The sequence below is a fragment of the Protopterus annectens genome, chromosome 2.part1 (assembly GCF_019279795.1).
Source record: "Protopterus annectens isolate FY-2018-M chromosome 2.part1, PAN1.0, whole genome shotgun sequence".
NCBI classification, from domain to species: Eukaryota; Metazoa; Chordata; order Ceratodontiformes; family Protopteridae; genus Protopterus; species Protopterus annectens.
Genome location: NC_056729.1, coordinates 1,852,874,545 through 1,852,946,633, shown reverse-complemented (window position 1 = coordinate 1,852,946,633; position 72,089 = coordinate 1,852,874,545).

Below are 72,089 nucleotides of genomic sequence, written 5' to 3'. Positions count from 1 at the left end.
CTTTAGCCAACCCCACCTTTACTCCCACTGCCTAATAATTTCCTTTACAGTCATTCCCAGTGAAAAGTTTGAATTTGGCTACAGAAATCAAGTATAGCCCAAATAGACTATATGTACCACTTACCCTGCAATCCTTGCCAAAGGTTTTAGCCTGCTCCATTTGCTCTACTCACTCCGCTCCCGTCCCTACCCCCAAATCACTCCCACCCCAGCTGTACTCAAATTTAATCTAGCAGAAGACCACTCCCACTAATATCCAATCAATCACCTCATACCTCCCATAATCTTCTCTCCTCTACTCCTCCTTCCTACTTATCATACATCCTAATCCCAACACAGTCATGTCACTAACTACTGCAATTATAATCCTTTGCTGCACTACTCTAGCATTTTCTACATCTTACAAAGACATTTCAGTCAATTCTCCCAACCACTTTCATTGCACTCTGTCAGCTACCCCTCTCAAATTCCCACCACACAATTTCAGTACTCCAACCCCAAAATGCCTCCTTCCACCACACCTACTTAATTACCAAGCCCGCACCGCATCTGAATGCAAATTATTCTTAAAATACCACAAGCATTTCACTGCATATATAAAACATATCCTCTGCATTCTCTCTAAACTTACTCTCAGTGGAGACGTGCACCCTAACCCTGCCCCCAATTTCTCCAACCTCTCCAAAAAACCCCCCCTCCAAATAGCTCCCCTATCACCCAAATCACACCTAATAAAAAGCCAACAGACCTCCTCATTATGTCTCTTAACATCAGAAGCATCTGTAACAAAATCCAAGACATCCAGGCATACATACACCTGTATTCCCGTGACATCCTTATCCTAACCGAATCTTGGCTTAAACCTCACATCAAAAGTGAAGAAATACTCCCACCTGGATATAACATCCTCCGCAAGGACAGAATATCCAGAAAAGGAGGAGTGGCACTGATGCATAAACATCATCTCAATATCCAAATTCTCACCCAGTCAGCTCCCCAGCTTGACTCTATGCTACCCTAAAATTAAATCCTAAAAAAGCAATCAACTTAATAGGCTGCTACTTCCAGGCCAAAATATACCCCCTCTTAAAAACCTATTAAACTGGGCCAATCTCTCTCTACCCCAAGAAACCATCATACTCTGTGACTTTAACATCAACTGGCTATCCTGCAATAGTAAACCCCCAGCACTCCACCTAGATCTCCATGGCTTCTCACAGCTTATACAATCCCCAACCAGGATAAATAAAAACCCCAATAATCACACCATTCTTGATTGAGCCCTAGTCAACAAAGTTCCTCACTCTTACCTGGCAGGCTCCTTACCCAACTCCCTAAGTGACCACTCCCCAACCTTCCTATTAAAACACCACATAAATAGCAGCAAACCCATTGTCTACCGACACATTCGCTACAAAGCTAAATTCAACTCCAGCTCCTTCACCACCTCCCTACAAAAAATAAACTGGTCACCCCTAAAATACCTCAACCTAGATGAAGCAGTCCACTACTTTAACAGCATTTTCCTCAACATCCTTAACTGCCATGCCCCCCAAAGATGCACCAAAATCCAAACTAAAAAATCCCCCTGGCTACAAAAAAACACCAAAGACCTTATGAAATCCAGGGATAAAATATGGGAACAATGGCACACAACCAAAAACCCGTCAGATAGGCAACTATTCCTTGAACTACTTAACAAAGTCAGAAAGCAAGTAAAAGCAGACAAAGCCCTTTTCTATCGGACATCCCTAAACTCCTCCCAAAACAACCCAAAGCAATTCTGGTCCACAATTAACTCTATCCTCTGCCCAGGGAAGGTAAACACCCCCCCCACCAACCACCCCTCTCTCCACCTGTAGCATAACTGACTCTTTCAACAAACATTTTAGAGACCGTTCTATCCCTAACTAAAAAAACACTTCCCTACATCAACACTCCCCACACCCAAACCAACTCCACCCCTCCCTCCCTTCTTCCTTTCCACAGTACCCACCTCCAATACAAAACAACTACTGACAAAACTTAAACTCACAAGACTAGCAGCTGACAACCTGCCCACAGAATACCTAAAAATAGCTGATGTATTAGCTTATCCCATCGCCATATTAATCAACCGCTCCATATCTGAGTCCTATGTGCTAACCTTATGGAAAATATCCCACATCATACCCCTACACAAAGGCGGCCCCTCAACAGACATCTCCAACTACCACCCCATTGCCATCCTCTTGCCTCTCTCCAAGATACTCGAAAAATGTAAAAGGCCATCGTTTTTATGTTGGAGAATGGTGTTAGTGAAGGAGAGCAGAGCAGTTGTAGTGCTATGGTGTGGTCTGAAACCATGCTGTGTGTAGGAGAGGAGATTCTTGTCTAGGAGATAATTGGAGATCTGTGAGTTCATAGGTTCATAGGTTGGTACTAGGCTATCGGCCCTAGGGCCTATGCAAGCCTAGCCATAACAATTCCCTGGATATTTCTTCCCACAATATTTACTTCTCTGGACCCCTGTCATGTCAGTCGCCCTGCTAGACAGGGGTCCAGAGAAGTAAATATTGTGGGAAGAAATATCCAGGGAATTGTTATGGCTAGGCTTGCATAGGCCCTAGGGCCGATAGCCTAGTACCAACCTATGAACTCACAGATCTCCAAATATCTCCTAGACAATAATCTCCTCTCCTACACACAGCATGGTTTCAGACCACACTATAGCACCACAACTGCTCTGCTCTCCTTCACTAACACCATTCTCCAACATAAAAACAATGGCCTTTTCTCCTCTGCTGTATTTCTTGACCTATCGAAGGCTTTTGATACTGTCACATGATCTTCTACTCTCTGCACTCTCCAACCTCTCCTTTTCCATACCTGCCATCAATTGGTTCCACAGCTATCTACACGGCCACCAGCAGTCAGTTGTCTGGCACAACAATCTATCCCCTTGCCTCCCTGTTACTCTCGGGGTTCCCCAAGGCTCCATCCTTGGCCCCTTGCTTTTCTCCATTTTTACCAATTACCTGCACACTGCCACCAAACATGTCTCCCTCATACAGTATGCAGATGACTCCACTCTCATCTGCTCAGCTCCAACTCGTACAAAACTACAACAGATCACTCAAGCATCTTTCTCTTCTGTTGAAAGTTGGCTATTAAATGCTCACCTCCTCCTCAACCTAAATAAGACCAAACTCCTCCTCTTTCAACCCTCAAAATATACCCCGAACATCCCCCATTTCAACATACTTGCCAAAGACAACACTTCCATCTCACCAACAGCCCACATTAAGCTACTTGGTGTACAGATTGACAACAAACTCAGATTTGACACTCGCATATCACTCACAATAAAAAGTCCACAAAAACTGGGTGCCTTGTATAGAAACCAACAATAACTAATCAAACCAGCCAGAATCTGTACCACAACTTCCCAACTAATCTCAACCCTACTCTATGCATCACTCATACTCACAAATCTTCGACAATCAGACCTTAAACTCAAAGCCTGCTACAATAAAATTGCAAAATTTGCATCAGAGGACTCCCACCGCAGTCACCACTGAGTCTCCCTTAGAAACCTAGACTGGCTTGAGCTCCCTCAACTCCTACACCAAACCCAACTTACCTTTGCTCATAAACTTGTAACCACCCTCTTAAAATTCCCTCACTTCATACACTTCTCCAACCCTACCAATCCTCCAGACCCCTGCGCTCCTGCAACAAAAATCTACTCCAAGTCACCAAACACAACAACTCTGCAGGGGAAGCGCTATTCTCCTACTCCATATCCAAAATCTGGAACTCACTTCCCACTGCCATAACTACCCTCCCTTCCAGCAGTCTCTTCAAAAATGCTCTTAAAGCACACCTAAAATCTCACTGGCTATGTCCTTGTCCATACCCCAACTAACCCCCCCCTTTCTCCTGTACCACTAGCTGCCAGCTCTACTATTAGATGGCAACAGGTTATCAGTATTTCATTACTATTTCATATCCTTTAACTAGCAAATGATTGCAGTACAATGTTTACTCTTTTCTCTGTGAGAAATTAATACTATTAGGCAAATGTCTTGCACCTTATATTGTTGTTATACTCTGACATATGTCATTACCTGTCAGACTGTGTCTTTGCTATAAATACGTTGTTTTTTTTTCCTCTGACATGCTAGATTATACTCTTATATTATGCGAAATTTTGCTTGTCTGAATATATGGAGCCTTCCTTATGATATCATACTCTGACATATAGGTCATTTCTCCTGTTGAACTGTACATTTACTATAATTATACTGTTTCTTTTTTCATCTGATATGCTAGATTGTACTCTTATGTTATGTAAATCTCATATGTTTGAATATATGGAGCTTTTCAACCCGAGCCTCCGCTGAAAATGGGCATATACACAGTCGGACTTTCCCGGTCAACAAATGTAAAATAAATAAATAAAAGTACAGTTTTGTACCTACCATAAATGTAGATGTTCGAAGATCCACATTGCTGCAGTCATAACCTGTGGGTAGTCCGCTGTCCTCGGTTGGCCCGAATACCAAAGTGTTAGGCTGGCGTCGGTCATGGTCGCTCAGATCTGACGTCAGTACGCCGTGGTACTAAAGCGCATGACCGACGCCATATCCTCAGTCTTTCTTGCCCCAGATGTCAGAAGGCCTTAAAAAGAAAGGCCATAGCCAAAAATAGAAAAATACCCAATCACCAAAATAGCAACAATAGATACACCACAAACCACACAGCCACCCCAAACTACAGAGGGGAAGGAGGGAGGCAAATTGGACTGCAGCAATGTGGATCTTGAACATCTACATTTATGGTAGGTACAAAACTGTACTATGTTCTTCATCTCACATTGCTGCAGTCATAACCTGTGGGTAGAATCCCAAAGCAAAGGTAAAGGGAGGTTGGTAAAATCAGACAGCATTAGGAGCTGCTAACATGCCCTGTAAAACTGCAGTGGCAAACCCAGCCCTAGATTTGGAATAAAGAGGGAGATGGTAATGCTTAGAAAAAGTGTGCACTGAACTCCAGGTAGCTGCCTCCAAAATATCCTTAGTAGCTACTCCCCTTAAAAAATCAGTAGAAGTGGCAGTAGCCCTAGTGGAATGAGGTCTGATTCCAGCCGGAACCTCCTTACCATGATGAGAATAACAAAAAGCAATACAATGGCCAATCCACTTAGAAATAGTTTGTTTTGAAACAGGTTTTCCTTGTGAACCCAAGGCAAAAGAAATGAATAACTGTTGGGACTGTCTGAACCCTTTAGTTCTGCTCAAATAATAACGTAACTGCCTGTGAATATCCAAAGAGTGCAAAATTTTTTCCCCCTTATTTTGGGGATCAGCATAAAATGTAGGCAAATGAATAGATTGGTTTAAGGCCACATTAGAAACAACTTTAGGCATAAAAGTAGGATTAGTACGTAGGGAGACCCTATCCTTATGAAATATCAGGAAGGGTTCAACTGCCATTAGAGCCTGTAATTCAGATACCCTTCTAGCAGACGTAATGGCCAACAAAAAAGCAGTCTTCCAAGACAAAAACTTCAACTCTGAAGTAGCTGCAGGTTCAAAAGGAGGTAAAGTGAGCTTTTCCAACACAAAATTGAGATCCCAGGAAGGAGTAGGAGCTCTACGTGGGGATCTTATGCTCTTTGCCCCTCTAAGAAATTGCTTAAACAAAGGGTGAGAGAATAAAGGTGGGTCACAGTCATAGTGAGCAGAAATGGCTGCAGCATGAACTTTTACAGAGGAGAAAGACAAACCCTTGTCTAATAATTCTGTAAGATACTGAAGTGAAACACTCAAATTAGGCACTGAAACATCAAAGCTCTTTGTTTTGCTCCAAAGAAAAAATCTCCTCCATTTATCAGCATAAACTTTCCTTGTACTAGGCTGTCTGGCCTCCAAAATGACATTCAAAACTTGTTGAGGAAGCTGCGACCCCCCAGGGTCTAAAACAGAATACGCCAGGCTGTCAGATGCAGGGACTGAATCCTGACATTGCAGAAATGATTGCTTGCCTGGGACAAAAGGTGTGGAATTAATGGCAAATGCCAAGGAGGCTCCCGTACTAAACTCCTCAGCAGAGGGTACCAGTGCTGCCGTGGCCAATCTGGAGCTATTAGAATCATGCAAGGCTTGTCCTGCCTGACCTTCAGGAGCACCTTGGAAAGGAGAGGCAAAGGAGGAAAGGCATAAACGTGAAGGTTGTTCCAACTGAATGATAGAGCATCCACTTTCCAAGCTTTTGGGTGAAACAGCTTTGTGCAAAACTTTGGCAGTTGGTAATTCAGTGGAGAAGCGAACAGATCTATGTCTGGAGTCCCCCAAGCCACCGTCAACTGTTGAAAAACATGAGGATCCAATTTCCACTCGTGGGGATCCACCATCTGTCTGCTCAAAACATCTGCTAAGGAGTTCTGTGCTCCTGGCAGAAACCTTGCCTGAAGAGTGAGGTGCAAACTGAGAGCAGTCTCCCACAAAATCATAGCTTGTCTGCAAAGAGGGTACAAATGGGTTCCCCCTTGCTTGTTGATGTACCACATGACTGTTGTGTTGTCTGTTTGAATCAACACTTGTCCTGGGTGAAGTAGATCCTTGAAAGCCATCAATGCAAATTGGACTGCTAACATCTCCTTCATGTTGATATGCAAATGTTGTAGTCTGGCAGGCCACGTGTCTTGAACCCATTTTCCATTGAAGTGTGCTCCCCAAGCCATGTCTGAGGCATCTGTCATTAAGATCTGACTCGCCTCTGGTCGGGTCACAGAGAGTCCCTTGTTTAGGTGACATTCCTGAGCCCACCACAAAAATTCCCTTTGGATGCAAGGTATTATCTGAATGACAGTGTCCAAATTGTGGCAGTGTTGAGTCCATACGCTTTTGAGATACCATTGTAGCTTCCTCATATGCAGTTTGGCATTGGGAAGCACCAGAATACAAGATGCCATGAACCCCAAGGCTTGAAGGACTGTCCTTGCAGTCAGCCTGGACCGTAGACACAATTGTTGGAAGTAAAGGGTAAGATTTCTTTGTTTGTCCGGGGTCAAAAACGCCATCTGAGAGGCTGTATTCAGTCTCACACCCAGAAAGCACATGTCCTGAGAGGGTACTAGACTGGACTTTGTTTCGTTCACAGAATACCCTAGGCACCTTAACACTGCCATAACATACTGTAGATGGTGAAGTAACTTGACTTTGTCTTGAGCAAGAATCAGGCAATCGTCCAAATAAGGATAAATTTGTATTCCCCTTAACCTTAAGAAGGCTATCACCGGAGCCAGGACCTTTGTGAACACCCTGGGCACAGTAGATAAGCCAAAGGGCAATGCAGAGAACTGATAATGTAAAGTCCCAGCCCGCAGACGCAGGAACCTCCTGCAGCTGGGCCTGATAGGAATGTGAAGATAAGCCTCTTTGAGATCCAAAGTTACCATCCAGTGATCTTTGCCTAGCAGAGGCAGAAGTTGTTGCAAAGTTAACATCTTGCATTTTGGAATGTCCAGGTATGTGTTGAGAATAGACAAATCCAGAATTGGCCTCCAAGTGTTTCCTTTCTTTGGTACAAGAAACAGGCGAGAATAAAATCCTAGGCCTACTTCTGACGGAGGGACCTCCTGGATAGCCCCCATTTTTAGAAGTAAAGAAATCTGTTTGTGAGCCTCCACCTTTTGCTGAGGAGGAACGTCTGGCATGCCTTTGAAATGAGGCAAGGTGTGAAAATAAAACTTGTAGCCTCGATCTATAATGTCCAACACCCATTTGTCCTGGGTGACTAAAAGCCAATTTTGCCTGAAAAGTGCCAACTTTCCTCCCAGAGGAGCTGCCAGACAGGAGGGATCTGGCAGCTGAAGATACAGGTCATTGGGTCTGTTTACGAAAAGGCTGACCCCTGCCCTCACCTGAAGATTGTGCAGGGGAACTCCACGTCCTCGGTCTGAAAGAACCCTGAGCATGAGCTCTGCCCCTACCACGTCTAGATCTGCCCTAGACTGTAAATCAGAAGAAGGATAAGCCCATCCCTTAGCAGGCCAATTTCTGCTAAACTTAGGGGGCTGCACCTGTAAAAATTCCTTAACTGTCTGCATGGACTTAGCTTTGTCTTCCATTTTCTTCAAAACTGACTCCACAGGAGAACCAAACAGAACTTCAGATTGAAGGGGAGCATCCAAAATTCAAGCTTTAACATGCTCTGACAAATTCTGATCCTTAAGCCAGGCATGCCTACGAATAACTGATCCAGTGGCAGCCACCCTGGAGGAAGCCTGAAGAGCATCAAAACCACACTGCAAAGAATGCTTACCTACCTGATCAGAGGCATGAACTAAATCTTGCAATTCCTTACACTCAATACCCTCTGCCAAAGCATCTACCTTAGATTTTAACTGACTTAAGAGAAAATTCTGGTACTTCAGCATATGAAACTGGCAATTCAAAGCCCTCATCGCTAGAGTGGAAGAGGTATACACTTTTTTACCCCACCTATCCAAAGCTCTAGAATCTTTATCCAGAGGAACTGGATTCTTTACAATAGAAGCCCTGACACCCTTAGGTCCCTGGCTAATAGTCTCTGGGGTCAGCTCTTGGGCTCTTATACAAATATTTATGAGCCTCTGGCACTCTGTAATACCTGTCTGGTTTAACAGGGGCAGGAGGTAAAGAATCAGGATTAAGGGAAGCTTCAGAGAAAACATCCTGTACAACATCCAAAACAGGGGGAATAGCCAAGGGCCTATGCTGTGGTAAAATAAAATTCCCTAAGCCTCTTTCGAGAATCTGAGAAATCCTGACCTTCCCACTTAAAATGCTCCCTCATGGAATGCAGGGTTTCAGAAAAAGAAAAATCCTCTGGAGGGGAAGCAGAAGGACATGAATCCTCTGCATCTGAATCAGAATAAGGAGGAAAATCCTGAATGTCCTCAGCCGAAGACTCAGAGTAATCTGAGGAATGCTCCAATCCTTCCACCTCTGGCTCCACCCTAGGTCTCTTATCCGGGGGGGAGCATAGAACCCCTGATTAAAGTAATCAAATCCTCTGCCATCTTCAGCATATGCTTTTTAGGTACAGAACTAGGGGTGACACCAGTGGAAGACAAACCAGGCCTGACCTTGGAAGGTGCTTTAGAGACAGAAGTAGAAGGCCTAACCACCTTATGCAAAGAAGGGACTACAGAGACCTGAGAGGCCCCCTCAGCCTGACCCGTCTCCTGAGAGGCCACATCCTGCAAGATTAAAGGCTCCCCCTGAAATTCAGCTGAAACCTCGGCTGGATCCACAGATTCCACCGTAGTTTCCAAAGAACCGGCGTCCGTAACGGACGACTCATCCTGCTTGGACTTTAACGTTTTTCTTTACGCTTCTTAGCGGTGGCGGCGTCGGAGGATCCGGCGGCATATTGTAATTACACCGCTTACGAAGACAAGTCTAGCACAATCTAACCTGCGTTTAATGGTGCGCTTATTAAATTTAGCACAAAAGCGACACCCGACTACGTCGTGCTCAGGCCCCAAGCAAGGAATACAGAGAGTGGTAATCCCTATGAGGTATCTGCTTCCCACAAGAAATACAATTATTTACTTTTTCTGACATCGCGGTTTAACTGCGACAAGAAAGAACAAAAATATTCCCCAACGGGGTACTTAGCCCAACTTGGTCTTCGGTCTGAAACTCAGAATACGAAAATTTCAGGACGCCGAACGGCACTTGCAAACGCTGCTTCTGCTTTGGACCATGCGGCAAGAAAGACTGAGGATATGGCGTCGGTCATGCGCTTTAGTACCACGGCGTACTGACGTCAGATCTGAGCGACCATGACCGACGCCAGCCTAACACTTTGGTATTCGGGCCGACCGAGGACAGCGGACTACCCACAGGTTATGACTGCAGCAATGTGAGATGAAGAACATCAAATATTTTTATTCTTAAAGGCCTGCATCCCAAATTCCAGTTTCTCCTTGTTTCTTAAGCTTCCCCCTGTTTCATCATCATCCCTTTCCACTTTGAATTATAGTTTTCTGCTTCTGCTATGTATAGGAGGCTTAACTGTATTTGTCTAAAAAGCCCCTTCAAATAGGATACCAGTCTGCCTTGTTCTGCTGGAAGAATCAGATTATCCCATTTGACTCTTGCCATCTTCCCCTCCCAGATAAAATCCTTCAGCTCTTTATTAATTGTTATCCACAACTTCTCCTCTGATTAAAATATACCTGACCTCTAAGACTAAAGGGACTAAAAACATTTTAACTGCTTGTATATTACTATCCATATCCATAAAACAGAGCTTCCATTTTCTCAGTTCTTGTATTTTTTGTTTAGTCTCTTCCCACATATCCTTAGCTGCCATGCTGGAATAATTTCCTGACTTATGATGTATATATTCTGTATATATTACTGTAACCACTATGTGTTTCTACTTCTGTACCAATTAATGTTTAATTTTTTCTGCATCTATGTTCTTGTCAGAGCTTTTCTCCCCGGGCCCCCACCTAAAATGGGCTCTTTTAGGCTCAGTGAACTTTCCTGGTAAACAAATGCAATAAATAAATAAATCATTTTATCATGTCCCCATAAATATGGATATTGCTGAACCAATTAGTGTGCGGGTACATAATTTACCACTATTGCCTTTGTTTTAGCTTCATTAATTTTGTACCTCAAAAAGATATGAAACTGTCAAAATGTTCCAGAACACTGTAATGTCCATTTCTGTTTTTGTCAGGTATAAAACAATACCATCTGCAAATAGAGCCAGCTTTTCTTGACTACCATACCAATTATATCCTTGAATTTCTAAGTCCCTTATTTTCTTTGCCAGTGGTTCTAAATATAATGCAAATAACAAGGGGTAAAGAAGACACCCCTGCCTGGTTCCTCTGTTTAAGCAGAACTTATCAGAGAGGAGCCCAACCACTTTAATTTTCACCTCTGATCCGTCATATATCCTCCTAATCAACCTTATAATTTTATAAGGGAATGGAAATGCTTCCATCGCCCTGCTCATGAAGTCCCAGCTTACTCTTTCAAACGTTTTCTGCATCAAGACCCACCAATAGTGGCATTTTATTACATTCTGCTTCCCTCTGGATCATTACTGCTCTATAAATGTCAAATGTTTGCCTCCCTCCACAAAACCACATTGATCCATATTTATCAATTTTGGCATGTTTGCCTTTCTTTAGCCATTATAGACATAAACACTTTATAATCATGGTTTAGTATTGAAATGGGCCTATATGAAGCTGGATCTGATGGATCTTTACCCTGTTTAGGTATTACAGCTACCACCTCTTTCTTCCAGGATGTTGGTACTTCTCCTCCCCCTAAAATACTGTTAAACAAAACCTTCCAGATCTTTATCATTTTTTTTCACTCCTAGCTTCCAAACATCCACAGAAACACCATCTATTCCTTGGGACATTCCTGTAGATCGGTTATACATCACCATTTTTATCTCGTCTCCTTATTTCCTAACTGTTAGTAGTTGAGCCTCATCTACTTCTTCTCCTTCTTTTTTCGGCTGCTCCTGTTAGGGGTTGCCACAGCAGATCAACTGTTTCCATTTCTTCCTGCCCTCTGCATCTTGCTCTGTCACACCAACCACCTGCATGTCCTCCCTCACCACATCCATAAACCTTATTTTAGGCCTTCCTCTTTTCCTGTTACCTGGCAGCTTCATCCTTAGCATCTTTTCTCCAATATACTCAGCATCCCTCCTCAGCACATGTCCAAACCAACGTAATCTTGCCTCTCTGGCTTTGTCTCCAAACCTTCCAACCTGGGCTGACCCTCTACTATACTTATTCCTAATCCTGTCCAACCTCGTCACACCCAGTGCAAATCTTAACATCTTCAACTCTGCCACATCAAGCTCTGACTCCTGCCTTTTTGTCAATGCAACTGTCTCCAACCCATATAACATAGCTGGTCTCACTACCCTCTTGTAGACCTTCCCTTTCACTCTTACTGGTACTCATCTGTCACAAATCATTCCTGACACTCTTCTCCACCCACTCCATCCTGCCTGTACTCTCTTCTTCACCTCTCTTCCACACTCACCATTACTCTGAACTGTTGATCCCAAGTACTTAAACTCATTCACCTTCACCACCTCTACTCCCTGCATCCTCACCATTCCTCTGTCCTCCCTCTCATTCACACACATATATTCTGTCTTAGTCCTGCTGACCTTCATTCCTCTTCTCTCTAGAGCATATCTCCACCTCTCCAGGGTCATCTCCACCTGTTCTCTACTCTCATTACAGATCACAATGTCATCTGCAAACATCATAGTCCACGGGGACTCCTGTCTGATTTTGTCTGTCAACCTGTCCATCACCATTGCAAATAAGAAAGGGCTCCGAGCTGATCCTTGATGTAATCCCACCTCCACCTTAAACGCATCCATCACTCCCACTGCAGACCTCACTGCTGTCACACTACCCTCGTACATATCCTGTACCACTCTTACATACTTCTCTGCCACTCCCGACTTCCTCAGACAATACAGCTCCTCTCTAGGCACCCTGTCATATGCTTTCTCTAAGTCAACAAAGACACAATGCAACTCCTTCTGACCTTTTCTGTACTTCTCCATCAACACTTTCAGAGCAAACATTGCATCTGTAGTGCTCTTTCCTGGCATGAACCCATACTGCTGATCACTAATCATCACCTCCCTTCTTAACATAGCTTCCACTACTCTTTCCCATAACTTCATGCTGTGACTGATCAGTTTAATCCCTCTGTTGTTACTACAGCTCTGCACATCACCCTTATTCTTAAAAATCGGTACTAAAACACTTTTTCTCCATTTCTCAGGCATCCTATCACTTTCCAAGATTTCATTAAACAATCTAGTTGAAAACTCCACTGCCATTTCACCTAAACACCTCCATGCTTCCACCTCATCTACTTCTAACATTGGCATATTTCTTTTCAATAACTTTTATTTATTTTTATATCCAGGCAAAACAGCAAATGACAAAAAGCAGATAAATGGAAAACATATAAATAATAAACAATTGTTATACATTTAGAGTAATGTGAGAGGAGGTTGATCAATCAAACAATACTATTTACACTATGTACAAAGATGCTTTCAATATTCAGCCTAGCAAAAACTGATAAAATCAAAAGTTTTACAAGAGTTATTATAAGTACAGTATTAGAGAGAAAAAGAGAAGTACTTGTGGGGGTTAAAGATGTGAGACGTTGTGTAACGGCTACTGGTCGTAGTGAGGTATTAACATTATAGTAAGTTATGCAAGAATAATATAGATTTGTTCCCATAGAATCCTAAATTTAATATTTTTGTCCCTTTTATTAATTATTATTTTATGGGCTAACAAATGTTTAGTCACCATCAATCTGAAGTTCTCCCATGAGTTATTAGTTGAATTAAGCTAATTGGTAGCTATATAGAGTTTCATTAAGAGAAAAATGTTGATCAGGGTAATTGCTTGACTTTTAGAGATGTTATTTGGAGGAATATGTAGTAGAGTAAATTCCCAAGTAAGTGTGGTTATTTGGTCACCCGTCTAACCTTGGCATATTTAATTCTTCCGTAAACATTTCCATTTGCACCTTTTATTGATTTTCATATGTCTCTGCTTTATACAGACTTTCACAGAATTTCCAAAATATTTCTAATACTTCTACAGGATTTCTTGTTTAACTTCCTTGTTATAGGCTGCCTAAGCTTGGCGGCAGCCCTTTCTACTTTCTGTTGCCTGAGTCATTGTGACTTTTGTGCTCTAGAGTTATTATCAGAAAACAGTCACTTAACAGAAATCTTTTTAAACTCATGCATATTATCAAGGTAATCCTTTATTTTCTGTTTAGCATTCTGCAGTTGATCTTCTTTTTCTGTGAGATTCCTCCTATTTTGCAGTACTTTAACATTTGTCAGTACCTCTAAATAATTCTTTTTTACTTCATAACCATATCTCCCTTTTTTTATTTCCACCCTATTTTCAAACTCCACTTTAATTTTATTTTACTCCCTTGACATGTTTTCAGAAGAAATGTTTATCTTCTCTAATAGCTGCTGAATAATTTCCACTACCCATTCCTTAAAATTCTGTCTTTTCAACAGATGGTGGGAAAGCAACAGTGTCTCATTTTTTTCCATTACCCCGTGTTTTTATTTTAGTTATAGGCGCATGATCTGAAATAGTTATTTGGTGTGTATTAAGACCTTCAATTAAATGCACACATTCCTGTGAAATGCAAATTATGTCTAGACTAGCCCAATTTTTATATATTGGGGAATAATATGTAAATTCACTCCAAACTGTTAGTACTGAATTCACATATTCCATGCCAAATATTTTCATTGTTTTACTCACAGTTAACGTTCTCCCTGTTCTTTCCCTCTCCTGAGTATTTTTCTGAACATTAGTAACATGAAGTAGGACAGGTACTGGGCTATTGGCCCTAGGGCCCATATAAGTGTAGCCAAAAAGGTACCCTGGTTTTCTCCACCCAAGAAAACTATTTTCCTGTGCCCCTGTCGAGCAGAGCCACAGAAGTGATCCCCGGGGTGAATTTCCTATCTCCCATCCAATCATCAAGATTTTTCTTGAAGAGTGCTAATGAGGAGCTTTCTTTGATATAGATAGGTAGTTTGTTACAGAGTATGGGAAGTCTCTGGGACAGGAATCTATCCCTCCAGCATGTCTGTTTATTGTGGTGACAAGGTTTAGGTCCCCAGAGCATGTAGCTCAGAGTGATTGTGATTTCTTTAAGTGAAGCATGTCCAACAGCTCTGGGTTTAACATAGCTTTGTATATTAGGCAGAGATCGTCTCTGAGTAGGCGATATGCGACGGAGTAAAGCTGGAGTTTTTTGAGACGGTCTGCGTAGGGCATCTGTTTGAGGCCAGTAATACTCTTTGTGAGGTATTTCTGTGGCCTTTCTAGTTGTTGTAGATGTCTTGTGAGGTACATACCAAAAGGGGCATTGTACTCTATAATGTGTCTGAGTGACGAGTAGAGGGAATCAATGACCTCTTTTTTTCTGGATGAGAAACCTTTTGTGATGAGGTGTGCCACGTAGAAGGATTTCCTGACTACTGTGGTGATATGATTATCAAAGGAGAGACTACTGTCTACCTGTGTCCCAAGGTCTCTTATCACAATTTCGGTGTTAAGTAGACTACTGCCTATGTGGCAGTTCATGGGTACAGAGTTTTTACCAAAAGGGATGACCATGCACTTTTGGGCATTGAGCTTGAGGCCATTGCTTTGACACCAGACATCTGTCTCTGTGAGACCCTTTTGTAGGATGTCCACATCGTTAGGTGTATCGACTATGCCTCCTAGTTTGCTGTCATCTGCAGACTTCATTAGCCAAAGACCTTCTGTTTCAGGCTGTACTTCTGAGAAGTAGATACCAAACAGGAGAGGACCTAGGACTGAACCCTGTGGTACTCCACTTGTCACTGGTCTGAAGTTGGATTTGGAGTCTGCTACTTTCACAGTGTGGGTTCTGTCCCCTACAAGTTTAACAAAGTCTAAAAAAGTCTAACATTTCCAGATTTTCTTGTTCTGTCATGTTTCAGAAATGTAATTGTTGCTTTATCTTAATCTCAATTTCCAATTCTTATTTTTTTTTGTAATGTCAATTTTTTGGCATGGCATTCTTTTTTCTACTTTATTTCTGTCTTGACACATTTTCTTTATATAATTTATTATAATATTCATAATTTATTCCTGAATATTCTTACCTCTCCTATAATTTTTCATTTCTCTCATTATACTAGTGTTCTTTTTAACTGTGCTACACAAATAAGTTGCTACCTTTTCTTTTTCATCTTGTAAATAATTTCTTTGATTAAATACGTTAATTTTCTCTTGATTCTTATTATAAACATTTAATGTAAGGAGCTATTGTTTAATTAAATTTGGGATTCAAGGATAATCATGACTAAGGTAACAATGGGTATGGGACAAAGGATGGGGAGGATAATGCAACAATATTTCTGTTATTATATATTGTGTATTCATGTCATTGTGATGTTATTTTTCAAATGATAAAATGTGCATTTATTTATGTGACATTTGATTACTGGGAAGGTCCATCTAGGTAGGTGCCCATTTTCAGCAGGGGCCTGGAGAGAAAAGCCCCAAAGTATTTCAAAACATTTTAAGAACAATACTTTTAGAAGCTTCAAAAATAATACAAAAACATCTACAGTTTAAATAATTATACAAAATTAGGCATAATGTGACAACATTGATTCACTAGGTACATCTTATATGACTAATATTTAGAGAAACGTTAGCTAGTTAATAGAAACTAAAGGTATGAACAGAAATGGCAATGTGAAGTGAGAGAAAAAAACTGGGGTATGTCATATTTAGAGCGCTGGGGAGAGAAACTGACGGAAGTCAAGCAGCGAGTAAAGAAGGGAGAGTAAGGAGGAGTGAGGTGTAAGGTAGGAACAGGTACCTTTTCATAATTAGGACCTGGAGTTGAGCAAGAATAGACCACATTTTGGCTAGGAAGTCTTTCAGGGTATTTGGAAAAGACTGGAGGGACGGTATTAACCTGATGATTATAAGTAAGGCATTCCAGGTCTTAACAACATGGTATGAGTGCAGACCATGCCGAGCAGATTTGAATGGTTTGTAGACAGAGAGAAGTTTTTGGCCATTGGATTGAAATGGCCAAATGAGAACATAGTTGCATAGAATGTTATTTAGTGCCATACAAGCAGATGGATACTGCATAATTTTATAGGCTTTAAGAAGATGTGCATATGTTAGTTGATAGGGTAGTTCTAACCAGTTTAGGCTTTTTAGTGCTATACAGTGGTAGGGTCTGAAAGGTGTATTTGCTTTAAGTGTATCTACTTTATTATAGCTTTGTTCATGTTTTGTTTTTTTTTTTTGTAATGTCTGGAGGTAAGTAAGGATGGGAGCCCCATAAAGTAGTAAGGCGAAGAGGTTAAGTAGCGGCAAATGTAGTTTTAGTTGTGTTGGTCAGAAAGTTTTTGGTTCTGTAAAGCATTCCTAGCTCTTGGTGAGTTTTTATGCAATGCTACATATGCAAGTTGAATTTAAGATTATTATCCACTGTCATCCTTAATAATTTGCTATGAGAAGTGACTTCAGTGGTTGGATTATTAAAAGAGAGGATTTAATTTTTTTTTCATGAAAGAGAGATGGGGGGGAGGTTATTTTTTGCAGGGGTGAGCATGAGTTTTGTGTTACAAAGCCATGTTTCATTGTCTGTTAAAGCTTCCTAATTAACATTTTGGAAATGTACCAAGTTGCCTGATATGCACATGAGTGTGGATACATCTGTGTACTGTATTAGGGAGGCCGGTTGTGTGGATGTGTGAAACCGTATAAGTTCATGACAGATGTAGAGGAGTCAGAGTTTATGTCCATACAACTGATACTGATATCACCTAATAGTACTTTCAACTGTGGAATTGTTATGGATATCCAATGTAGGATATCTTCCAGTATAGCTGTATTGTTGCCAGGGGGGATGTAAAGGACAGAAATGCATACTTGTTTATATTTGTTTATTTTCAGAAATGTAATAAGAAGCTCTGCTGAACTGAATGTTGGTATTGGTTTGTTGTAGGGAGAAATGTGATAGTTGTTGGGAAATATTAAAGCAATACCACCACCTTTCCTCTTTATATAGTCATTATGGTTGATATTATAGCCAGGGGGTGTAATTTCAGAATTATTTTTGCTGGGTTTACACCAAGTTTCAGTTATAGCTAGAATATCGGGCATGTGTTGGGTAATCCAGGCATATAGTTCAGTAGTTTTATTTCTTATTATTCTAATATTTATGGTGGCAGAAGTTAGTTTAACTGGGTGGGGTAGGGGTGGGGGGTTGAGTATTGGGGGTTGAGTATAGTGGGGTTAGAGTAGTGTGTGGAAGGGAAATGTCAAGATCCCAGTTATGATAGGATGATAGGTAGGGCCAGGATTAGGAGGAATGTCTACTCCTAGGAGAATTTTGGTATATCAGGGTTGTTTTTTTTTTTGGAAACCATATTTTTTGGTTAATTTTATTTTGATTTGAGTTGAAGTGGAGTTAATCAGTCTATATTTGGGGTAAAGGTGAGGGCATCATTAAATAGGTTTGGTGTGATATGTGGAGGGTTTAAGGAGGAAGTATGGATAGGTGGTTGGAACAGAGTTGGAGAGATTTTGAGAGCTATTATTGAATTATGGTAGGATGAAAGATGGCTCAGAAGTAGGAAAATAAGAGAGGATAAGTGATGGAGTAGCATCTTTATTTAAAGGGCTCTATATTTTATCGATCGCAGGTGGTGGAGAAGTAGAATCAAGAAGGAAACAAGATTGCGGTTTGAGGATGCGTATATAAATACAGCCCCTACACTTTTCGATAGGCGCTGTGGTTTCTTTTATATCCAGCTGAGCTACCACCACCTGAAGCACATGGGACCATGGTTTAATATTTTGGTTTAATGGCACTTCACCCTCTCTCCATCCCTCCCAGTCACCACCGGTGTAACACAAAGCTCTGCCCTTGGTCCCCTCCTCTTTAACATTCTCACCAACACTCTCCACACATCCACATATCAGGTCTTCCTAATACAACACGTAGATGACTCCTCACTCATTTGCACATATGGCAACATGGCACACCTCTAAAATTACTCAGGAAGCTTTAACAGTGACTAAAACATGTCTGTAACTCACATCTCAGGCTCAACCCTATAAAAAAGACAAACTACTACTTTCCCCCCCCAAATTCCTCTCCCATGAAAAAAAAAACAAAATGTAAAGCCCTCACTGCTGATAATACAACAATTGAAGTTAGTTCTCATAGCAAATTATTAGGGATGATAGTGGATGATGATCTTAAATTTGATCTGCATATATAAAATTGCTTTAAAAAAATCATCAAAAACTAGGGATGCTTTACAAAGACAAAAACTATCTCACAAATGCAATTAAAGCTACACTTGCTACTGCTTATCTCCTCCCAACACTTTTTTTCTGGTACCCCCATCCTTACTAACCTCCATGCATCACAAAAATCAAAACTTGAAAAACGTTATAACAAAATTGCTAAATTTGCAGCAAATACCCCTTTTAAAACACACCACTATATAGAACTACCCCATCAACTAACATAGGCACAGCTTCTTAGCACCTATAAAATTATCCAGAATCCATCTGCTTGTCTGGCACTAAATAATATTTTACACATCTCTGTTCCTAATCTGTCATTGCAGTTCATTGACCAGAAACTCCTGCCTGTCCACAAACATCAGATCTGTGCACTGTCTGTGTTTGTACCATGCTCCTAAGGGCTGGAACTCCTTATCTCTGTCCATCAAGTCAGTAGCCTCCCTCCCATCTTTCCATTCTGAAATATATTCTAGCCAAAAGCTAGCTCTGTTCATGCTCAACACCAGGATAAACTACATGCATAAATATGGACAAATACCTATTCATAAAGTACAGTTTTGTACCTACCATAAATGTAGATGTTTGAGTGTATACCCTGCTGCAGTCATCACACTTGGGTTATCCTGTCGTCAGGTGGTCCCGCAGTCGGCCTGAATTCCAAAGTCTTGATCCGGCGTCGGTTGCTGTTGCTTCTTCCCTGATGTCAGTGCGCCAGGGGTATATAAGAGGCGTCCGACGCCATTTTCTTCGGGTTTTCTTGCCCCAGATGTCAGGTGCCCCCGCCCCCCCCAAAAGGTGGTCAGTAGATAGTACCAATGATAAAGGTTTAGCACAAACAAAACATCCCTCCAGCTATAAGCAAATACACCAGAAAGGTTGTATCAGATTGTCAGGTATTGAAAGGTCAGAGGGGATGGAGAGAGGGTAACCTGGACTGCAGCAGGGTATACACTCGAACATCTACATTTATGATAGGTACAAAACTGTACTATGTTCATCGTGTTACCCTGTTGCAGTCATCACACACGGGTTGAATCCCAAAGCTAAGGATGGGAGGTGGAGTCAAACAGGGTTAGAGGAGATTAGAAGGCCCTGCAAAACTGCAGTGGTGAATCCAGCTCTAGTCTTAGAGTAAAGTGGTAAGTGATAGTGTTCGGTGAAGGTGTGTACTGAACTCCAAGTTGCAGCTTCCAGAATATCCTTGGTTGGCACCCCCTGAGGAAGGCTGTAGATGTAGCTGCTGCCCTGGTGGAGTGGGGCCTAATGCTAGCAGGAACTGGTTTTCCATGATGGGTGTAGCAAAAACTTATGCAATGTCCTATCCATTTTGAAATGGTCTGTTTTGAGATAGCCTTTCCTTGTGATGCTGTAGCATAGGATACAAAAAGTTGGCCAGATTTTCTGAAAACCTTAGTCTTATCCAAGTAGTAATGTAGTTGCCTGTGAATGTCCAAGGAGTGCAGGAGTCTTTCACCTTTGTTCTGTGGATTTGGGAAGAAGGTGGGTAAATGAATAGTTTGATTTAGAGCCACACTGGATACCACCTTTGGTATAAAGGAGGGGTTAGTTCATAGGGAAACTGTCTTGATGAAAAATGAGGAAAGGTTCTACTGCCATTAGTGCCTGAAGCTCTGAGACTCTTCTGGCTGAAGTAACTGCTAGCAGCAGGGCAGTCTTCCATGATATAAACTTTAAATCAGCTGAGAAAGCTGGCTCAAAAGGTGGCAGCGTAAGTTTTTCCAGAACAAAGTTGAGGTCCCAAGTTGGTGTTGGTGCTCTCCTGGGAGGCCTAATGCTTTTGGCCCCTCTGAGGTATTGCCTTAGAAGTAGATGTGAAAATAAGGGAGGATCCGTATTGTAGTGAGCTGAAATAGCTGAGGCGTGGATTTTAATAGAGGAAAAGGAAAGTCTTTTGTGTAAAAGCTCAGTTAAATATTGTAGAATCTGAGGCATATCCAGCTCAAGGGTATTTTGGCCTTTAGCTTGGTTCCAGGTGCAAAATCTTTTCCATTTATCTGAGTAGGCTTTCCTGGTGCTGGGTCTCCTGGCCTCCAGAATGACATCCATAACAGCTTGTGAAAGATGAGCTGGCTGGTTGCTCAAGTGATTTTCCATGCAGCCAAATTTAAGGTTTTGAGCTGGCTGTGTAGAATCTGACTATCTTGCTGTGTGAGCAGATGAGGAATTTGTGGTAAGATCCATGGTGGGCCATGGGCCATGTTCCCTAGTGGGTACCAGTGCTGGCGTGGCCAGTCCGGGGGAACGAGTATCATTCTTGGTCTCTCCATCCTCACTTTCAGCAGCACCTTTGTGAGATGGGGCAATGGAGGAAAGGCATATACGGTCAGCATTTTCCAACTGAATGAGAGTGCATCCACTTTCCAAGCTTGTTGGTGAAATGTCCTTTTGCAAAATTTTGATAGCTGATAGTTTTGGAGGTTGGCAAACAGGTCTATGACTGGGCACCCCCATTTTTGAGTTATCATTGCAAATACTTGTGGATCCAGTTTCCACTCGTGGGGATCCATGATGTTCCTGCTTAGGTCTTCTGCCAATGTGTTCTTTTTTCCTGGCAGGAATTGAGCTTGTAATTGAACTTGATAAGCCAGTGCTGTGTTCCACAAGGTCATTGCTTGCCTGCATAGAGGGTAGGAGTATGTACCCCCTTGCTAGTTTATGTACGACATTACTGTCATGTTGTCTGTCCTTACTATCAGCTGTCCTGGGTGTAATTGGTCCTTGAAGGCTGTCAGAGCATTCTGTACAGCTAGCATTTCTTTTTGATTGATGTGCAGATTTCTTTGATCTGCAGTCCATATGCCTTGAGCGCACTGTCCTGCCATGTGTGCCCCCCAGGCATAGTCCGATACATTTGTTGTCATAATTTGCCTAGCTGGGGGTAAGGTGAAAGGCTGACCCTTGTTGGTGACATGCCTGTGACCACCATAGAAACTCCTGTTGAAGACAGAGAATTAGAGGTATCGTAGTTTTCAAGCTGTGGCTGTGTTGAGTCCATACGCTTTTCAGGTACCACTGTAATTTCCTCATATGTATTTTTGCAAATGGTATAAGTAGTATGCAAGATGCCATGAAGCCCAAGGCCTGCAGAATTTTTCTTGCAGGGAGATGGGTCTTTGTTGCCATTATTTTGAAGTATTGAGTTAGCTGTAGTTTGTCTGGCATCAGATATGCCATCCGGGCCGTTGTATTCAAGCTGGCACCCAGGAATGCCATATTTTGTGAGGGTACTAGTTTTGATTTCTTTTCGTTTACTGTGTACCCTAGGCAACTTAGAAGGTGTTTTACAAAAGCCAGATGTTGTAAGAGAATGTCCTTGCTTTCTGCTTGGATGAGGCAGTTGTCCAGATATGGGTATATTTGAATTCCTCTTTGTCTGCAGTATGCAATTACTGGTGCCAGGCATTTTGTGAAGACCCTGGGCGCAGTAGATAAGCCAAAGGGCAGTGCAGAGAATTGGTAATGGGTTGAACCTGCAATGAAACAGAGGTATCTTCTGCAATTTTGTCTGATAGGGACATGCAGGTATGCCTCCTTGAGGTCCAACGTTACTAGCCAAGCTTTCTTGCCCAACATGGGAAGAAGCTGCTGTAGTGTTAGCATCTTGAATTTGGGTACTTGCAAGAAGGTGTTTAGAATTGAAAGGTCCAGAATGAGTCTCCAAGCATTGTCCTTTCTGGGGACTAGAAAGAGCCTTGAGTAAAATCCTTGGCCTTGCTCCTGTGTAGGTACCAGTTGAATGGCTCTCATGTCCATGAGAGCCGCAGTTTGTTTTTGTGCCTCTGCCCATTGATTTTGTGGTAGGTTTGGCATTCCTTTTTTCCTTGGCATGGCATGGAAATGGAATCTGTATCCTTGTGAGATAATGTCTAGGACCCATTTGTCCTTTGTGATGATGTGCCAGTTGTCTGCAAAAAGTGCTAATTTTCCTCCCAAGGGAGCTGCCAAGAGAGCTTTGCTTGGCCGTTTGAGGTTTAAGTCATTGTGTTTGTCTTCTAGTAGTTTGGGACCTGTCTTCTCCTCCCTTTTATGTTGCAGTGCCCCATTGGCGAGGTTTGTAAAGTATTTGTACTTGACCTCTGCCCCTTGGGCGTCTGTATTTACCCCTCTGTGGTCTGTCAGAAGCTGGAAAGGACCAATTTTTTGTTGGCCAATTTCTGCTGAAGCATGGGGGCTGTACCTGTAAGAAATCTCTGACCGTCTGCATAGATTTTGCCTTATCCTCCATTTTCTTTAAAACCTCTTCTGCTTTAACCCCAAATAAGACATCCTGCTGTAAGGGTGCATCTAGTAACTTTGCTTTAACATGATCAGGCAGAGTTTGTTCCTTTAACCAAGCATGCCTACGTATAACAGACCCAGTGACAGCTGCTCTACATTAAGCTTCCAAGGAATCAAATCCACATTGTAAAGTATGCTTGCCCACCTGTTCAGCTGCATGCAACAGATCCTGCATTTCCTTGAATTCAGACTGTTGAGGGTACGTGCTCATCTTTTGTTTTATTTGAGACATTAGGAATTGCTGGTATTTCAGCATGTGAAATTGACAATTTAGTGCTCTCATGGCTAGAGTAGCTGAGGTGTAAACCTTTTTCCCCCACCTATCTAGTGCTCTGGAGTCCCTTTCAGAGGGTACTGGATTTTTAGCCTTAGAAGCCTTAGCCCCTTTGGGACCCTGGGAAATTGTCTCTGGGTCAGCAACAGGGCTTTTGTAAAGGAATTTGTGTGAGTTAGGCACTCTGTAATATCTGTCTGGTTTGGCTGGAGCAGGAGGAAGAGAATCTGGATTGAGATTCGATTCTAAGTAAACATCATCCACAATGTCTAAAACTGGAGGGATAGCAAGTGGTCTGTGCTGGGGAAGTAAAAGAAACTCTCGGAATCTTCATAAGGGGGAAAGGAGTAATCCTGTTCCTCAGAGGAATGTGAGGAAATAGAAACTTGATCAGAGGAGGCATAATCCTCCTCTTGTCTAGGCCTTTTGTCTGGGGGGGGGGTTGGGAACCCCTGATCAGAGTAATCAAATCTTCAGCCATCTTAAGCATCTGTTTCTTAGGCATGGGGCCTTGAACTGGAGACTGAAGTACTGTCTTTTTAGGTTTTAGTGGTCTTTAGCTTAGCATAAGATTTAATGGTGAGAAAAGTCGGCCTGAAGACACCTTCTGAAACCGAAGGTGTTTCCACAGCCATAGCTTCTCCTTCTGCAATGTTGTCGGTAGGGACTGAGGAGTAGGCCTGCGTCAGCCTAGTATTCTCAGTTTGGGAATCCAAAGTGGTCTGGGGTTCCAATTCTGCGGTCGTCAGGGGCTGCGTAGGCACCTCACTGAAAACCGGAGAACCAGAGACCGGCCCAGCCGAGGCCTTGGAGTCTGGCTTGGATCTAGGCTGTCTGTCCTTATCTTTGTGTTTTTTTATGCACGCCGGTAGTCGGTTGCTGTGACTGATCAGTATAATCCCTCTGTTGTTACTACAGCTCTGCACATCACCCTTATTCTTAAAAATCGGTACTAAAACCCTTTTTCTCCATTTCTCAGGCATCCCATCACTTTCCAAGATTTCATTAAACAATCTAGTTAAAAACTCCACTGCCATTTCACCTAAACACCTCCATGCTTCCACCTCATCTACTTCTAACATTGGCATATTTTTTTTCAATAATTTTATTTATTTTTATATCCAGGCAAAACAGCAAATGACAAAAAGCAGATAAATGGAAAACATATAAATAATAAACAATTGTTATACATTTAGAGTAATGCGAGAGGAGGTTGATCAATCAAACAATACTATTTACACTATGTACAAAGATGCTTTCAATATTCAGCCTAGCAAAAACTGATAAAATCAAAAGTTTTACAAGAGTTATTATAAGTACAGTATTAGAGAGAAAAAGAGAAGTACTTGTGGGGGTTAAAGATGTGAGACGTTGTGTAACGGCTACTGGTCGTAGTGAGGTATTAACATTATAGTAGGTTATGCAAGAATAATATAGATTTGTTCCCATACAATCCTAAATTTAATATTTTTGTCCCTTTTATTAATTATTATTTTATGGGCTAACAAATGTTTAGTCAACATCAATCTGAAGTTCTCCCATGAGTTATTAGTTGAATTAAGCCAATTGGTAGATATATAGAGTTTCATTAAGAGAAAAATGTTGATCAGGGTAATTGCTTGACTTTTAGAGATGTTATTTGGAGGAATATGTAGTAGAGTAAATTCCCAAGTAAGTGTGGTTATTTGGTCACCCGTCTAACCTTGGCATATTTAATTCTTCCGTAAACATTTCCATTTGCACCTTTTATTGATTTTCATATGTCTCTGCTTTATACAGACTTTCACAGAATTTCCAAAATATTTCTAATACTTCTACAGGATTTCTTGTTTAACTTCCTTGTTATAGGCTGCCTAAGCTTGGCGGCAGCTCTTTCTACTTTCTGTTGCCTGAGTCATTGTGACTTTTGTGCTCTAGAGTTATTATCAGAAAACAGTCACTTAACAGAAATCTTTTTAAACTCATGCATATTATCAAGGTAATCCTTTATTTTCTGTTTAGCATTCTGCAGTTGATCTTCTTTTTCTGTGAGATTCCTCCTATTTTGCAGTACTTTAACATTTGTCAGTACCTCTAAATAATTCTTTTTTACTTCATAACCATATCTCCCTTTTTTTATTTCCACCCTATTTTTAAACTCCACTTAATTTCATTTTACTCCCTTGACATATTTTCAGAAGAAATGTTTATCTTCTCTAATAGCTGCTGAATAATTTCCACTACCCATTCCTTAAAATTCTGTCTTTTTAACAGATGGTGGGAAAGCAACAGTGACAGCAACAGCAACTATGAACCTATGAACCCTGTCGAGCAGAGCCACAGAAGTGATCCCCGGGGTGAATTTCCTATCTCCCATCCAATCATCAAGATTTTTCTTGAAGAGTGCTAATGAGGAGCTCTGTTTGACTTAGATAGGTAGTTTGTTACAGAGTATGGGAAGTCTCTGGGACATGAATCTATCCCTCCAGCATGTCTGTTTATTGTGGTGACAAGGTTTAGGTCCCCAGAGCATGTAGCTCAGAGTGATTGCGATTTCTTTAAGCAAAGCATGTCCAACAGCTCTTGGTTTAACATAGCTTTGTATGTTAGGCAGAGATCGCCTCTGAGTAGGCGATATGCGACAAAGTAAAGCTGGAGTTTTTTGAGACGGTCTGCGTAGGGCATCTGTTTGAGGCCAGTAATCCTCTTTGTGAGGTATTTCTGTGGCCTTTCTAGTTGTTGTAGATGTCTTGTGAGGTACATACCAAAAGGGGCATTGCACTCTATAATTTGTCTGAGTGACGAGTAGAGGGAAACAATGACCTCTTTTTTTCTGGATGAGAAACCTTTTGTGATGAGGTGTGCCACGTAGAAGGATTTCCTGACTACTGTGGTGATGTGATTATCAAAGGAGAGACTACTGTCTACCTGTGTCCCAAGGTCTCTTATCACAATTTCGGTGTTAAGCAGACTACTGCCTATGTGGCAGTTCATGGGTACAGAGTTTTTACCAAAAGGGATGACCATGCACTTTTGGGCATTGAGCTTGAGGCCATTGCTTTGACACCAGACATCTGTCTCTGTGAGACCCTTTTGTAGGATGTCCACATCGTTAGGCGTATCGACTATGCCTCCTAGTTTGCTGTCATCTGCAGACTTCATTAGCCAAGACCTTTTGTTTCAGCCTGTACTTCTGAGAAGTAGATACCAAACAGGAGAGGACCTAGGACTGAACCCTGTGGTACTCCACTTGTCACTGGTCTGAAGTTGGATTTGGAGTCTGCTACTTTCACAGTGTGGGTTCTGTCCCCTACAAGTTTAACAAAGTCTAAAAAAGTCTAACATTTCCAGATTTTCTTGTTCTGTCATGTTTCAGAAATGTAATTGTTGCTTTATCTTAATCTCAATTTCCAATTCTTATTTTTTTTTGTAATGTCAATTTTTTGGCATGGCATTCTTTTTTCTACTTTATTTCTGTCTTGACACATTTTCTTTATATAATTTATTATAATATTCATAATTTATTCCTGAATATTCTTACCTCTCCTATAATTTTTCATTTCTCTCATTATACTAGTGTTGTTTTTAACTGTGCTACACAAATAAGTTGCTACCTTTTCTTTTTCATCTTGTAAATAATTTCTTTGATTAAATAATACGTTAATTTTCTCTTGATTCTTATTATAAAGATTAATGTAAGGAGCTATTGTTTAATTAAATTTGGGATTCAAGGATAATCATGACTAAGGTAACAATGGGTATGGGACAAAGGATGGGGAGGATAATGCAACAATATTTCTGTTATTATCTATTGTGTATTCATGTCATTGTGATGTTATTTTTCAAATGATAAAATGTGCATTTATTTATGTGACATTTGATTACTGGGAAGGTCCTTCTAGGTAGCTGCCCATTTTCAGCAGGGGCCTGGAGAGAAAAGCCCCAAAGTATTTCAAAACATTTTAAGAACAATACTTTTACAAGCTTCAAAAATAATACAAAAACATCTACAGTTTAAATAATTATACAAAATTAGGCATAATGTGACAACATTGATTCACTAGGTACATCTTATATGACTAATATTTAGAGAAATGTTAGCTAGTTAATAGAAACTAAAGGTATGAACAGAAATGGCAACGTGAAGTGAGAGAAAAAAACTGGGGTATGTCGTATTTAGAGCTGGGGAGAGAAACTGACGGAAGTTAAGCAGCGAGTAAAGAAGGGAGAGTAAGGAGGAGTGAGGTGTAAGGTATGAACAGGTACCTTTCATAATTAGGACCTGGAGTTGAGCAAGAATAGACCGGATTTTGGCTAGGAAGTCTTTCGGGGTATTTGGAAAAGACTGGAGGGACGGTATTAACCTGATGATTATAAGTAAGGCATTCCAGGTCTTAACAACATGGTATGAGTGCAGACCATGCCGAGCAGATTTGAACGGTTTGTAGACAGAGAGAAGTTTTTGGCCATTGGATTGAAATGGCCAAATGAGAACATAGTTGCATAGAATGTTATTTAGTGCCATACAAGCAGATGGATACTGCATAATTTTATAGGCTTTAAGAAGATGTGCATATGTTAGTTGATAGGGTAGTTCTAACCAGTTTAGGCTTTTTAGTGCTATACAGTGGTAGGGTCTGAAAGGTGTATTTGCTTTAAGTGTATCTACTTTATTATAGCTTTGTTCATGTTTTGTTTTTTTTTTTTGTAATGTCTGGAGGTAAGTAAGGATGGGAGCCCCATAAAGTAGTAAGGCGAAGAGGTTAAGTAGCGGCAAATGTAGTTTTAGTTGTGTTGGTCAGAAAGTTTTTGGTTCTGTAAAGCATTCCTAGCTCTTGGTGAGTTTTTATGCAATGCTACATATGCAAGTTGAATTTAAGATTATTATCCACTGTCATCCTTAATAATTTGCTATGAGAAGTGACTTCAGTGGTTGGATTATTAAAAGAGAGGATTTAATTTTTTTTTCATGAAAGAGAGATGGGGGGGTTGTTTTTTGCAGGGGGTGAGCATGAGTTCTGTGTTACAAAGCCATGTTTCATTGTCTGTTAAAGCTTCCTAATTAACATTTTGGAAATGTACCAAGTTGCCTGATATGCACATGAGTGTGGATCCATCTGTGTACTGTATTAGGGAGGCCGGTTGTGTGGATGTGTGAAACCGTATAAGTTCATGACAGATGTAGAGGAGTCTGAGTTTATGTCCATCCAACTGATACTGATATCACCTAATAGTACTTTCAATTGTGGAATTGTTATGGATATCCAATGTAGGATATCTTCCAGTATAGCTGTATTGTTGCCAGGGGGGATGTAAAGGACAGAAATGCATACTTGTTTATATTTGTTTATTTTCAGAAATGTAGTAAGAAGCTCTGCTGAACTGAATGTTGGTATTGATTTGTTATAGGGAGAAATGTGATAGTTGTTGGGAAATATTAAAGCAATACCACCACCTTTCCTCTTTATATAGTCATTATGGTTGATATTATAGCCAGGGGGTGTAATTTCAGAATTATTTTTGCTGCGTTTACACCAAGTTTCAGTTATAGCTAGAATATCGGGCATGTGTTGGGTAATCCAGGCATATAGTTCAGTAGTTTTATTTCTTATTATTCTAATATTTATGGTGGCAGAAGTTAAACTGGGTGGGGTAGGGGTGGGGGGTTGAGTATATGGGGTTGAGTATAGTGGGGTTAGAGTAGTGTGTGGAAGGGAAATGTCAAGATCCCAGTTATGATAGGATGATAGGTAGGGCCAGGAATAGGATGAATGTCTACTCCTAGGAGGATTTTGGTATATCAGGGTTGTTTTTTTTTTTTTTTTTGGAAACCATATTTTTTGGTTAATTTTATTTTGATTTGAGTTGAAATGGAGTTAATCAGTCTATATTTGGGGTAAAGGTGAGGGCATCATTAAATAGGTTTGGTGTGATATGTGGAGAGTTTAAGGAGGAAGTATGGATAGGTAGTTGGAACAGAGTTGGAGAGATTTTGAGAGCTATTATTGAATTATAGTAGGATGAAAGATGGCTCAGAAGTAGGAAAATAACAGAGGATAAGTGATGGAGTAGCATCTTTATTTAAAGGGCTCTATATTTTATTGATAGCAGGTGGTGGAGAAGTAGAATCAAGAAGGAAACAAGATTGCAGTTTGAAGATGTGTATATAAATACAGCCCCTACACTTTTCGATAGGTGCTGTGGTTTCTTTTATATCCAGCTGAGCTACCACCACCTGAAGCACATGGGACCTTGGTTTAATATTTTAGTTTAATGGCACTCCACCCTCTCTCCATCCCTCCCAGTCACCACCGGTGTAACACAAGGCTCTGCCCTTGGTCCCCTCCTCTTTAACATTCTCACCAACACTCCCCACACATCCACATATCAGGTCTTCCTAATACAATACGTAGATGACTCCTCACTCATTTGCACATATGGTAACATGGCACACCTCTAAAATTACTCAGGAAGCTTTAACAGTGACTAAAACATGTCTGTAACTCACATCTCATGCTCAACCCTATAAAAAAGACAAACTACTACTTTCCCCCCCAAATTCCTCTCCCATGAAAAAAAAAAACAAAATGTAAAGCCCTCACTGCTGATAATACAACAATTGAAGTTACTTCTCATAGCAAATTATTAGGGATGATAGTGGATGATGATCTTAAATTTGATCTGCATATACAAAATTGCTTTAAAAAAATCATCAAAAACTAGGGATGCTTTACAAAGACAAAAACTTTCTCACAAATGCAATTAAAGCTACACTTGCTACTGCTTATCTCCTCCCAACACTTTTTTTCTGGTACCCCCATCCTTACTAACCTCCATGCATCACAAAAATCAAAACTTGAAAAACGTTATAACAAAATTGCTAAATTTGCAGCAAATACCCCTTTTAAAACACACCACTATATAGAACTACCCCATCAACTAACATAGGCACAGCTTCTTAGCACCTATAAAATTATCCAGAATCCATCTGCTTGTCTGGCACTAAATAATATTTTACACATCTCTGTTCCTAATCTGTCATTACAGTTCATTGACCAGAAACTCCTGTCTGTCCACAAACATCAGATCTGTGCACTGTCTGTGTTTGTACCCTTCTGCTAAGGGCTGGAACTCCTTATCTCTGTCCATCAAGTGCGTAGCCTCCCTCCCACTTCCATTCTGAAATATATTCTAGCCAAAAGCTAGCTCTGTTCTTGCTCAACACCAGGATAAACTACATGCATAAATGTGGACAAATACCTATTCATAAAGTACAGTTTTGTACCTACCATAAATGTAGATGTTCGAGTGTATACCCTGCTGCAGTCATCACACTTGGGTTATCCTGTCGTCAGGTGGTCCCGCAGTCGGCCTGAATTCCAAAGTCTTGGTCCAGCGTCAGTTGCTGTCGCTTCTTCCCTGATGTCAGTGCGCCAGGGGTATATAAGAGGCGTCCAATGCCATTTTCTTCAGTTTTTCTTGCCCCAGATGTCAGCTGCCCCCCCAAAAGGTGGTCAGTATATAGTACCAATGATAAAGGTTTAACACAAACAAAACATCCCTCCAGCTATAAGCAAATACACCAGAAAGGTTGTATCAGATTGTCAGGTATTGAATGGTCAGAGGGGATGGAGGGAGTGTAACCTGGACTGCAGCAGGGTATACACTCGAACATCTACATTTATGGTAGGTACAAAACTGTACTATGTTCATCGTGTTACCCTGCTGCAGTCATCACACACGGGTTGAATCCCAAAGCTAAGGATGGAAGGTGGAGTCAAACAGGGTTAGAGGAGGCTAGAAGGCCCTGCAAAACTGCAGTGGCGAAGCCAGCTCTAGTCTTAGAGTAAAGTGGTAAGTGATAGTTTTCGGTGAAGGTGTGTACTGAACTCCAAGTTGCAGCTTCCAGAATATCCTTGGTTGGCACCCCCCTGAGGAAGGCTGTAGATGTAGCTGCTGCCCTGGTGGGAGTGGGGCCTAATGCTAGCAGGAACTGGTTTTCCATGATGGGTGTAGCAAAAACGTATGCAATGTCCTATCCATTTTGAAATGGTCTGTTTTGAGATAGCCTTTCCTTGTGATGTTGTAGCATAGGATACAAAAGTTGGTCAGATTCTCTGAAAACCTTAGTCTTATCCAAGTAGTAACGTAGTTGCCTGTGAATGTCCAAGGAGTGCAGGAGTCTTTCACCTTTGTTCTGTGGATTTGGGAAGAAGGTGGGTAAATGAATGGTTTGATTTAGAGCCACACTGGATACCACCTTTGGTATAAAGGAGGGGTTAGTTCGTTTTCTTGATGAAAAATGAGGAAAGGTTCTACTGCCATTAGTGCCTGAAACTCTGAGACTTTTCTGGCTGAAGTAACTGCTAGCAGCAGGGCAGTCTTCCATGATATAAACTTTAAATCAGCTGAGAAAGCTGGCTCAAAAGGTGGTAGCGTAAGTTTTTCCAGAGCAAAGTTGAGGTCCCAAGTTGGTGTTGGTGCTCTCCTGGGAGGCCTAATGTCTTTGGCCCCTCTGAGGTACTGCCTTAGAAGTGGATGTGAAAATAAGGGAGGATTCATGTTGTAGTGAGCTGAAATAGCTGAGGCATGGATTTTAATAGATGAAAAGGAAAGTCCTTTGTGTAACATCTCATTTAAATATTGTAGAATCTGAGGCATATCCGGCTCAAGGGTATTTTGGCCTTTAGCTTGGTTCCAGGTGAAAAATCTTTTCCATTTATCTGAGTAGGCTTTCTTGGTGCTGGGTCTCCTGGCCTCTAGAATGACATCCATAACAGCTTGTGAAAGATGAGCTGGCTGGTTGCTCAAGTGATTTTCCATGCAGCCAAATTTAAGGTTTTGAGCTGGCTGTGTAGAATGTGACTGTCTTGCTGTGTGAGCAGATGAGGAATTTGTGGTAAGATCCATGGTGGGCCATGGGCCATGTTCCTTAGTGGGTACCAGTGCTGGCATGGCCAGTCCGGGGCAATGAGTATCATTCGTGGTCTCTCCATCCTCACTTTCAGCAGCACCTTTGTGAGATGGGGCAATGGAGGAAAGGCATATACTGTCAGCATTTTCCAAATGAATGAGAGTGCGTCCACTTTCCAAGCTTGTTGGTGAAATGTCCTTGTGCAAAATTTTGATAGCTGATAGTTTTGGAGGTTGGCAAACAGGTCTATGTCTGGGCGCCCCCATTTTTGAGTTATCATTGCAAATACTTGTGGATCCAGTTTCCACTCATGGGGATCCATGATGTTCCTGCTTAGGTCGTCTGCCAATGTGTTCTTTTTTCCTGGCAGGAATTGAGCTTGTAATTGAACTTGGTAAGCCAGTGCTGTGTTCCACAAGGTCATTGCTTGCCTGCATAGAGGGTAGGAGTGTGTACCCCCTTGCTAGTTTATGTACCACATTACTGTCGTGTTGTCTGTCCTTACTATCAGCTGTCCTGAATGTAAAAGGCCCTTGAAGGCTGTCAGAGCATTCTGTACAGCTAGCATTTCTTTTTGATTGATGTGCAGATTTCTTTGATCTGCAGTCCATATGCCTTGAGCGCACTGTCCTGCCATGTGTGCCCCCCAGGCATAGTCCGATACATCTGTTGTCATAGTTTGCCTGGTTGGGGGTAAGGTGAAAGGCTGACCCTTGTTGGTGACATGCCTGTGACCACCATAGAAACTCCTGTTGAAGGCAGAGAATTAGAGGTATCATAGTTTTCAAGCTGTGGCTGTGTTGAGTCCATACGCTTTTCAGGTACCACTGTAATTTCCTCATATGTATTTTTGCAAATGGTATAAGTAGTATGTAAGATGCCATGAAGCCCAAGGCCTGTAGAATTTTTCTTGCAGGGAGTTGGGTCTTTGTTGCCATTATTTTGAAGTATTGAGTTAGCTGTAGTTGTTTGTCTGGCATCAGATAAGCCATCTGGGCCGTTGTATTCAAGCTGGCACCCAGGAATGTCATATTTTGTGAGGGCACTAGTTTTGATTTCTTTTCGTTTACTGTGTACCCTAGGCAACTTAGAAGTGTTTTACAAAAGCCAGATGTTGTAAGAGAATGTCCTTGCTTTCTGCTTGGATGAGGCAGTCATCCAGATATGGGTATATTTGAATTCCTCTTTGTCTGCAGTATGCAATTACTGGTGCCAGGCATTTTGTGAAGACCCTGGGTGCAGTAGATAAGCCAAAGGGCAGTGCAGAGAATTGCTAATGGGTTGAACCTGCAATGAAACGGAGGTATCTTCTGCAATTTTGTCTGATAGGGACATGCAGGTATGCCTCCTTGATGTCCAACGTTACTAGCCAAGCTTTCTTGCCCAACATGGGAAGAAGCTGCTGTAGTGTTAGTATCTTGAATTTGGGTACTTGCAAGAAGGTGTTTAGAATTGAAAGGTCCAGAATGGGTCTCCAAGCATTGTCCTTTCTGGGGACTAGAAAGAGCCTTGAGTAAAATCCTTGGCCTTGCTCCTGTGTAGGTACCAGTTGAATGTCTCTCATGTCCATGAGAGCTGCAATTTGTTTTTGTGCCTCTGCCCATTGATTTTGTGGCAGGTTTGGCATTTCTTTTATCCTTGGCATGGCGTGGAAATGGAATCTGTATCCTTGTGAGATAATTCTAGGACCCATTTGTCCTTTGTGATGATGTGCCAGTTGTCTGCAAAAAGTGCTAATTTTCCTCCCAAGGGAGCTGCCAAGAGTGCTTTGCTTGGCCGTTTGAGGTTTAAGTCATTGTGTTTGTCTTCTAGTAGTTTGGGATCTGTCTTCTCCTCCCTTTTGTGTTGCAGTGCCCCATTGGCGAGGTTTGTAAGGTATTTGTACTTGACCTCTGCCCCTTGGGCGTCTGTATTTACCCCTCTGTGGTCTGTCAGAAGCTGGAAAGGACCAATTTTTTGTTGGCCAATTTCTGCTGAAGCATGGGGGCTGAACCTGTAAGAAATCTTTGACCGTCTGCATGGATTTTGCCTTATCCTCCATTTTCTTTAAAACCTCTTCTGCTTTAACCCCAAATAAGACATCCTGCTGTAAGGGTGCATCTAGTAACTTTGCTTTAACATGATCAGGCAGAGTTTGTTCCTTTAACCAAGCATGCCTACGTATAACAGACCCAGTGACAGCTGCTCTACATTAAGCTTCCAAGGAATCAAATCCACATTGTAAAGTATGTTTGCCCAACTGTTCAGCTGCATGCAACAGATCCTGCATTTCCTTGAATTCAGACTGTTGAGGGTACGTGCTCATCTTTTGTTTTATTTGAGACATGAGGAATTGCTGGTATTTCAGCATGTGAAATTGACAATTTAGTGCTCTCATGGCTAGAGTAGATGAGGTGTAAACCTTTTTCCCCCACCTATCTAGTGCTCTGGAGTCCCTTTCAGAGGGTACTGGATTTTTAGCCATAGAAGCTTTAGCCCCTTTGGGACCCTGGGAAATTGTCTCTGGGTCAGCAACAGGGCTTTTGTAAAGGGATTTGTGTGAGTCAGGCACTCTGTAATATCTGTCTGGTTTGGCTGGAGCAGGAGGAAGAGAATCTGGATTGAGATTCGATTCTAAGTAAACATCATCCACAATGTCTAAAACTGGAGGGATAGCAAGTGGTCTGTGCTGGGGAAGTAAAAGAAACTCTTGGAATCTTCATAAGGGGGAAAGGAGTAATCCTGTTCCTCAGAGGAGTGTGAGGAAATAGAAACTTGATCAGAGGAGGCATAATCCTCCTCTTGTCTAGGCCTTTTGTCTGGGGGGGGGTTGGGAACCCCTGATCAGAGTAATCAAATCTTCAGCCATCTTAAGCATCTGTTTCTTAGGCATGAGGCCCTTGAACTGGAGGCTGAAGTTCTGTCTTTTTAGGTTTTAGTGGAGTCTTTAGCTTAGCATAAGATTTAATGGTGAGAGAAGTCGGCCTGAAGACAACTTCTGAAACCAAAGGTGTTTCCATAGCCATAGCTTCTCCTTCTGCAATGTTGTCGGTAGGGGCTGAGGAGTAGGCCTGCGTCGGCCTAGTACTCTCAGTTTGGGAATCCAAAGTGGTCTGGGGTTCCAATTCTGTGGTCGTCAGGGGCTGCGTAGGTGCCTCACTGAAAACCGGAGAACCGGAGACCGGCCCAGTCGAGGCCTTGGAGTCTGGCTTGGAGCTAGGCTGTCTGTCCTTATCTTTGCATTTTTTTATGCACGCCGGTAGTCGGTTGCTCCGATGGCATAGTGTAATTAAATTTTCTACTGAAGTAGTGTCGTGCGAAATCAAAGCGTCGCTTTATAGTTCGCTTATTGAACCTAGCACAAAACCGACAACCAGTGACATCGTGGTCTGGGCCTAGGCAAGGTAAACAGTAAGAATGAAAGTCTTTATGAGGTATTTGCTTCCCACAAGAAATGCAATTGTTAACTTTTTCTGACATCGGACTGAGGCAAGAAAAGGTTCCCCAACGGGGTACTTAGCTTTGAAGACTTCGGTCTGAAATTCGATTCGAAAAGCTCAGGTGTCGGCTGACCGGCACTTGTGAACTGCTTCTGCTTCAGGTACCGCGCGGCAAGAAAGACTGAAGAAAATGGCATTGGATGCCTCTTATATACCCCTGGCACACTGACGTCAGGGAAGAAGCGACAGCAACCGACACCGGACCAAGACTTTGGAATTCAGGCCGACTGCGGGACCGCCTGATGACAGGATAACCCAAGTGTGATGACTGCAGCAGGGTAACATGATAAACATCTTACTTCTTTACTCTCCCTTCTTCACTCACGTCCTTCTATCAATTTCTCTCCCCTGGCTTTCTCTCTAAATATACCACAAGCCTGCTTTTCACTCACTGCATGTTGCAATTCCTGTTTGTACTATACTAATTTATCTTTAATTTCTCTATAAACTGATTAAAGTTTCTCTGTTAAGTCATTGTCATATAACTTGTATCTACTCTTTCCCAGTGTTTTCATATCATGTCTAATTTGGTATAATTATCTAAACTGTATTTTTTGTATTATTTTTAAAGACTGTAAAATTATTATTCTTAAAATATTTTGAAATATTTTGGAGCTTTTCTCTCTGCGCCTCCTCTGAAAATGGGCTCCTACCCAGTCAGACTTTCCAGATAACCAAATGTCAATAAACAGTAAATAAATAAGTAATGTCTCATCTGAAGGATGACACACTCAAGAGGACAGCACTCCCCATGTGCAGCATTGCATGTCAGCACTCCATCTTCTTGGTGTGGGAATAAAACCCACTGCCTTCTGCATCAAAGATGAGTGCAGTGCCTGCTATACCATTAATGCTGATGCAGTCATATCAGCAGAAGGAGGTGCTCCTGACAAAATTTTGGCAGAAGGGTAAAATATTATCCATTAGATACACCACAATGATCATGGAAAATAATTAACTGCACACCAGACAGAAGAAAAATAAGTTTATCCCTACACTCAGAGGGTGTTTAGAGGCAGGGATGAGATTCAAATTGCTTTATCCAGCTGTATTTGGGTTCATTTTTTTTTTCAAAATGAGAAAGGACTGTCTTGAATGCAGAACAGGTGAAAGAGGAAATAAAACAGATTACCCAGCAAAAATTGAGACAGCAAGTTGAAAGGGATTCTACTTCTCACTCCTGTGACAATGGCAAAGGCAGTAGAAAGAATTGGCCATAAAACCTTTTCCAGTGTTCCAAAGGAAAATGATTGAATGACAGAAAAAAGCAAAGGAGCTGATGAACAAAGCAAAACTGGATTTGAAACAGAGACTGTTGGGTTGGGTGATCAATAAGGAGAATGACAAGAATCTGACAGTAGGAATAAGTAAGAAAAAATATAAAGGTCATGTCTATAAGATGCAGTTTAGAAAAAAAACTGAGCTTCTACAAGAAATGGAGGGAAGAAGGGCAGGAAAAAAATGGAAGTTTGTGGATTATTTTAAACTGGTCATGGACTGTAAAGTATAATTTTCCACTTTGCTGTCAATGTTTAGAATGATAAAGGAAGTTAAGAAGAAACTGTAAATAAAAAAGTTCAATTACTTTCTTACTAATATGTGTGCAAACTGTAAGTACAGTTCTTTTTCTTTTCTTAGTAATAACACATTTCCTGAAGTCAGCTCCAATTTACATTAGAAACTAGTTATGTACAGAATACACTGGTATTCTAAATGTGAGGTAAAGGGAAGTCTTATCAATGACTGCTGTTAATGGCAGTCATAAAGTAGCAATGTACTTTTTCTGTTTTTTTTTCTTATCTTCCAGAAGAGCTCTGCAAATTGTAGATGCACTGTTTGCAGAAATAGGTAATAGGTTATAGGTAATAAAGAAATGATTGAACCATGAAACTGTGAGATATATGTATTCAGAAACATTGGAATTAGTACTTGAAGTGACAGGTAGTAAAAATAAATGAAGCCTATTACATTGAAGAGATTACAATCAGATGAATTCGTACTAACCACCTTAGTATCAATCATAATGCTAAAATCTATTCATTTAATGAAGTTTTTCTTAAGGCTGTTATTCAGTTAATTGAGAGTATGGAAGTTGTTTTTCACATCTGCAAGGGAAGTTGAGATGGAACAAAAAAGGATGTTATGGTTGCAGAATGGCTCACAAGCTCTAATATGCATTGTCAGCATGATTAAACCTAACAATGGAAGAGCACCCTCCTCAGCCTCAACAGGCAAATAAGACATGTCAAATCCTCTAAGGGCAACTTTGAGGAAAAACTTAGCAATCACAGGCAAGGATAACCGTAAAGCCATTTACAGTTACATATGTAGCTTAAAAGGTGGGACCCAAGCATGTGCCAAACTAGTGACTAACAATGTCACATACACTGATTGCAGGGATAGCAAACCTGCTAGTGGACAGATTTGGTGAAAAATTCACTCCCTTATCCCCTCCAAACTTATTACAAACCTTGACCCCCAACTTCTCCCCCACCCTACATATCTGAAGAGCAGGTCATTAAAGCATTGTCTAAGGCAAAAAACAGCCTCTAAGGGACCAGATGGCATCCCAGGCTGCCTTCTAAATAAACTAAAACATGAACTGGCATCACCATTAAGTACCCTATTCAATCATAGCCTAACCACAGGCTTTGCTCCTGAGGAATGGAGAGCAGCAACGGTTACTCCCCTCCACAAAGGTGGCTTAGCAACAGACCCAGGGAGTTATAGACTCATACGTCTGAGCAGCCTCATCTGTAAGGCTGTGGAACGTATCATCATGGATCTAATAAATAATGACATAGGTGAACTCCAAACCTCGATCTGACTCAATTCGTCTTCGCCAAGGGCAGATCCTGCCATTAAACTTGGTGCATTTATTCAAAAATGTGACCAGGGCAAATCTGTACACACAGCATACCTTGACTTGACAAAGGCCTTCAACACAATCCCACACTCAGGCATTACCAATAAACTTAGTAAACCAAATGTAAACACCTTTTTTATAAAATGGGTTGTCAATTAGCTCACAAACCAGTCACACACTATCAAACCAGCAGACTTGTCATCAGCAGGGTGCCACGAGGGTCAGTGCTGGGCCCCCTGCTGTTTGGTATTTACTTCTCAGAAGTTCAGGCCAAAACTAAGGAGCTGTGACTTACCAAGTCTGAGGACAACTGCAAACTAGGTGCAGTTATTGAATCCCCCAAAGGATTTCAGCATACTTCAGGAAGGTCTTATGCAGACCAATGACTGATGTCTTAGTCACGGTCTCAAACTGAATGTTAAGAAATGCATTATCATTCTCTTCGGTAAAAATAGTGTCCCTTTACACAAACAGATTAACAACAGTACCCTAAGTACCTACGAAGTGGTAAGGGATCTGGGATCACAAGTAGACTGTGACCTTAAATTTGACCACCATGTGTCTACTGTAGTAAGGAAGGCTTTCTATGCAGCACACTTGATTAGCAAAGGCATCACCTTAGAACAAAGGAGATTATAACCTCTGCTATACTCATCATTAATCTGGCCCATAATTGAGAGTAACACCCCTTTTGGCATGTACCATATAAAGCACTTGCAGTGATTAGAGAGATCTCAGACGTTTCTAACAAAGAAGCTCAAGGGACTCCAGCATGTGCCTTACACAGACTGACTAAAGTCCCTGTCACTATACTCAATATAATATAGACTTCTTCTGGGAGACTTATGCCTGGCTTACAGAGCAAGCTCTGATCCAAACCTAATGAATTTGCTGCACATCCCTAAATCAAACAGGACTACAGTTACCCATTCCAGGGACCTAAATATGGCCTGCAACTTGAATAGGACATGCTGGAGGGACAGTTTTGTCTTCCAGCAACTGCTAAATCTTTGGAAAAGGCTGCCAATTCATGTGAAGTAGAGCACCACTATGACACGATTCAAAAAAACCTGGACGAATGCATAGGGCACTGAAAATTCTTACCAGGTATAGTGCCCACAATCCTCCTGGACATGAGCAGTCATTACTAAGTGCAATCATGAAAATACAACTAGAGTAGATATGTTATTACATTGGGATGAAATGGCTAGGACTGAAATGACCTCCGAGTTGATAGCCTAGTAACCACCTATGATCTTATGAGTGAAGCCTGTGGGTGCAGATGTCTATCTGGGCATCTGTTTATATATGCGAGTAATTTTCCTTTCTGGAAGTTGTGTGTGTTTTCTGAGAGTTAAAAAGGGTTAGAGGTTAAAAATAAAAATATACATAGTTTTTTATGGGATTTTGATGTGGATTTTGAATGTTCTAATTGATGTGAAAAGTCTGGGAAAATGTGGCATGCATCTAGACAGAAATAAAAAGTTGCAACTGCATGTAAATTTAGTTTTCCAAACACTAATGCATGCAAGTAAGTTGCAAGGTGGAAACATATATAACTGTCATGTAGAATATGTGAAAGTAATACTATCGTATCAGAATGATTGCTTTATTAGTCATATCACAGAATGTGAACGGTATTGCAGGAATGGACAAGAAGCAAAAAGTATTGAATTATATTAATAAGTGCAGGGTAAAAAGAGCAATGCTGTTTGAGACACATTTGGATAGAAATGAGCATGGGAATTTGTCAAAGAAAGGATTCCAGAATAGTTATTCAACAGGGTATTAGGGACAAAGGAAAAGAAGGGTAATAACTGCAAAAGGGCTCCGTCAGTGATCGAGGGAGAGGAGTTGGCAAAGACAACAAGGGTAGATTTGTGTTAATAAGGAGTTTTTGGCAGGAAAGGAGGACTACACTGGCATGTTTTATATTTAACTTAAAACTACTATTAAGGAGCTTAAGAAAATATGGGAGAAGTAATGTTATCCCACCCGCATTTCTTTTATATCCTTTACAGTATTCAATACTTCAGTTACAGCTGGTTTTATTTTTATTTTCCATTTTCTAGTAATTGCTTTTTTGGTAGTCAGTACCATTAAAAAAGGCTTTAGAGAATTCAGGGTTGAAATGGGTCTATATGAAGTTCAAAATAATCATTTCCTTAGTTACAACCATCTTCTTCTTCTTCTTTCGGCTGCTCCCATTAGGGGTCACCACAGCAGATCAACTGTTTCCATTTCCTCCTGTCCTCTGCATCTTGCTCTGTCACACCAACCACCAGCATATCCTCTTTCACCACATCCATAAACCTTATCTTAGGCCTTCCTCTTTTCCTCTTGCCTGGCAACTTCATCCTTAGCATCTTTTTCCCAATATACTCCGCATCCCTCCTCAGCACATGTCCAAACCAACGCAATCTCGCCTCTCTGGCTTTGTCTCCAAACCTTCCAATCTGGGCTGACCCTCTAATATACTTATTCCTAATCCTGTCCAACCTCGTCACACCCAGTGCAAATCTTAACATCTTCAACTCTGCCACGTCAAGCTCCGACTCCTGCCTTTTTGTCAATGTCACTGTCTACAACCTGTATAACATAGCTGGTCTCACTACCCTCTTGTAGACCTTTCCTTTCACTCTTACTGGTACTCGTCTGTCACAAATTACTCCTGACACTCTTCTCCACCCACTCCATCCTGCCTGTACTCTCCTTCACCTCTCTTCCACACACACCATTACTCTGAATTGTTGATCCCAAATACTTAAACTCATTCACCTTCGCCACCTCTACTCCATGCATCCTCACCATTCCTCTATCCTTCCTCTCATTCACACACATATATTCTGTCTTAGTCCTTAGTTACAATCATCTGAACCTCCAAAATTTCTGAAAAAAAAAAAATATATATATATATATATATATATATATATATATATATATATATATATATATATATATACATACACACACACACACACACACAAATGTATGTTCCATATTACCTCTCTCTTTCCCATCACAGATCCAGCATTTGCTGTCTGCCTAAGGAAAATTTATCTGTAGTCTGCTTGTGGTGCAAAAATACTTTTGCAAACACTTCCAAGCAAAAATCCTAACTCCCCTGGACTTCATTTTATACTTGTGAGCTGTACAGATATCCTGCCATTCTTCCTTTTTAAATTGACTTTCCATTCTTTTGTCCAAATCTTTTCTAATTTCTTCTAATAAATTCTTATAGTTAGCATGCACATACCTCTCACCTGTCCAGATTTTTGGCTCATATTTTTGGTCTGTTTCCACATAAAATTTGCAGTTTTCTGGATATTTATGGCAAATCAGTGAGTATTAAATTCACTATATAATGACAGTCATTTCAGTAACTGACTTCATATCCTTCAGAAAATGCATGTAACACAAGACATTTTATTCTAGCAACTTCCTGTGTTTATAAGAGCAATATTTAAAATGTGTCCCTATTTTCGGGCTTTGTCCCCCTATTATTTTGGCTTTGTCCAGATATTTTGTGCTAAGAGGTCGATAGCTATGAGCATGCACTATTTTATATGCTCTACTAATTATCGCTTTTTTTAACAGCAGCTTCTGTGCTAAACTCATTTAAAAACTCTCCCAGAGCTATTTTTTTTCCATTAACATTCCCTGTGTCTTTCTCTTTGCCTATATGGTGATATTAATCCCTACTAGGGAAGGCAGTCTCTAACCTGCTGTCCAAATTTCTGCTTGACCTCATCACACTCTATTAACTTCCATTCTCTAGTTATTTGCTCCCAGTACCTTGGTTTCTTTCCTAATTTCTTCCAGTAAATTTCATCCTCCTCTTGCCTGTTTCTTGTAATCCTACTTGCAAGTATTCATATCAGCAGAATCTCCTTTCTCCATTTCTCTGTTGGCATAGTATTCTGCTAGTTTATGAATATAATATTCTGCATGGTTGCTGTTATTCTCCTTAAGAACCTGCAGTCAGAATCCTACTCTTTCTTTATTCCTCTTTCCCCAATTTCGTCATCCCTTTCCACTTAGCTTTATACCACTCTGCTTGTGTTATCTATATTAGCCTTAACTGCATAGCTCTAATGGAAGAATCAACTTAACCTACTTGACTCTCTTCCTCTTTCACTCTCAAGTATATTCCTTCAACTCCTTAATTATCATCCATGATTTCTCCTCTGGTTGATGAAAATATACCTGACTTGTATAATAAAACTTCTTCTTCTTTTGGCTTTTCCTAGTTAGGGGTTGCCACAGCAGAAGAACGGTCCACAGAACAGTTGGCAGTGGAGTTTTATGGTGTTGAGCTGCCAGCCCAGTGTCCAACCTTATATAGAAAGCACACAGACACACACACACCTAGGGTCAATTTAGAGTGCCCAATCCACCTAAAGCATGTCTTTGGGATGAGGAAGGAAACAGGACCACTCAGAGGAAACCCACTCGACCGCAGGGAGGGCATGCATACTCCACACAGAAGGCACCCCAGTGACCTGTATAATAAAACTAAAGGGTCTAAAGATATTTTCAATGCCTGCATCTTGCTATCCATAAACAAGAACATCCATTTCTCAGTGGTTGTATTATCTTGGGGGGATTCAGTAAAGCCTACATGGTCATTTTTCAGCATGTGCATGTTGCTGTGCAATGTGTACATGGAGACAAATACTTTCAGATCCATTAAACTCCATGTAGTGGTACACAATCATGTGGAAACACGGAAACTTCTGTGGCATGCTAATTACAGCATAAGTACCTGAATTGTATGCTAATGATGCAAAGCAACACAGGAGAGCGATTCAACAAGTTGTACAGCAACCATGTAGACTCCGTGCTCATGTTGTTTGTATATTCAAAAACGTTCTAAATACAGCCATGGAAAGGAGTCTACACAGAAAGAAGAGCAAGTAAAGGGTCTTTGATTTGTACAGAACTGACCTTAACATGTAACACTAGACACATTATGACATTATTAGACAGAATGGATGCTAGAAAATTAGATTAACAATCGCAACCATTCCTTTTAAGTGCAATGACATAAATGGAACTTCGCTCCCCCACTCCCAAATGAAAGATATTCTTGCAAATAATGCAGACAGCTAAAAGTGGGAATCCCATGTAACAGGCTATTATACTATCATGTAATCCGATGCAGTATGTAGCTGATGGAAACAGTCCAATTTTATTGAAACCTTTATTGCTCTGTGCAGATATCTAGCAAGTAATACCCTCCCTTGTGTTTACAACATTGGGCTCCCCTTCAGTTTCCCTGCTTACACAGTTAACAGCTGTGTCACTACTAGACAGAGGCACTGTATTCTAAATCTATTCTGTGCATTTTTGTGCCATTTCATGGGGTGGCGAAAGCCACATCACTATGGCTAGGCTTACAAATGCCCCAGGGCAGATAGCCTAGTACTAAACTATGAAACTATGAAACTATGTAGATGCAGGGCTGTCAGCACGGTGAATATGCAAATGAGGTAAAAACTCATTAGAATTGTTGAATCACAAAAAATAGTAACCATGCAGGGATGTTAACTGTGTGTAGGCACTTCCACAATGTTTTTTTTTCAATGAATGTCAACAGTGAATGATATCAGGGGTATGTGTTAGGTTATGCTTATAGATGTGTACATGTAGGTCTATGAAGGGTGAAAGTGCATATAATCAGTACACAGTTCATAAGTTGTGTCTCATCCTCTGAATTCTGTTTTAAAATATGTTGACTCTACTTTAAGTAATTTTTTTTCATTGCATGATGCAGCTCTTAGTGCACCCATGGGAAACAGAGGAATGAATGACAGGTTTTACTGTGCCTGTTATGTAACTATTCCCGTGGCAGCACATGTATGTGTAGGGCTAGAGTATAGATGGTTCTGAGTTCTAGTACAATGTGTGCAACCAACCTTTCCTTCACTTTTTGTGCTTCATGTTTATATGATATCACAGGAACAGAGGAAATAATACCAGTTGTGCCAGTACTTACCTTATTAGCATGAAGGTGCACAGAGTTGCTCAAAGGTGCTAATCAGCAAGCAGCAGGTATGTTTAATAGATGCTAATTACAACATAAGCGGGTGAATTGCAAGTTAATGAACCAATCCAACATGGTTTACCTATTCAACAAGCTATAAAGCATCCATGTAACCTTCATTCTGTTTTTCCTGAATACTTCAATACCATTTGAGTAGAGACAAGGACATTTTAACTGGGCACAATGCTAGGTGCTTCTGCAGTTTTGCTCCATATGTATGTGCAACAGGCTGAAGCCTGTGCTGCTGGTGACAATAGATCTGGGCTGAGAAGGAGAAGAGTGTTCAGGCCCAGGGTAACTTTTCAGATGCTACATGACCTGGAGATTGTAGGGCACTACAGGGTGGACAGGGACACATTACAAGAACTCTGTGAGCTCTGCCACCCTCAACTCAAAGACAGAGCCAACTGAGGGGAACCCCTCCCAGTGGAAACTAAGGTATGTGTAGCCCTTATAATCTTAGCTAGAGATACTTTTCAAAGGCCAACTGGGGACATAATGGGTGTGTCACTGGCATCAACATCCATGATCCTTCTCCTCCAGTTCCTGGATGCTATGGTCATACATGCCAGTAAGCACATATGTTTTCCTGGTAGTTCTGAGGAGAGGGCCAAAAATATGCACCAGTTCTACCTTGTAGCTCACTACCCTAAAGTACTGTGCCATAGATTGCACTAATGTACACATTACCCTGCTCACTAGGTGTGCCTTAGAGTCTACATTAACCACAAGGGATACCACTCCATCAATTGCCAAGTCATGTGTAATGCCCAGGGGAATTATCTTGAATGTGTGTGCTGGCAACCATGGCAGCTATAATGACTCCCATATCTGGTACACATCACAGCTGTACCAGATGTTTGCTAGGGGACATCCCACAGTGTCATTTACTGGAGGATGCTGGTTATGCACTGGAACCGTGGCTTATGACACTCATCAGAAGTGCACACAGAGCCATGGAAGAATGCCATAATGTGGCATACACTCAAACCAGAAACATCATAGAGCATGTGTTTGGGCTGCTGAAGTCACATTTCCAGTGCCTAGATACATCTGGTGGTGCCCTGCAGTATAATCCACAGAAATGTACACAGCTATTCACTGTATATGTTATGCTACACAATCTGATCCCGTGGAAACAGCTGCAGCAGGATCAGCAAGAGGAAGAAAAATACATCCCCCACCAATGCCTAGGTTACCACAGCCACAGTCAGAGGAGGACTCAGAGGGGAACCACCAGTTGCTCTGCCTGGAGGCAGACATAGGTGTGCTCAGTATGCCCTTGCTTTGGCTAAGAGACAAGGCATATCACATTCACTGACCACCTAGGTGCCTAATACCTTTCTCCTGCTCACATACATATAGTAAAATGGATGCCAGGTAACTGACACAACCTTTACTTCCCCATGTATTGGCTGTGTACTGCTTGCATCAGACAGAGTCAGCCCTGAACTAAAATTGTGTCTACTGCTACATTTGCAAAGTAAGTTCCGAACCTAGAGTGTATTCTTGAATAATATTATGGCATGTCCTTGTATTTTGTAACTTGGTACAGTAATCTAGTAAATAGTGGTGGATTTGTAAAAAAGTGATTTAACATGTGACAGCAGTAACCTATTTTACTCATATGTGTCCATTAGTAAGTAGTAGACCTTAGGCATCAAAGATTCACACAGTCATACCTCTGAAGAATATTGATGATCACTCCATGGCCTCAGTTTAGCACCATACCAATGTACTGGTAAATCATTGGAGAGAGAAGTTAGAAAATAATGATGTAAATTGCAGTTTCTGACTTCACAACCCTTCCCAAGATCAAACAACAGGCAGGATGCAGAACAAGGAGAGTAACAAGAGCATCATATCTTTGTTTGTGCAATAGCAGTAACTAAGCTTTGTTCCCACCACCTCGAAAAAAACAGTGTACCCTTGCATGTGTCATAAAAGGAACTCACCCTTGTTCCCCCAAAAGAGCAATCTATGCTTGCTTGTGCCATCCAACCTGCCCTTCAGTGGTTGGTAACTACATATCATAGTATTCCCAGTTAATATCCTCACACATTTTAAGGTAAATGATATAGACTGGCTTACAGACTGCATGTCTCTGAGTACTGGTCAGCTAACTGATGAATGACTAAGAAACACGGGAAAGATAAGACAAAGCTGTATATTTTCAATCAATAACCATAACAGGTTGTGTGATCACTAAGTGCACTACATCCAATTAACATAATAAATGTGGAAATAGTTTATGCCTTGATATCAATGTACATTCAGTTGCACTTTGTTGTGTGAGGAATTAATTTATTTCTTTGCTGCAAAGCTGTTTGTGTGGCAAAGAGGGATAAGGAATCCATCCTGTTTTCTGAAGGTACACTGGAGTGAGAGTTAAAATCCAGACCTCTATAGACATATCTCATTTTCTACTGTGTATGTCATAGATTGATTTTTCTCATCTCAAATATTTCTCCCTTTTTTGTGGGGTCAGTGTTTGTGCAGTGCGATGCTTTGCACAAGTGGGTTTGGCTATGCTCATCTGCTTTGCTTAGAGTGCAGCAGTGTACAAACTGGATGAATGGACCACCCAGGTAGCAGATAGGACCCAGACAGCCAGAAACATAAACTAGATGCATTCAATTAATACTATTGGCAATCACACAAAACATAATAAGTGGCACTGCACTGCAATTAACTGCGAGAACTTTACAATGAATACTAAGATAGGGAATGTCATGTAACTAATCCTGTGACAGCAGGTGTTAAGTTTAGGTCTGGAGTACAGATGGTCCTGGGTGCTAGTACAGGGTGCACAAACTTTGTTTTACTATTGTGACATTGCAAATTATAGCAATAAATGGCAACATACACAACTGTTTTTTCAACCTTCTTGTGGCAACAGCTCTAAGTGTAGGACTACTGTATACATGGTCCAGGGTTTGAATACAGCATATTCCATCCACTTTTAATGTTCCAGTTCACATTATAGTCACTCTCACTTTTAACACTTGACATAGTGTAGCTGATATTAATATTTATATGTATGATGGTTGAGACACTAATATTTTGTCAGTTATTCACTTATTTATCTGGGTCTATATTACATGATCAAACATTTAGTTACTCAAATAATTAAATGTCAGTCACTAAATGTTGAAAAAGCAAAACTGCAAATGGCAGTTTCCACACAGGGAAACAATTTGTTTGGCCGTTATGTGGATTTTGCCCTTTCTGCAATGTGGAGTTATCTCGGAGTTGGTATATTTAGTTAGCGGTGGTGTGGGGGGGGTGAACCCCCCCCCACTTGATTTGTGCTTAATGTTTTTGTTTTGTTTTTTCAGGTGGGACAATGGCATTGTTTACCTGTGTTGAAACTGCCATTCACGGTTTTGGATTTTCGATATTTAGTGATTGACATTTAGTTACTCGAGTAACTGACTGTTCAATTATGTAATATAGATTCTATTTATCTATGTATTGTCCATTTATTATCAAAAAATATGACTGCGGGTATACTTTGTACTATGCTCATCCAAGTATATTCCTGCTATCTGGACTGGCATGGCCTTCCCATTTGACTATCACATTTACACAAGTGCCTGTATATCAAATAACCTTGAACTTGTATTGCTTGCCATTGTTGTGCACCACTTACCATCCCACAAACAGGTCGCCCATCAGTGTGTACCCTTGAATACATTGTTTGAGTGATTGTAAACAATGCACAACACTCAAGTTCATAGGTTCATAGGTTCATAGGTTCATACTAGGCTATCTGCCCTAGGGCATTTATAAGCCTAGCCAGAATGTGTTTGGCTTTCACCACCCATTTTAAATTTATTTTGCTATGCCCTTTTTCAAGGTTAGTATACTGTGCCTCTGTCTAACAGTGACAATCTCCCATCCACTCATCAAGATTCCTCTTGAAGAGAGTCAATGAGGGACTCTGCCTAACCTGGACTGGGATTTTATTCCAGAGTGAAGAGAGCCTCTGGGTTATGAATCTGTCCCTCCAGCATGTCCTATTTATTTCAGTGCTGAGGTTCAAGTCTCTCAAGTGCGTAGCTCGATGGGGTTTGAATTTTCTGAGGTGCAGCATGTCCATTAATTCCAGGTTGGACATGGCTTTATACGTCAGGCACAAATTGCCTCTGAACAGGCGGTATGCCACTGAGTAGAGCTGGAGTTTCTTTAACCAGGCAGCATATGGCATCTGTTTGAGCCCTTTGATCCTCTTGGTGAGGTACTTTTGGGGTCTTTCCAGTTGCTGCAGGTGTCTGGTAAGGTACATCCCAAAAGGGGCATTGTACTCAATTATGGGCCTGATGAGGGATGAGTAAAGAGGCACAATGACCTCCCCTGAACTAGATGTGAATCCCTTCATGATTAGCTGGGCTATATAAAATGTTTTTCTAACCACTTTGGCCACGTGGTTGTCAAATGAGAGATTGCTATCAACTTTGGTCCCCAGGTCCCTAATTACTTCTTCTGTACTTAATGGATTACCACCTATGTGGTAATTTGTGGGCACTTTGTTTTTGCCAAAGGGGATGACTATACACTTTTTGGCATTTAGCTTGAGGCCATGGCTCTGGCACCAGTTGTCTGTTTCTATGAGGCGCTTTTGGAAGATGCTTGTGTCGGCTGGAGAGTTGATTATGGTGCCCAGTTTGCAGTCATCTGCGAACTTGGTCAGCCACAGTCCTTCTGTGTTGGCCTGTACCTCCGAGAAATATATACCGAACAAGAGAGGTCCCAGGACTGAGCCTTGTGGGACACCACTTGTAACTGGTTTGGAGTCTGACATGGCTCCAGCAATTCTAACCATGTGGGTTCTGTCCTTGAGCCAGTTTGAAATCCATCTAGTGACATAGGGGTTTATATTTAAGCTGGTGAGCTTATCTACAATGCCCGAGTGGGATATTGTATCGAAGGCTTTTGCGAGGTCCAGGTAGGCTCTGTGGACCACCTTCCCCTCATCAATCGCCTTGGTGACTGTTTCAAAGAAATCAACCAGGTTTAAGAGGCAGGATCTGCCCTTAACAAAGCCGAACTGGGTAGGATCCAGTGTCTGTAGGTCCCCAATATCTTTATTTATGAGGTTCATGATGATCCTTTCCATAGCTTTGCAGACCAAGCTAGTCAGGCTTATGGGGCGATAGTTTCCAGGATCCATTGAGGCACCACCTTTATGGAGAGGGACCACTGTTGCTGTACGCCACTCTTTGGGCACATATCCTGTAGTAAGGCTGAGATTGAACAGTAGTTTTATGTTTGGGTTTAGCTCTTCTTGGAGTTCATGTAGGACGCAGTCCGGGACACTGTCTGGTCCCATTGATGCTGTGTTTTTTGCTTTGCAGAGGGTGGCTCTTACCTGAGCATCTGAGATGTCAGGGGGGCAGCACTCTGCTGGGATAGATATTTGCCCATTTGTTGGGGGGGGGAGTGAAGTTTGCACTGAACCTGTCAGCTAGGATGTTGGCAATGTCTGTGGGTTCAGTGTATTTTTTGTCATTTTGGACTAATTCTGAGCATATCTGGGAATTACCACCCAGGTTCCTAACATAACTAAAGAAAGCCTTGTGATTATCCTTAGTGTCCTGTGCAATTTTTCTCTCGAAGCTGGCCTTAGACAATTTTATGAGTGCCTGTAGATTTTTGCTAATACTGATCAGTGATGCCTTCCCTTTTTGGGATTTTACTCTATCATTTAGTAGCTTCCTCCTTCTATTGTATAGTTTGTTTATGGCTGGGGTCCACCAGACAGGATGTCTGCCTTTGGAGGATTGGGTCTTGGTTTTATTTGGGATCGCATGATCCATGCATTCCTGAAGGTGTTCATAGAATGCGTTTATAAAGGATTCTGCAGTCTGGGCTGTATTTTCCACAGGCCCGGGGGCTTTGAAGGATTCCACCTCGGTTTTGAGGAGTGTGAAATTTGCTTTAGAGAAGTTTTTCACTGTGGTTTTTCTGGGCAGGGGGTGGGGTCGGGATGTGAATATCCAGTGAGATTAGTTTATGGTCTGATCTTACCAGTGAGGGATACACTTCTGGTCTGGAGCATAGAGTCCCCATGTTGGTGATGATCAGGTCCAGTACTGTTCAGATGTCAAGTGTTGCAAAACCAAAAAATGTCGGTGCCTGCAATTGGTGGGAAAACATCATTCTACATTGGTCTTGATCTGCAGTAGGTATGGCAGGCTTTCATGGAGAGAGTTTGCGATTCTGTGTTCAAAGATGGGGTATCTAGGAATCCAAAGTGTTAGACTTGTAGTGAATGAACATAGGCCCAGGCTATTGCAGAGGGACTACTGTGGCTCAGGTTAAAAGTCAGAGGCGTGGAATAGTCTTGCCCAAGCTTAGACCAGTGTTAATGGTATGACTGCACTGTTGAGCAATGTAAAAATCACTACAGAGATCTCCGAATGAGGAAGAGGGATATCCTTGACCACTGGATTAAGGAATGTAGGACTGAGGGCATCCAACAGATGTGTATGTATCACTTACAGAGACTGCTTGTAAGAGTTAAAAGCTGGATATAGTCAGGGTTGGTATTCATACTGGTATTCTGTTCTGTTCTTTCCACAGCCATCACAGACCAAGAACTAAATTTGCAAACCCATGCCACTAGATTGGCATGGATATGAGAAGCATGTGGTATGTATGAATCTGAACAGTACTGTTACTGTAGCATTAAAAACAGACACCTTTTTTTGGTTTATTACACAGTTGTATCAAATTCAGCATACATCTCTCAACTGTAAAAAAAAGTATGCATGCATTAGTCCATAGGCCAAAGCAACAGTTCAGTATTAGAGAATAGTCAGAGGTTGTGGGTTCAAAAACCACACTTCCCAAATATAAAATACTGTTAAGGCTTCATCGGTATTGCAATGTAACATCAGACCTCTAAACCAGTGACACCAATGGCTTGCTGTAAACTGTAATCAGTATAAATCAGTATAAATGGAACAAGCATATGTACAATATATGCACACATCAAGGATTGCTTGCTCCAATCTGTAGTATAGTGTGCATCTGTTATGAGCTGTGTAGTCTCAACTGTAAAAAAGTTATTTGTTAGGAGTTGGTAGTCTTAAAAGTAAAGATAACAGAATAGAGTCAAATAATTGCATCAATGCATTCTGTGTTACATTTGAAGTTGCTAATATTCTCCCTTTTTTTTTCTTATCCCATCCCTTATCCTCTCTCTTTTTTTCTTTTAATTTTTTTCCACAGCGGGGTAGGCCTGCCCCACAGGATCCACCTGCCTCCACTCCACCAGCTACGGCACCAAGGCCCAGCATGTCTGGGATGCAACCTGGTAGCACCCCCTCTGCTGCCTCAGCACTACGTGGCCCCTCAGATAGTTCTGCCCCAGAGGATAGGCCAGTGGTTCACTCTGGGGGCAGTGGCAGACATGCTGATTTCATCACCCTTGATGAACTGCCAGGGTTAGTGTGTAGGATTGTGCGCCACACAGTTGGTACATGCCTACACCAGATTGAGACACTGCTTTCCATCACTGTACTGAATAACATGAGGAGAAGCAGATGTAAGACACTGCAGCCATCAGTACAGTGAAGTGACAGTGATAAGTCCAGTGGGTAATGACTCAATTCTCATTGTCACTCAGCTTGACGTCCATGGGTTTGTGATGTCCCCACCCTCACCCTAGCCATGGTGCTCACTAACCTCTTGTGTCCTTCACCATCCCTGTGCCTTGCATGTCCTGTTTGTCTCTGATTGCTTCTTCACCTATGCAATCTACTTGACCCAGGCATACCTAAATCCATTCCCCAACATTCGTCTCTCTCTCTCTCTCTCTCTCTCTCTTAAAAAAAGGCACCAGCCCCCCAAAAAAAGTCATCCCATACATAGCTCTCCATTTCGCACATGTGTCTTCTTCACACACTTGATTTGGTCCATTTGCCTACACAACATGATTGTGTTGTGGTCACCCCTATCTCTGGGCATGACACTGCAAATTCAGTTAATATATTGCACATCTGAACATTTTTACTGTTGAAGAAATGGATAGCTATAGTTTTTTCTTACATCCCTCCTGCACTTTCCTGACCTCCTTTCACTTTGTTCTTCCTCCTGCTTACTCCCCATTTCACCATTTTCCTATCTTTCCCATTTCTTTTCTTTAAAGCTTAATTACAAGATGGTGTGCATCACTCACCAATGCACAGCAATGGCAAAAGGCAGTGACAAGTGTTAGATAAAGCTGTATTCTAAACCATGACCATCTAGCCCAAAATCATACGTATTACTCCATGAGTGCATGAACATGTGATGCCACAGAGTCAGTTAATTAGAACATATATTTTAGAGACTCCATACCAACTGTCACACTTTATAATTTGGATTTACACATAATAGTATTTGAAGGTTTTACATACACCTAGATTCAAACCCAATAACATCTGACCCTAAAAAGGAATAGATCAATGCATTAACAGATGGTGCTACAGGCTCAGATGAGTAGTGGGTATATTTTAGAGACTGAATAAGAAATGACAGATTTAACTGCTGCTGCATACACCTGCTACTTAACTGAATCTCTGGTGGCAGGTATTAATTCAATTAATGCAGTGATATATTCTTTTTTGGGGCCAGATGGTACTGGTTCTGGATACAGCTGTAGCTAATGTATTGAACTACCTTTTTACTAGCATTGCTTAGCGATGATGTGCACCATCGTGCATTAATGCTTTATAAAAAATAAATGGGGATCGTGCATGATGCTTCATACAAAATTAATGGGGAAGATACAACAGTGGTGATATGGGGGGCAAGGGGGAGTACAAAGGGAGATCCTTGATAAACTGTTACAGTTACTATTGATTGTATAAAATACATCTGCAACTGACTCTGTGGCAGCACATGTTAATGCATTACTGTTGGAGGCAGGTGTTGCTGGATTTGAATACAGGTGTAGGTAGTAATTTTACAAGTGTGTATGATGCCTTTAAATACATTTACTTATATTGCTGCCGTTCACTGTTGCTTCATGCGCCATTGCACAATTATGCTTTAAAGAAAAGAAATGGGGAAGACAGGTAAGTGGTAAAATGAGGAGCAGGCAGGGGGGAAATAAAGTGAAAGGAGAGCAATAATGTGCAGGAGGGGTGTAAGAAAGAACCATAGCTATCCATTTCTTCAACAATAAAACATGATCATACATGCAGAATATTAACTGAATTTGGGCTGTCACCTCCAGGGAGATGGGGGATCACAACAAAATCATGCTGTACAGCCATTGGACTGAATCAAGGGTCAAGAAGATGTGTTTGAAATGGAGAGCTATGTATGGGACAATTTGTTTGAGAGAGAGGAATGTTGCGAGAGGGAAGTATGTATGTCTGGGTCAGTTGGATAGGTGAGGAAGCAATCACAGACAGACAGGACATACAAGACACAGGGATGGTGAAGGACAAAAGAGGTTGTTGAATGCCATGGCTGGGGTGAGGGTGGGGAAATCAAAGTCCCATGCATGTCAAGCTGGGTGACACTGAGAATCGAGTCCTTACCCACTGGACTGTCATCACTGTCACCTCACTGCTCTGATGGCTGCAGTGTCTGATATCTTCATCTCCTTTGGGCATTATGAACAAGAATGGAGAGCAGGCACTCTTTCTGGTGTAGTCATGCACTCACAGTGTGGCACACAATCCTACACACCAACACTGACAGTTCTTCTCAGGTGATAAAATCACCACCTCCACCACTGCTGCTGAAGGGATCCAAAGGCCTATCCTTTGAGACAGAATTACCTGAGGGGCCAGGTAGTGCGGGGCAGCAGATAGGGTGCTGCCAGTTTGTGCACCAGACATGCTGGGCAGCAGTGCTGTAGCTGCTGGAGTTAGGGCAGCAGGATCCTGTGGGACAGGCCTACCCCACTGCACTGTGGGAAAAAAAAAAACAACAAATTTAAAAAAAAAAAGAGAAGAGAAGGGTTATGGTGAGAGAAAAAAAGGGAGCACATTAGTAACTTCATATGTGATATACAAAGCATCAATACTATTATTTGACTCTATTCTGTTACCTTTACTTTCAACACTACAAACTCCTAACAAATGTCTTTATTACTTTTAAGACTACCCGGTTCATAACAGATGCACACTATAGTGCAGATTGCAGCCAGCAATCCTTGATGGCTGCATATATTGCACATGTGCGTGATCCAGTTATACTGATTACTGTTTACAGCAGGCCATTTGTGCCACTGGTATAGAGGTCTGATGTTACATTGCATTAATGATAAAAACCTAACAGTATTCCATATTTGGAAAGTGTGGTTTTTGAACCCACAACTGCTGACTACTCTCTAATACTCTGCTGTTATTTTGTCCTATAGATTAATGCATGCATTTTTCATTTCATAGGTCCGTATTAGGCTAGCTGCACCTGTGGGTCATTTTAAGCCAAGAAAAAAGTAAACTGCAACCAACTGAGAATGAAGACAAAAGATGCGGATCAGTAGACACCTGCTGAAAATCAAGCTCGTACACGAGAGAGTAAAAATCAATCCTTTATTGCACAAAGAAACAGTTTAGCGCTTTCAACTGGTGAAACCCAGTCTACTTCAGAACAGTTTGAAAATACTCACATACAGATATTTATAGTGTCCGCCAAAATTTTTTAGTAACTAATTCTGAGTCAAAAGGTAAAATATGCATATGTAAATGTATAAATGTATAAAAAACTATGTACCTACTTAAAAAACCACAATGAATGTGTGTATAAAAATGCCAAAATATATGTATAAAGAACATGTGTATAAAAATAAAATCCTATCTGATCTAAGGTAAAATACAAGACAGTGAGCATATGAAAACTTCAGTTTTCTAAATCGATGAGCTGAAGAGAATATGTCTAGGCCCACTAAAAGAACAAGCTCATTATAGGGTAACCTGTTAATAAATATATAAAGAATATGTAAGTACAAATAAATCCAGACCTATTGGGAAAGTATCAAAAAAGGTTTGATGCTAATGAACTCGTTCAGTCCAGGTGCTCTCGTGGCATCTAATACAATCTGCCACCTGCTCTCCAAGGCGGCCAACTGCATCTTCCAATTCCCTCCAAATAATGTACTCTTCACTTGATCTATAATGGCAAAACGAAAATGGTGCTCTCCCCCATGGTCATTTATATGTCTGTATAGAGCACTTTTGGAATCTTTTTTCCTGATACGGGTATAATGTTTCATAAATACGTTTTTAGATGTCTTTCTGTTTTGCCAATATAGTACGCAGGACAGGATGTACAAGAGGCTAAATAGATCACCTGACTAGTGTTACAGTTCCCTGTTCTAGTCTTAATGCAAGTATGATTTATGTCTTCAAGTCGAATATATCTATCCTCATTAATGTGGCTACACTGTTTACATCTTCCACATTTTCTAGTACCATTATATTTGTCTACTTTGTCAATATTATTACTCGCTTTCTCCAAAATTCTTTTTAAATTTGTTCCTGTCTTATATACATATTTGGGTATACGTCCCACAATTTGGTCCAAATTAGAAGCTGTGATGATATCCCAATGTTGGCACAGGATGTCCTGAATAATGTTAGTGTGTGGTGTGTATGTTAAAATACATGCCCGACCAAACAGTTTTTGTTCATCTCCTTCTACTTTCATACTTACTACATATTTGCCCAGTAATGGTGGATATTTCTTTCCCCATTCCTTCTGTACATAGCATGTAACATCTTTTAACATACTTTCCGGATATCCACGGTTGAGAAATAGATTTTTAATAACATCAAGTTCTAACCTCATAACAGATTCAGTAGAGGACATCCTGGCCGCTCTAATACACTGGCCCTTAACTATATTTTTAAAAACGTGTGGTGGATGGTTACTGGAAAAATGTAAATAATCATTGGAGAAAGTTGGCTTCCGATAAATCTTAGAAGTGAAGCCTTTTTGATCCAGTCCAACCATGACGTCCAAATAAGGGATGCTTACTGTACTGGTATTATAAGTAAATTTTAAGAATTGAGAAGAGCTGTTGAGGAATGACATAAATTCTTGCAACCTCTCTAAAGATGTCTGCCATAAAATAAAGATATCGTCCAGATATCTTGCGTAAAATTTTATATCAGCAAAGAAATTGCTTTTGAATAGCACTTCATCCTCCCATTCCAACATCACAAGGTAAAATGGGGAGCACAAGAGATCCCCATAGCAACCCCCTTGATTTGTCTGAAGAACTCTCCTTGGAAGACAATATAATTATGATCCAGGACCAATCCCATCATATCACATAATAAAGAGACTTTGTCCCAGCTTAATCCAGAATATTTCCTCAAGCTATTTGAGAAATATTCTAGGCCAACATCTTTAGGTATACTTGAAAATAAATCCACTACATCTATGGTTAGAAGGGTGAGATCGGTGTTCCAGTTGTCTTTAGTTAACTTCCCCAAAAAACTCCAAGAATCTTTCATGATGTGTGGGATGGCCCCATAGATGTGCTTAAGCTGGTTATCTATCCATCTACCAACATTGAATGTTTTTGACTTAGACCCAGAAATTATGGGTCTAAACGGAGGTTTGTCTATAGATTTATGTATCTTTGGAATCCCAACAATTTTGGCCAAAACCGGGTAGTCATTTTTCAAAAACATGTATGTCTCATTAGTAATCCTATTATCTATTAAGTATTCTTCAATAGCCAAATCTATACGTCTATGGCCTATGTTAATCTGATTAATGGAAATACTTTCATAATTATCTGTCTGATGCAATATATCATAAATACTAGAATTATAAACATCAGTATGAAATAAGACTATCCCTCCACCCTTGATTTTTACTCTCTCGTGTACGAGCTTGATTCTCAGCAGGTGTCCACTGATCCGCGTCTTTTGATTTCATTCCTTGTTGGTTGCAGTCTACTTTTTTCTTGGTTGCAGTATGATGTTGGACCAGGAAGACACCTCCGGTGCTTCATTGTCTCGAGAGGAATTTAATGTGCTACGAGCTGAAGTTTCAGCTGTTCAAAGTGAGTTACAGAAACTATTTCAATTGGTTACTAATTTAGCAACCAAAAATGAACATAATTCTAATTTACCACCTTTAAGCGATGTCACCCGTGAAAATATGCTATTAACGTCCAAAAATGGAGAGGGGGAGGTGGCTTCTATTATTCATACAGCGTACAACCCTTGTGAACGTGCACGCTCACAGAGGAATCTGCCTACGCCAGAACGAGGGTTCCCAGAAGTTCAGCCCATACATCCAATGGCTCAATAGACCTTCCTGATGCTTGTGGTGATTTATTTAAAGAACACTGCCGTTTTACCATCCAGGATGATGAGTGTATGGTTTACGACCCGTTGGGGCTATCACCGGCCCAGGACTTCACTTTTGATTTCAGTATCATACGGGCAAGGCAAGAGGCTGAACGTACCGGCGCTAGGCCGAAGACTACATATCCGTGTAAGCAACACGGAAATAACCAGCAGAAGTTAGATAATGGCCACAAAGGTACTGTTCAATATAACATTTCTAGCCCTAACAAGGGTTTTAGGACTTTCTCTCGTCACGGCAGTGTCGAGTTGAATAGGTATAATTTTAACAAGTTACAAAAATCTGCTAATGAAAGAGAACTTATGGAGTATTTTTTGAATGATAAACAGGATATATATGACTTCGCTATGAAAGGACATCATAATAATAACATCAATAAAGAATATGTATACACTTCATTAAAAGAAATGATTTTTGATTTTGGCAAAAGATTAACTTCTTATAAAAATACTAAAATTGATGTGAGTTATCTAAATAACTGTTTGAAAATTAATGTTGTGCCCAAGGGCTTAAGGTTTTTTAAATTGCCATTGGGCATTTCATACAAACAAGATGTGATAAATGAATTTAATGGGTTGTTTGACAATTTTGGATGTGCTTACATGCAACTTTTGCTTAAATACCAACATGAGAAATTGGTTTTACTGGCTGATGAACTGGAAAGTATGTATGAGGTTATTACTAGTAATGCTGATTTTGACACTTGGAAAGATTTGTTTAAGAAACAATTCTTTCTAGCAGATAGCAAAGCACATAGTATCTATGATAGAAAAAGTAGGAAGTTGACCAGAGACATTGAGTTATATAGTGTCAATAGGGCATACATTTGGCCTAAGGAAAAAGTTAAAGAGCAAGGTTCAAACATTAACTCCACTAGGTCTACCCATAGGGGCTTTAGTAAAGAAGGAAATTTTCAGGGGGACAAACCACTATCTACAAGGAACCCCAACAGACAGTGGAGCAAGTACAGGAAATAACTCATGATGCCCACACTAGTGTCAGTGATAATATAGGGGATAGGTTACATAGTTTGGACCACCCCACATTGAATCCTTCGACTGTTGAGTATTCTGATAATGTCGAAAATATGCAGGGCATTGAATTGCACACACATACACATCCATGTACTCTCACCAGTCACGAAGGCTTCAATGTTTACAATTACACTGACGTGGAGGTTGATGCACAATTTATAAATATTATGAGTAAAGGTATGAAGTTTATACCTACAGTTCACAGTGACTTATTTGATAACATCAAACAAGTAAAGTTATACTGTCGCAAACTAAATTTAGCCATTCTGTATGACAACAAAGAGGACAACCTGGGTAGTAAAGGGAACAACCAACTGAGCAAAAAAAGCTCTTATGGTCCAACTTCTAATCCCAGCATATCCAGTTTTGAGAAACTGGTGTGTAAGGATATTTACAGGTTACATAGAAATCTGAGAAACAAACACAACACATATTATGATTCCCAGAACAACCTGTCATATTCAGAAAGAGAATGTTTAAATAAAGTGATACAAAACAAGGAGGTTCGAATTTATGAAACCTGACAAGGGTGGAGGGATAGTCTTATTTCATACTGATGTTTATAATTCTAGTATTTATGATATATTGCATCAGACAGATAATTATGAAAGTATTTCCATTAATCAGATTAACATAGGCCATAGACGTATAGATTTGGCTATTGAAGAATACTTAATAGATAATAGGATTACTAATGAGACATACATGTTTTTGAAAAATGACTACCCGGTTTTGGCCAAAATTGTTGGGATTCCAAAGATACATAAATCTATAGACAAACCTCCGTTTAGACCCATAATTTCTGGGTCTAAGTCAAAAACATTCAATGTTGGTAGATGGATAGATAACCAGCTTAAGCACATCTATGGGGCCATCCCACACATCATGAAAGATTCTTGGAGTTTTTTGGGGAAGTTAACTAAAGACAACTGGAACACCGATCTCACCCTTCTAACCATAGATGTAGTGGATTTATTTTCAAGTATACCTAAAGATGTTGGCCTAGAATATTTCTCAAATAGCTTGAGGAAATATTCTGGATTAAGCTGGGACAAAGTCTCTTTATTATGTGATATGATGGGATTGGTCGTGGATCATAATTATATTGTCTTCCAAGGAGAGTTCTTCAGACAAATCAAGGGGGTTGCTATGGGAGCATCTTGTGCTCCCATTTGATGTTGGAATGGGAGGATGAAGTGCTATTCAAAAGCAATTTCTTTGCTGATATAAAATTTTACGCAAGATATCTGGACGATATCTTTATTTTATGGCAGACATCTTTAGAGAGGTTGCAAGAATTTATGTCATTCCTCAACAGCTCTTCTCAATTCTTAAAATTTACTTATAATACCAGTACAGTAAGCATCCCTTATTTGGACGTCATGGTTGGACTGGATCAAAAAGGCTTCACTTCTAAGATTTAACTTTCTCCAATGATTATTTACATTTTCCAGTAACCATCCACCACACGTTTTTAAAAATATAGTTAAGGGCCTGTGTATTAGAGCGGCCAGGATGTCCTCTACTGAATCTGTTATGAGGTTAGAACTTGATGTTATTAAAAATCTATTTCTCAACCGTGGATATCCGGAAAGTATGTTAAAAGATGTTACATGCTATGTACAGAAGGAATGGGGAAAGAAATATCCACCATTACTGGGCAAATATGTAGTAAGTATGAAAGTAGAAGGAGATGAACAAAAACTGTTTGGTCGGGCATGTATTTTAACATACACACCACACACTAACATTATTCAGGACATCCTGTGCCAACATTGGGATATCATCACAGCTTCTAATTTGGACCAAATTGTGGGACGTATACCCAAATATGTATATAAGACAGGAACAAATTTAAAAAGAATTTTGGAGAAAGCGAGTAATAATATTGACAAAGTAGACAAATATAATGGTACTAGAAAATGTGGAAGATGTAAACAGTGTAGCCACATTAATGAGGATAGATATATTCGACTTGAAGACATAAATCATACTTGCATTAAGACTAGAACAGGGAACTGTAACACTAGTCAGGTGATCTATTTAGCCTCTTGTACATCCTGTCCTGCGTACTATATTGGCAAAACAGAAAGACATCTAAAAAAACGTATTTATGAACATTTATACCGTATTCAGAAAAAAGATTCCAAAAGTGCTCTATACAGACATATAAATGACCATGGGGGAGAGCACCATTTGCCATTATAGATCAAGTGAAGAGTACATTATTTGGAGGGAATTGGAAGATGCAGTTGGCCGCCTTGGAGAGCAGGTGGCAGATTGTATTAGATGCCACGAGAGCACCTGGACTGAACGAGTTCATTAGCATCAAACCTTTTTTGATACTTTCCCAATAGGTCTGGATTTATTTGTACTTACATATTCTTTATATATTTATTAACAGGTTAGCCCTATAATGAGCTTGTTCTTTTAGTGGGCCTAGACATATTCTCTTCAGCTCATCGATTTAGAAAACTGAAGTTTTCATATGCTCACTGTGTTGTATTTTACCTTAGATCAGATAGGATTTTATTTTTATACACATGTTCTTTATGCATATATTTTGGCATTTTTATACACACATTCATTGTGGTTTTTTAAGTAGGTACATAGTTTTTTATACATTTATACATTTACATATGCATATTTTACCTTTTGACTCAGAATTAGTTACTAAGAGAGAAGTATACCTTTAAAAATTTTGGCGGACTTTTTTAATTGAGTGACTCACTTTGACTATAAATATCTGTATGTGAGTATTTTCAAACTGTTCTGAAGTAGACTGGGTTTCACCAGTTGAAAGCGCTAAACTGTTTCTTTCTGCAATAAAGGATTGATTTTTACTCTCTCGTGTACGAGCTTGATTTTCAGCAGGTGTCTACTGATCCGCATCTTTTGTCTTCATTCTCATTTTAAGCCAAGCCAATTTCCCTCAAAGGTGAGAGCCAAACCTTGTACCTTGTGTCTCTGAAGTAAATGTTTTAACCATTATAACATTTTCCTTTTACAGTTTAAACATGCATGCAAACTATTATTTCAGAATATGGAACTGTTGCTTTGTACTACAGACAAAGGCATGAGTTGAGATCCACATACTCGGTTTGAAACAGCTGTATTAAATACCAAGTAAGCTGTCTTTAACATTTAAAGCTACAATAACAGTGGTGTACTGATGCATACATACCAAATCCTTCTTGTATCCTTGCCAATCTAGCGGCATGGGATCTCACATTTGAAGCTTGATCCATGGTAGCTGTGGAAAAAACAGAACAGAACAAAATACCATTATGAATACCAGTCTTGACTATATTCAACTTTCAATAATCGATACTTACACATATGTGGGGTGCTCCCAGACCTAAATTCCCTTATCCAATGTTCGAGGATATCCCTCTTCATCCTCCTGAGGTCATCGAAACGATGTCAACATTGTTCACCAGTACAGGAGATACCTGTCACACTGGTCAAAGTCCTGGCTTCAGTTTTGTATTCTGAGCCTAAACAGTCATTCTGCAGCAACAGACACAATAAAAACTTTGGACTCCTGAAAACCCCACCTCTGAGCTCAGAAGCCTGCTCTCTCATCACAAACACCAGACATGCCTATTAGAGTTCAAGCCCAATGTAGAATGACATAAGATTGATCCACTTAAGTAGCATGCAACTGAGATAGTCTTCTGTAGAGGCCAGATCAATTAGTAAGACAATTTTCCATGTGAGGAACCTCACGTCATCCTGATAAACTGGTTCAGATGATACAAGAGTTAGTTTTTCTAACACAGAATTAAGATCCAAAGGAAGAACCACTAGTTTTCTATGAGGCTATATATGCAAAACCCCTTCCAAAAACAGCTTAACATTAGAGTGCATTGAAAGAGGGGGATACATGGGCTGACTCACTGAAATAGCTAACAAATTAACCTTGACAGAGGAGTAAGACAGGCCAGAGGACAGTAACTCACACAAATAATGTAGAACTACAAAGTAACTAGCACTGAATGGGTGCTGGTTCTTTTCTTAGCACCAATTAGAAAGCCTTTTCTATTTACTAATTTATTATTTTCTAGTAGCAGGTTTTCTTGCCTTCTTTAATACAAGTTGTACGTCCTCAGGAAAAAAAAGTGCCTGAAAGTATTAAGATTCTATCGTCTGGGCAATCAGTACTAGTTGTTTGAGACTGAGATGTATCAAACACCTCTGGTCTTGTGTGGCTAAATACATGTTGTGAGGAAGTTTCTGGTAATTGTCTCTGGCCATGTCTAAAAGAAGGAAAAAACACGCTGCCTTGTCCAGAAGGGGGTCACTACAATGATCTTTGGAGCGCTGTTCTGAATCACAGAATGAACCAGGATATTGGTGGAAAGGGTGGAAAAGCATACAGAAACATTCCTGTAAAAGGAAAAGAAAAGCATGTGCTTTTCTGGCCTTCTTGCATACAGTTCAGGAGCAGACTTTTGCTAACTGATTGTTGTGGGTCATACCTCTCAACTGTACAGATTTTCGCACAATGTCCAGGTTTTTGGCTCATACTTTTGGTCTGTTCCTCATAAAGTTTGTGGTTTTCTGGCAAATCACTAGGATAATCTGAGGATTGAAATAACTACATAATGACATACAATGGAGTTTCAGACTTCAAATCCTTCAGAAAAAATATGTTAAAACAAACCCTATTACTCTAGCAACTTTCTAAGTTTATAAGAGCAATATTTAAAATCTGTTCTTATTTATGGGCTTTTGTCCCCCCATTTTGTCGGGCTTTGTCCAGATTTCTTGCATTAAGACGTTGAGGTATGTTGTTGTTGGATGCAAAATTATCTGTTTGAGGAGTTCTCCACAGCTGGATCAATTCTTGAGAGACCTTCTGATTCAGTTTCCATTTGTGAGGGTCTGTTCTAGTCCTGCTCAGTTTGTCTGCTAAACAGTTTTGCTATGACAGTATGTAAGATGCCTGTAGAGTAAAACTGTGCTGAAAAGCTATATCCCAGACTTCTGTGGCTATTCTGCACAAAGGGTAAGATCTGGTTCCCCTTGTGGTCCTGGGGACCATAGATGATTGTGATAGTTGAGAGCTTTTATAAGTGCCAACATCTATTTTATGTTTGTGTGATTTGGGATGTCTTTTCTGTTTCAAGAACTCTACACTTTTATCCCCATAGACACTGTTCCCCAAGCAAAGTCTAGGGAATCTGTAGTGACTGCCTGTGCTGGAACTGGAAGGGAGAATGGTAGACTTGGATTCTGAGAGATGTCTCCACCAAAAATCTCCCTTTCAACAAACGTAAAAAGCAGAATCTGAAATGTCAGGGTCTGTTGATGTTGGGACTACGGAGACTTCAATTCCTGCTGTATTTTTTCATGTGGAGTCTTATAAGAGGTATCATAAGAATTACAGATGCTATGAGACCTATAATCCTGAGGAATTCCCTTGCTGAGATGACAGTTTGAGTGGACAACTCAGGAATAGCTCTGAATGCACATCTATTTTTTCCTGTGGAAGAAAAGGTGTTTGAACTGACAGGAGACACCACAGGAAAACAATTCTGTGAGAAGACATCAGACAAAACTTCTGTATGTTCTCTTGGAATCCCAGCCTGTGTAGAAGATCCTTACCCCAAGTGAGAGATTCCTGATACTTTGAAAAAGACTCTACACAGATAGGCAAGTCATCTAAATAAGGAAAATATGAATACCTTGCCGTCTGCAGTAGGCTATCAGAGGAGCTAGACTCTATGAACACCCTTAGAGCAGTGTATAAACAAAATGTTAAAGGACAGAACTGATTACATGATCCAGACACAGAAAACCTTACAAAACATTTGACATCTGGATCTATAGGCATGTGATGATATGGATCTTTTAAGTCTAAGGTTACCAAAAAACTCAAATGGGGAATAAGTGGCAACAAGTTGTGGAGTAACAACATTTTGGACTGTGGCACCATCACAAACACGGTCACAATGGTAAGATCCAAAACTGGTTTCCAAGAATCATCTTTCTTTGGTACCAGAAATATCTCTTTATAAAAAACAACAAAATAGCAGACAGCAACAGTTCCTCAAAAGTGTATTCAGACCTTAGTGCCTTGGCTATCACAGCCTTCAAGAAATAAAATGCATAAAAAACATTCCCCTTAAGTACACATAGCAATAGTACAATTAAGTAAATAAATACCAGTCAATTATAAATCAATTAAATCAAGTATTTCCAATTAATTTCAAGATTGTATTCATATGGAGCAAGAGTATTGCATTTTAAAATAAAAAGAGATTCCTTAAACAACAATTTTTGTTTAAATAAAGCATCATCCCTGCATTTAATAAAAATATTTTCTAAAATAGTAGCTTGTAAGAACTTTAGATCACTGTTATGACATTCCTTAAAATGCATTGCTAATGAGCTCTCAACTTTTGCTTTCTTTATATCACGTATATGTTCTTGCAATGGCACCTTAAATGCTCTCCTACTTTCCCCAATATATACCAGCTTACAGGGGCAATGAAGAGCATAAGTAATGCCCTCAGTGGTGCATGAATAACACCCACCTATTTGAAATTTCACGTTATTTATATTACTAAAACACAGACAGCATAATTACAAATATTGCACTTTCCACATGGCAAAGTGCCAAAATTCTATTCACTACACATTGCAATAATACAATTAAATAAACAAATACCAATCAATTATCTTCTTCTTTCGGCTGCTCCAGTTAGGAGTCGCCACAGCAGATCAACTGTTTCCATTTCTTCCTGTCCTCTGCATCTTGCTCTGTCACACCAACCACCTGCATGTCCTCTCTCACCACATCCATAAACCTTATCTTAGGCCTTCCTCTTTTCCTGTTACCTGGCAGCTTCATCCTTAGCATCTTTTTCCAATATACTCTGCATCCCTCCTCAACACATGTCCAAACCAACATAATCTTGCCTCTCTGGCTTTGTCTCCAAATCTTCCAACCTGAGCTGACCCTCTAATATACTTATTCCTAATCCTGTCCATCCTCGTCACACCCAGTGCAAATCTTAACATCTTCAGCTCTGCCACGTCAAGCTCTGACTCCTGCCTTTTTGTCAATGCCACTGTCTCCAACCCATATAACATAGCTGGTCTCACTACCCTCTTGTAGGCCTTTCCTTTCACTCTTACTGGTAATCATCTGTCACAAATCACTCCTGACACTCTTCTCCACCCACTCCATCCTGCCTGTACTCTCTTCTTCACCTCTCTTCCACACTCACCATTACTCTGAACTGTTGATCCCAAGTATTTAAACTCATCCACCTTCACCACCTCTACTCCCTGCATCCTCACCATTCCTCTATCCTCCCTCTCATTCACACACATATATTGTGTCTTAGTCCTGCTGACCTTCATTCCTCTTCTCTCTAGAGCATATCTCCACCTCTCCAGGGTCTCCTCCACCTGTTCCCTAATCTCACTACAGATCACAATGTCATCTGCAAACATCATAGTCCACGGGGACTCCTGTCTCATCTCGTCTGTCAACCTGTCCATCACCATTGCAAATAAGAAAGGGCTCAGAGCTGATCCTTGATGTAATCCCACCTCCACCTTAAACGCATCCGTCACTCCCACTGCAGACCTCACTGCTGTCACACTACCCTCGTACATATCCTGTACCACTTTTACATACTTCTCTGTCACTCCTGACTTCCTCATACAATACCACAACTCCTCTCTAGGCACCCTATCATATGCTTTCTCTAAATCCACAAAGACACAATGCAACTCCTTCTGACCTTCTCTGTACTTCTCCATCAACACTCTCAGAGCAAACATCGCATCTGTAGTGCTCTTTCCTGGCATGAAACCATACTGCTGATCACTAATCATCACCTGCCTTCTTAACCTAGCTTCCACTACTCTTTCCCATAACTTCATGCTGTGACTGATCAGTTTAATCCCTCTGTAGTTACTACAGCTCTGCACATCACCCTTATTCTTAAAAATCAGTACCAAAACACTTTTTCTCCATTTCTCAGGCATCCTCTCACTTTCCAAGATTTCATTAAACAATCTAGTTAAAAACTCCACTGCCATTTCACCTAAACACCTCCATGCTTCCACAGGTATGTCATCTGGACCAACAGCCTTTCCAGTCTTCATCCTCTTCATAGCTATCCTTACTTCCTCCTTGCTAATCCACTGCACTTCATGATTCAATATCTGCACATCATCCAACCTTCTCTCCCTCTCATTCTCTTCATTCATCAGCCCCTGAAAGTACTCTTTCCATCTGCTCAACACACTCTCCTCACTTGTGAGTACATTTCCCTCATTATCCTTTATCATCCTTACCTGCTGCACATCTCTCCTAGCTCAGTCCCTCTGTCTAGCCAATCGGTACATGTCCTTTTCTCCCTCCTTAGTGTCCAACCTTTCATATAACTCTTCATATGCCTTATCCTTAGCCTTCACCACCTCTCTCTCTTTGCCATGCACCTCATCTCCTTACTTTCTTCATCTTTCTGACAATCCCACTTCTTCTTCGCCAGCCTCTTTCTCTGTATACTCTCCTGTACTTCTTCATTCCACCACCAGGTCTTCTTGTCCTCCTTCCTCTTTCCAGATGTCACACCAAGCACCTTTCTAGCAATCTCTCTTACTACCTCTGCTGTAGTTACCCAGCTATTTGGTAACTCTTCACTGCCACCCAGGTCCTGTCTTAACTCTTCCCTGAACATCACCTCACAATTTCCCTTTTTCAGTTTCCACCATTTGATCCTTGGTGCTGCCCTCACACTCATCCTCCTCTTCTTGATCACCAATGTCATCCTACAAACCACCATCCTATGCTGCCTAACTACACTTTCCCCTGCCACCAATCAATTATAAATCAATTAAATAAAGTACTTCCAATTAATTTCAAGATTTAACCCATGTGGAGCAAGAGTATTGTATTTTAAAATAAAAAGAGATTCCTTAAACAATTTTTCTTTAATTAATGTTTTGAGTAATAGAATATTTGAACAAATTAAATATTTCTGGAAATGTATAAGTAAGGATGAATATTAGGGTAAAATTTTGTGTAAATACCCTATGGCTTCATATAAAAAGGGACAAAGTATATCAGATAGATTACTTAAATCTTATTTTGTTGCCCCTCCAGTTAACTTTAGTCATAGTTTACAGAATTTTGGCACTTTGCCATGTGGAACAAGTGGAATATTTGTAATTATGTTGTCTGTGTTTTAGTAATATAAATAATGTGAAATTTCAAAGAGGTGGGTGTTATTCATGCACCACTGAGGGCATCATTTATGCTCTTCATTGCCCCTGTAAGCTGGTATATATTGGGGAACGTAGGACAGCATTTAAGGTGCGGTTGCAGGAACATATACATGATATAAAGAAAGCAAAATATACAGAAAGCTGACATATTCAAATGTTTTTTTGCATTTTACAAGTTCCAATCTGACATCCTTAAAACATGGTAGTTAAAGGCCAATTGGTTAGGCCAGCTTGGATGGTTACAGATAATCAGGATTTCATAGAGGAATGTACTTTTTTGAAGAATTTGTTCTTGAGGAGAGGTTATACAGAAAGGATATTGGATCCCATAATAACAGAGGCTATGGCCAAAAGAAAATCAATATTTCACCCCAATACTAGAAGGAAAAAGAGGTAGAAATGAATATGGCTGAGGTGAGTCAGATCACAAATTTCCAGTGTAGTTTTAGTACCACCTACATCCTTGACTGGGATGCTGTGAAATATATTTTGAATAAAAATGGACAGTAATCAAAGACAATCACAAATGGCAGGACAAATTGGGGGAAACGCCTGTTGTCATTTTCAGGAAAGGGGTAAGCATTAAGGGTTACCTTGAGCATAATAGTCTCCTTTTGAATCAAGTCACAAAACCTGGGATGTATAGATGTGGTATGTGCAACTTAGATGATTATATATTAGTGTGTAATAGAGGGAAAATAAAATTCAGAGTATCAGAATCAAAGGGAATTGTTGTTGTTGTAACAGAGGGGTTATACTGTATATGCAGCACTACATCAGAGCTACTCATGTTTTTACATTGCCAAAACGGAGCATATGTTGAGGGATAGGATTTCTGAACATCTATATAACATCCATAAGAGAATTAAAACAAATGCTTTAGCTAAGCATATAGCCATATCCCCTGAGCACCAATTTAAGTTTGTTGTAATAGAGCAAATCCCCTTCAGTCCCAGGTGGTCCATGTGGTTTGTGGCTTGAGGCAAATGAACTATGTTGGCAGTTACACTTGCATTTAGCACATACACTGGGACTCAGTGAGTTTATTTCTGTAAGTTGTTTATTTAAACTAAAAGGTTTTAAAAGATAGTATTTTTGATATTTTAGATGCTTTACATTATATTAGTTGAGAGAATTTGTAATGTACTTTGCCAGTATTTCAATGTTATTGAACTAACTTTTATGTGGGAATGTAAGAAAACCAGGAAGGTGCCTTTAAGGATATAGTATGTATTTATCACATGATAGTTTCATTCACTTTATAGGGTGGAACAACTTGTTACATAGTAGCATTTGAAAAAGTCTTGGCATGTGTTATAAGATGAAAGTGCTTGTGGTATGATTCATTTTGTTTTTAATTCCTGTCTTGTTTTTTATTGTTTGCATCTTAAATCGTATCAGTTAAACAATTGTTGGATTCAATACCCACCTGGCCTTTTGTGGATTTCAGTATAGTCAGTTTGTTGGTTCTTCACTGTTTTTAGTACTGGTTGGACTGCTATGAAAAAGTCACTAAGGCAATGTATGAGGAGAAAACAGTGCACACTACCTACCTAGATCTGGCTAAAGCATTTGATTCAATACCTCTCTCAGGCATTGTCAACCAATATATGGAATGAGGGATAAACAACTTTATAACATGCTGCATAGCTAGCCGGCTCACTGATAGGACCAAGCAAGTTAGAATCAGTGAAGCCACCTTGACAAAGAGGTGGTCATCAGTGGAGTACCCAAGGGCACTTTGCTGGATCCCACTCTTCTTTAGCCTCTACTACTCCAGTGTTAAAGCCAATGCCAAAGGCCTTTGGCTAGCCAAGTTTGCCAATGATTGCAAACTGGGAGCTGTCACTGAATCCTCCTAAGATGAGAACATCCTTTAGGGAGCTAATACAGACAAACACTTGGTGCCAAAGTCATGGTTTAAAACTCAATACCAAGAAATGCATTATAGTACCTTTTGAGAAGTCTAAACCCTGGGCAACTATATCATCAATAAAATACCCTTAAAAGTTGATTCACTAGTCAGGGATCTGAGAACTCATGTAAATACTAACCTTGCCTTTGATTAACATGTGTCCAAGCCAGTAATAAAATCCTTCACAAGCCTTAACTATTGTTCAACTTATAAGAAAGGGCATCTCATCTAGGTCCATAGAGGTCATCATACCACTGTACTTGGCTTTCATCAGACCCATCACAGACTATAATGTCCCCTTTGGTATGTCCTTGACCAGAAACATGCAGCAACTGGAATGTCCTTACAAAAGGAATACAGGGAGCAAAACCCAATGTCCTATGCTGATCGCCCCAAGGCCCTGTCTCTTTACCTGTTTTTGATTAACCTTTTGCACATCTGCAAAACAAATATTAGAAATACTAGATTATAAGAGCTAAAGTTGGCTTCTGACATAAATAGGACATGCTGGAGAACAGCTATGTTTCTCAGAGAACTCCCATTCTCTGAATCAGGCTTCCCATCCATGTGAAGCAGTGTACCTCCCTATCCCTTTTGAAGTGCATCTTGGACTAATGGAGAGGTAATCAGAAATTCACCCCTGGTCTAGCTGCTATGTCTCTGATTGGCAGAGGTGGTCAGTATATCACCACCTGTATAAATCAACTTTGTGAGTCACGTTTGAGTTTCATGGCTAGGCTTATAAGGGTCCTAGTGGTCATTAGCCAGGTAAACTTCTATGAACCTATCAGAGTTCTGACCATTATTTGTTGATGGAAATGCAGAATTTAAAGGTACAGTGACAAACAGTTAGTGAAGTTGAAATTATGGGTACTGAACAAGAAATCGCAGCCTCCCTTACAGCCTTAATACATTAATGTATTTAACAGAACAGTGTATAATTTAGTTCCTTAGGGCTAAAAGTTAATGTTTTCTGTAAGCAAACATAGTGAAGATAAAACAAACAAAAAATGTAGAGGTAGAAGCCTATTTCTGCAGAGACTGCAAATAAAGGAATACCCTTTGCAACAGATACCTGTAAGTCAAGAAAGAAATAAAGCTGATGGACTTTTTCTGATATATCCTTGCTAGTGAAAGGACAATATAGTGAAGGATAGGAAATTAGGAAAGTTTTACAAACAGAAAATAAGATATTGGGAAAACAGATTAAAAGGAAAACAACAATGTGAGAGGCTTGTGCTCATAGCCATGAAATAAAGCAGAAAATAACTTTTGTAGGGGAGGATATAGAAGTTGCAGTGCCTGTGTTTTTATACCTTCCACCAACACTAGTAAGATCTTTGAAATTAGACTGCTTGTAATATGTTCTGCCAAACTGGTGCTTTATATGATTGTGTCCACATACAGTGTATTCTGTAGGAGACAAACATGCTGTCCCAGAAAACAATGACTATCATTACATCTTAGTGACATAAATGCTCTGTATAAACATGCTGACGTATAATACTACTAATCTTGTATTTGTTGAAATATATAAAACTGATACTAGCAAATTATATCACTCTTTGAGGCAAAACATTATTTAATAAATTTGAACAAATTTGGATAATTAATTTAGATGCCTTATACCAGATGTGTCCAACCTGCGGGCTGCATGCGGCCCTCAGACGTCTTCCATGTGGCCCCCGACCTCTAACTGCAACATTGATATACGCATGCCCCAAAACACTTTTTTTGTTTTGTGCTTTTCATGTCAGTAACCTATAACTCTGTCGGTATGCGCATG